The sequence below is a fragment of the Triplophysa dalaica genome, chromosome 2 (assembly GCF_015846415.1).
Source record: "Triplophysa dalaica isolate WHDGS20190420 chromosome 2, ASM1584641v1, whole genome shotgun sequence".
In the NCBI taxonomy this organism is placed as follows: domain Eukaryota; kingdom Metazoa; phylum Chordata; class Actinopteri; order Cypriniformes; family Nemacheilidae; genus Triplophysa; species Triplophysa dalaica.
Window position 1 is genome coordinate 25,695,182 of NC_079543.1, and position 72,089 is coordinate 25,767,270.

The 72,089-nt window shown below is 35.7% G+C and overlaps 4 protein-coding genes and 2 long non-coding RNA genes across 6 annotated transcripts; 2 read left to right on the forward strand and 4 right to left on the reverse strand.

Moving 5' to 3' along the window:
• The first annotated feature begins 6,991 nt into the window (after window positions 1–6,991).
• LOC130410799 (interferon-induced protein 44-like) lies at window positions 6,992–11,140 on the forward strand. The gene is made up of 8 exons (XM_056735675.1): window positions 6,992–7,061; window positions 8,914–9,017; window positions 9,099–9,132; window positions 9,303–9,507; window positions 9,667–9,813; window positions 9,918–10,086; window positions 10,497–10,597; window positions 10,706–11,140. Exons 2-8 carry the CDS (start codon window positions 8,942–8,944, stop codon window positions 10,874–10,876), a joined length of 903 nt encoding a protein of 300 aa, XP_056591653.1. The 5' UTR covers window positions 6,992–7,061; window positions 8,914–8,941; the 3' UTR covers window positions 10,877–11,140.
• A 13,588-nt stretch (window positions 11,141–24,728) lies between these two features.
• On the reverse strand, window positions 24,729–26,564 carry LOC130407357 (interferon-induced protein 44-like). The gene is made up of 6 exons (XM_056730137.1): window positions 26,503–26,564; window positions 25,969–26,173; window positions 25,510–25,650; window positions 25,238–25,409; window positions 25,028–25,128; window positions 24,729–24,902 (listed from the first exon to the last, which is right to left on the reverse strand). The coding sequence occupies exons 1-6, from the start codon at window positions 26,562–26,564 to the stop codon at window positions 24,729–24,731; spliced, it is 855 nt and encodes a 284-aa protein (XP_056586115.1).
• A 9,236-nt stretch (window positions 26,565–35,800) lies between these two features.
• Window positions 35,801–38,358, reverse strand: LOC130412660 (interferon-induced protein 44-like). The gene is made up of 8 exons (XM_056737578.1): window positions 38,264–38,358; window positions 37,747–37,815; window positions 37,619–37,652; window positions 37,084–37,288; window positions 36,620–36,760; window positions 36,348–36,519; window positions 36,107–36,207; window positions 35,801–35,982 (listed from the first exon to the last, which is right to left on the reverse strand). The coding sequence occupies exons 2-8, from the start codon at window positions 37,799–37,801 to the stop codon at window positions 35,809–35,811; spliced, it is 882 nt and encodes a 293-aa protein (XP_056593556.1). The 5' UTR covers window positions 37,802–37,815; window positions 38,264–38,358; the 3' UTR covers window positions 35,801–35,808.
• Window positions 38,359–51,993: 13,635 nt separating this feature from the next.
• LOC130414630 (uncharacterized) lies at window positions 51,994–54,457 on the reverse strand. Its single transcript, XR_008905631.1, has 3 exons — window positions 54,062–54,457; window positions 52,734–53,416; window positions 51,994–52,495 (listed from the first exon to the last, which is right to left on the reverse strand). It is a non-coding gene; the product is annotated as an uncharacterized LOC130414630 (long non-coding RNA).
• A 4,873-nt stretch (window positions 54,458–59,330) lies between these two features.
• LOC130414620 (interferon-induced protein 44-like) lies at window positions 59,331–65,502 on the reverse strand. The gene is made up of 8 exons (XM_056740639.1): window positions 65,440–65,502; window positions 65,283–65,355; window positions 64,875–64,908; window positions 64,573–64,762; window positions 60,765–60,908; window positions 60,490–60,658; window positions 60,177–60,277; window positions 59,331–60,104 (listed from the first exon to the last, which is right to left on the reverse strand). Exons 2-8 carry the CDS (start codon window positions 65,338–65,340, stop codon window positions 59,817–59,819), a joined length of 984 nt encoding a protein of 327 aa, XP_056596617.1. The 5' UTR covers window positions 65,341–65,355; window positions 65,440–65,502; the 3' UTR covers window positions 59,331–59,816.
• LOC130414634 (uncharacterized) lies at window positions 61,370–63,135 on the forward strand. Its single transcript, XR_008905634.1, has 3 exons — window positions 61,370–61,740; window positions 62,487–62,573; window positions 62,691–63,135. It is a non-coding gene; the product is annotated as an uncharacterized LOC130414634 (long non-coding RNA).
• Window positions 65,503–72,089: the final 6,587 nt, after the last annotated feature.

Sequence of the window (72,089 nt, forward strand, 5' to 3'; positions counted from 1 at the left end):
TTCATGCACTGACATACATGGCAAAGTATATTGATTCAATATTTTTTGGTAAATTAATGTGATGTTTTATGATTTGCTCAAAAAAGTGAAAATAAAATTAATAACATATAATATGTCTAATTCCTTCTCATTCCTTTCTCCAAAGAGAAGGCTGTTTTTAAATATCTATCTAATAATTTTGAATCTAGCTTCACTCTTCACATATTTGTTTGATCAATAACATTGTACTGAATGCACTGCTATTTAACAGATATATTATCAGTTACTGAATACAAGAACCTTCGGAATACAACATAAGCTTTGATGTAACATTTGATTTTACAGTATAGCAAAATATATAAATATTTTGCTGTAATCAACACTTCATTTAATTTCATTTTCACTTTTGAAATAGATTTTATTTAACTTGTCTGGAACATTTATGCCTCTTTGAGAGACATGTTGTGCATCTTAGTGGCACTTTATGCGAAAGAAAGAAGTGCTCATTTTTTCTTGTTACCTCTCCTCACTAATGAATGTTGCTCTTAAATGCTCTATCATGCAGTGGTGGTAGTTCTTTACAAAGATGAAGTTCATAGGGACACGTAGGAGGTTACTGCATTGCAGCATCTTAAACAAACAAACAGTTTTACAGACATGCATGAAGACTGTGTTTGTAAGGAACAGAATAATTACCTTCTCCTTGATCTTGTTTCTGGTGTAGATTTTCCTTAATATTTTGTTGACCAGCGGACATGCTTCATCCACCCTTGTCATGATGATCACCTGAGGAATATCTGTCAAATGCAAACATATATTTAAATTAGTACTCAGTGTGATACATGTTTGGACTAGACTGATGTGGCATTCAATATTTTGTAAAAGGTTTTGATGTTTGTTTAAATAATTTCAGTGCATTTTCCTGTGATTATTTTGGAATATAAGAAAACTTGTAAAGACTAATTTTTTCGTAGGAAAGGATAGTTATATAAACATTCTTCATCTTTTTAATGACATCCGGTTTCATAAATGATACTTTATCAGCTGCTATTATGTACACCAGGCAGTATGTCTGATCTTGAGGACCTGGATCACTTCTGTAGGCCATATCTCCAGCAGAAACAGGAGATGGATTTTAACTGAATTTGAAAGGTAAAAGAGTAAAATCCAAACAAAAGATATGAAATGAGAACAGTTGACTTGTTCATTTAAGAATAGGAAAACACGTCCCTACTTTGCATCCTTCTGTAAGGAAGCCCTGGAGAGTTTGTATGTGCACCATGTGATTCTCCATCGTCTAGTCAATTAATTTCAAATTTATTTATATAGGCCTTTCAACAATATGCATTGTTCCAAAGCAGCTTTACAGGGGAAAACAGAAAAAACAGAAAAGGTAAAACACAGCACAGTGCATGGTGTTTAAAGAACTAGCAAGATCATTCTACACTGTAAAAAATGTTCCGTAAATTTTACGGAAAAATACCGGCAGCTGTGGTTGCCAGTAAAATTCCGTAAAAAATACAGGAAAAGAACGTAAACAGCTTTGCAGTTTAAAACTTCTGGGCACAAACTTCAAGCTCTGTATGAACTTAATACATTTGAGTCTTTTACATTAACAGAATTTCTTTATATAAAATTGAAACTTGGTCCAAATGCACAAAAGTGAAAACATTAAATTTACTTCTTTGAAATTTGTTATTAAAACATCAAAGTCACTTTTAAACAAAACAACATGCAGCATGACATCGGCATGCAATTGCCTGATCTTGACTTAAACACAGAGTCCACTCTTCAGCATATTGGAGACCCACAAAACATTAAATATCAGAAAAAAGAGAGAAAATACAAATTCCGTAGATTTTATGGAAAAATACCGGCAGCTGTGGTTGCCAGCAAGAACCGTAAAATTACGGGAACATCCTGTTTTTATTCATCCAATCAATTCACAGTGGAAAACATGAGCCACACCCACTATTCATCTTTGAAACACGTCAGAATACTGAAGACGATCGTCACTTCTGCTTCACAGGGACTGCAGCATAACATCCATGACTTGATGCTTTATTGGTGTATTCAAAGTCACCGTTTTTGTGATCAGTGTTTGCTTTAGTTGGTGTCTTTCAGCCGTCTTATACAAATTACCATTTCTATTTGGCCTGCTATGACATTGTTTTATATAAAACATAGTTTTGTAGCAAATAGCGACAAGTCAAAATGTGATTAGATTTTTTCAAAAGCTAATTCTACGATGTTGTTTAATTATTTATTTGTTTGTTTTAAATGTCTAAATGAATTTACATTTAAAATTCACGTTTCCAGAAACAATCAATAAAAAAGTTTAATTTTTGAACCGTCAAAAGATTTGCATTTGGTCTTTGACTCACACATCAAGAATCAGTGTATGAATTTCAACAGTGGTGACTAACAATTGAAAATCTTACAGACGCAATGCATGCCGGGAGTCATTGATGAGTTTTGTGCTTTGATGATACCCAGAATGCATTGCATTTATCTATAATGGTTTTTTCTGTTGTCACCATTGTTGAGACAAACTGTTATTTTCTTGATGTGTGCTAGAACATTTATTATGTGTCACATGTATTGTCAAAGACTTTCAGTATATTATTTAACTTCATGCAATATTATAAATGATAACAAATAACTTGTAAATGCAAGATTTTTGAAATGATTGTAATGCACTACCTAAACTCTAAAACCTAAAGAAGTTAATAGTTAGCTTTGTCTGAGCTTTTACCCACCTGTTTCGGTCTATGTTTCAACACACAGATATCAAAACTGGGTTAAGACTTCTTCACATGTAAAGCAAAGGGTCAAGATCCCAACTAAAGCAAACACTCTTCACCATAATGGTGACTCAATAAAACCATTAACATGTAAACTTGTGTTAATTCTCAATTAGAACTTTTGTAGACGTGCAACAGAAATAAAGTGACAGTGGTGTCAGTAAGTGAAGGTGATAAAAGTGTTTGTGGAGTTAAAAAAACTCCTTGTGAAAACTATGGAATTTCACTGTTCAATTCCCAGAGAATTTGACAGTGTTTTTCGTATTTTTACGGACGTTTTTTGACAAAAGTTTTCTCTGTGAAAACTACAGAATTTCACTGTTAATTTCACAAGCACTTTAACAGGGTTTTTCCGTAAAAACTATGGATTTTTGCTATTAATTTTACAGACAATTTTACAATGTTTTTCCTTATTTTTAACGGATGCTTTCTGATAACATGTTTTTTGTGTGAAAACAACAGAATTTTACCGTAAACTTCACAGGCATTTTTTACAGTGTAATATATAATATGCAATAAATAAATAAATGCAATCTCCCGGTGAGAAAGCCAACACTGCCCTGCTGTGGCGAGTGACCCAAACTCCAATGATTGATTAATGGAGAAAAAAAAACTCGGGAGAAACCAGGCTCTGCCGGGAGGGTCAGATGTGACGTGACACAGCTGTACTCAGTGACCCTGACCAAAAGCCACCGAGCAAATATCCACGAGGAAGAGGGAGAGCCCACCATCCGCAACCCAGAAAGTCAAACTCGCCGAAAACCATGCAGGTTCAACCTGGTCCTACTCCACGATCGACACCAGAAAACAGAGGAACAACCAGGGAAAATAGTAATGGCATATTTTAACTTTTTTTCTTTGTTGTCCGACATCGACCACAAAACAAGACCAAACCGAACCCACACAGCCCCAGCAAATGAATCCCCCAACCACAAGAAACGAGCCCCCCCTTTCCCCACAAACACCCACCCAGAAACTTCCAATCAGGGCCACTGAATGCAGCTATAACTTCAAACTACTGACATGTGATGTGAGTTTAGCATTAAAAACCAAGTATTGTAACTTCAGCATTAATGTGACAAGTAGTCCGTCTTTTCTCTTGGTTTGGGGATGGAGTGGTCTGAGCTGGGATTGTCATATTTTTCTAGGGTGGTGGTGGAATTGCCTTAGATGGAGCTGGGATGGTCAGTCAGTCTGCAGCTGTAGGTGGCGTAATCTCAAATTGAGGATGGGCATATGTCGATCATCTGGACCTGGAGGAATTCCTCCCTACCTCGGGATGGGCATCCCTAGGCGGAGGCAGAAAGAGAATAATTAGCGTAGCTGCTGTTCATTAACTATGCATTAAGTGAAAGTTTGGCAGAAAAGATGTGTCTTTAATCTAGATTTAAATTTGGAGAGCGTGTCTGAGCCTCGAATAGTATCAGGAAGGCTATTCCAGAGTTTAGGTGCTACGTATGAGAAAGCTCGACCCCCTTTGGTGGATTTTGTTATTCTAGGTGTTATCAAAAGTCCTAAATTTTGAGATCTTAGAGAGCGTGATGGGTTGTAACGTGATAGAAGCTCGGTTAAGTAAGTAGGGGCTAAACCGTTTAAGGCTTTGTAAAATTAATGGTTAGCCAGTGAAGCGATGATAAAACTGGGGTTTGTGGGTGATTGTATTTTCTCGACCTGGTAAGAACTCTGGCAGCTGAATTCTAAACTAACTGTAGTTTGTTTATTGATGATACAGGACAACCACTAAGTAGATCATTACAATAGTCAAGTCTTGAGGTGACAAATGCATGAATTAGCTTTTCTGCGTCAGCATCACATAAAATATTTGGCAATTTGGCAACATTTCTAAGGTGGAAGAAGGCTGTTTTTGTGATATTTGAGATGTGATTTTTAAATGATAGGTTGCCGTCTAATATAACGCCTATGTCTTTAACTATATTTGTTGGAGTAACAGTACTGCCTTCAATTTGCAGGTTGTAATCTGAGATATTCTGTTTACTTGTTTTTCGTGCTATAAGTAATATTTCTGTTTTGCTAGAGTTTAAAAGAAGGAAATTACTAGTCATTACAGTTTGGATAGCTTGAAGGAATCATCTGGTCTTGATGAGATAGATAGCTGAGTATCATCTGTGTAACAGTGGAAGCTAATTCCATGTTTTCTAATAATGTTGCCGAGGGGCAGCATGTATATGGAGAAAAGCAAGGGTCTTAAAACCGATTCCTGAGGTAATCCATAATTTACTTGTGTGAGATTTGACGATTCCCCATTTAAATGTACATATTGATATCTGTCTGATAAGTAAGATCTGAAGCATTGTAGTGCCTGTCCCAAATACCAGTATAATTGTGTAAACGATCTAATAGTATTTTATGGTCTACAGTATCGAAAGCAGCACTGAGGTCAAGCAGGACTAAGAGTGAGATGTTTCCTTTATCTGATGCAATAAGAAGTTCATTTGTAATTCTAACGAGCGCAGTTTCAGTGCTATGATGCGGTCTAAAGTCAGACTTAAATATACAAACACAATGCTAATATAAAATGTAAAGATAAACTTTTTATCAATATAAAAAAGAATTATAGAGACTGTTAAAAAGGCAAATATGGAGAAGAAAGAGTAACGTTGACTGAGCAATAAATATGATTAAAATTTAAACATACCTGGTGGTGGAGGTTCTTCTATCGCTTGAGCTGGCTGGACTGATTCTTGTCCTCCCATTGTGTCTTTTTATGTCTAATGACCAACATCCGTCATCATATTTTACAATGAACATGAAGCACTATAAAATAAAATGTTGAATTTGCTCACCTGGGTTTAGTCTCTGTCTGAGCTGCAGTTTGAGCCTCTGGTGTTTCTGATTGCTGTTTTGTGAGTGATACAGATCTCGTCTCTAACATACTGATGGTGTTGAAGAGTTTACTGGACAGAAAACATCCGATGGCTGCCAGGCTTTTATACTCGCCTGTAAAGGCTGCACCAAGCTACAGATAACTGCTGTCACAGAAAGGACTGCAGAAAGTCATTCTCCTTCCTATCTCTGATATAGCAGGCAGCCATTGAGTCAATGTTAAAAATTGCTTATTTGTGCATGTTAGCTGCATTAAATCTGCAAATATTAAACAACCCATCATTATTGTGGTCTTTTTTGCTTTAGATGGACTCTTGACTTGTTTTGAAGAGAGGTGATTTCAAGATATATATTTGTTGTTGTAAAGAAAACTGAGCTCTACTGAGATCTTGTTATGGGAAGTCTTGTTCTTTCTGCGAACCCAATCTTTCGGAGAGTTCGTTTCAATGAACCGGTTAAAAAGACTGCTCACAGATTCTATTACGCTCTGAAGTAATGACGTCACCCACCATGATGTGAATGAATGAGACATTATCGCTTTATTGTATATTGCTGTATACCTAAAGCGCTTTACAGTATGAGGGGAGTCTCTCCTCAATCACCAACACTGTGCAGCATCCACCTGGATGATGTTACGTGGCAGCTGGGATGAAAATGCTCTTACACTACATTCAGCAACATTTACATTGTACTAAAAAAGGATTAACCCAAAAGTAGCTTGGTATGTTTTGACAGCAAACCGAAAGCTTGTCATTGTAGTTTAACCTTATTTTAGTTGAACACTTCTTTTTGAAATTCTTCCTAATGCTAGTTATTTACTATTGCTCTATTTATCTACTTGAGTAAAAAAACCTCCCTGTCTAGTGTATTTAAAAAAAAAGGAAATACAGTCCATTTACAAGTTCTGCCTGCCTTTATGGGAATCAGAAACTGAAAATGATTTGTTTTGCACAATCATGCTCCTGCAGGTCAGAACATGAACTCACAATAGAAGAAAAAACAATATATATTTGCTTTAATGCAATTTACATACAATAATGATTCTACCGTCAATTGTTTAGATGAATCACAGTTGAATTACAGACTGAAAACATTTAATTTAATCATCTGATATTCAACAATCCAGATTATAAAAGTGGATACCAAATGTAAAGTAAAAATACATACAAGGCTTATTTAGAATATCATTTTCCAACATATACTGTAAAACATGTTTATATATCATTAAATACTAAAGTGGCTTTAATTACATAACACCCTCTACATGGGTACAATGCAGTGTTATAAAGAAGTCAAAAGTGAAGTGGGATGTACAGAGCATATAGAAAGTGAAAGGGTCATGCTGGAGTATAAGAAGGAGAGGTGGAAACTCGGTTGAACAGAATTAGAACCGGCATAACTCTGACAATCTGCAGGTCTTGAGAATCAACCCAGGTGAGCAATTTCCAGATTTTTTATAGCCTATTTGTTTCTTCGCTTTAAGTACAGCAATGCACTTTTGCTGTACACTGCAGAACTGACAAAAATGACTCTTTGCACTGAAAAAATGACTTTCTTACTGTTTTCTTTTTTACTTTTTCGAGTAAATATGTCTAAACAATCTTGAATCAAGATGAATTTTCTTGATGAGCAAACCGACCTAAAAAAATAAGTCTTGTTTTTGAAAAAAATCATTATTTTCTTAGTCGTTTTTTTTCTTGTTTTCCAGTTAAAATGTCTACAAATTCTTGAATCAAGATGCATTTTCTTGATGAACAAAATAAGTAAGAAAGTTATTTTTTGCACTGTGTGGATTTGTTCAATAGGAGAACTGTAAATAGTTTTATTTATGAGGTTAGACACTAAATATTATTATAATACACTTATTAAATTACATGTTAGAATTTTGATACATACTGACACTTGCAAAAGCAAGCAATACAGACAATGGCACATTTTGTTTTGTTTAAATAAAGGGCGCAATATAAGAAAATGCGCCTCTGGATGGGTCCACATAACACGCGCTTTCATTTTACTTATAACATAGAGAGAAGCGTAGCACTACACAGACATGTCAAATATGAAAAACAAATGGATTACAATGTTAAAGATTATTATTGTGTACACAATGATAAAAATCTGTCTTGTAATGAAGAGATGCTCGCACGCACGAGCAGATGTGTTTCCTCTGTAGAGAGGCGTCCAGTATTTGCTCCGCCATGGCGCGAACTGGCTCTTAAAGGGAACGAGAGATTAGACTCTTATTGGTTTACTGCACGTTACGCCAAAAACACACCCATTATTCATTTAGACAATCGAGAGATGCGCTTGGCTAGCAACGCGCCAACAATCCCCCTGAGCATCTCTTTTATAGACCAACACGAAAATGGGCGCATGAGAGCAAATAACTATTTAAACAACGCGGCGCAGGACGGCAAAACTAAAGTGAACTCTGATCACAGTAATGATGACATTAAATTAATCTTGTGTAAATTAAACGTTTGTTATTTGGTCAATAAAAGAAATTGATGTGATCTCCTGTTTCTGACCTTTTTTAGCTCAATTCAAGCTTCTCTGAATAAGTCATATTTAGTGTTTAATTATTCAATATTTATCATTCATAATAAGTAGATGAACTGTTGTTGGTTATATACACTAATATTACTCCATTTTTAATAGTAATTAATATTGAGCAATATTAGGTAGACTTTTTCTAATATATTCTAAATGAGAGTACTGAATCAATTTATTACATCACCCTGGTTTCACCAATACCGTTTGGTTAAGTGCACATTTGCTCTGCCATGACAAGTGCACTATACAAGCACCTACTTGTAGTTGTTATGTTTCCCTGGGAAAATATTTTTTTTGTTGTTTTTGTTGAACTTTTCTGCAGTGATGCTGATGTTCATCACTAATGGCTCAATCATCACTATAATAATAATGAAACTCAATACAAATTCTGTCAAACAGGAGCACAGAAAGGTGTTGGTTTTGGGATAAATCTGAGCCAGAATTGAAATGAACTGTTGTTATATTATTTGGGTCAGCTCTGCTTTATTTGTTCTGATGTTTGACATGTGGCATAGCTTTGGCATGCCTGTGGCCCAAATCTGGCAAACAGAAGCGGACCGCACAAGTGCCATCATTCATTGAGTAAAGTATGGGGAGTAAGGTGTGGGCCAGATTTGGGCCGCAACAATTTGCTATCTGGGTAATGATGTAATAATGTAAATTTCCTGAGAAGGATTATTTAAGTATATATAATAATAAACTTAGAAGATATAATTTATGTGAATATTAATAGGAGGACTGCAACATTAAAATAATCAAACATGGGAATATTCGAATCAAAATCTGAAGAACCAGAATACTCTGCACCAAAACCTGCAGAGCCAGTTCAAAAACAAGGTAAAATTATTTTATTCCCAACATAAACTTCTGTGTTAAAATTCGAGAGAGCAGTTTATTTGATCTGTGTTTTTCTCTTAGAATTGGACAAACCATGGAGGAGCTTTAAATCGGAGTAAGTAATATTACTACAGTAATAATAGTTCAGTCACAAAACTTTAGAGGGCACAGACCGATTGTTCCCAGTCTTGTGATCCATCAGCCCATCATCTTGCACATTAGAAAACAACTGATTTTACTCAAATTCCTTAGAGCAAAAATGATTGTGTATTCTTGTCTCGATAGCAATATATCAGAACTGAAAAGGAGTCTAGAAGAATTCACTCCAAGTGATCCAAATGTTAAGGACATCAAGATTCTTGTTGCTGGTCAAATTGGTGCAGGAAAGTCCAGCTTTATAAACTCCATCAATAACGCTTTTCGAGGTCGGATCACCTCATCAGCGCTTGTTAATTCATCTTCTGGTGGTAGTACAAGTTTCACAACTAAAGTAGGTATTTGTCTTTATGACTTCATTCATATATTGCTAATAGAAACTAAGGAAAGTTATGTACAATGTTTACTGATAAATGTATAGCTTTCTTTTTATGAACCATAAGTTGCGTTGGACTTCAAAATGCATGAATTCTTCTGTGTTTTTGGTGTGTAGCTGAAAGGACACCGCATCAGAAGTGGAAAAGTCGCTTTGCCCTTTGTCTTCAGAGACATAATGGGTTTAGAACCTGATGCATTGGCTGGGTCTCAAACAGAAGACATTGTTAAGGCTGTATTTGGCTATGTGAAGGACGGCTATGAGGTAAAACACACTATACTAAACACATCAATTGGAAAGATTCCTCTATTCAAGACTTGTGTTTGTGCTATACAGCTGACTTTTTTATATTTCATTTACAAATTTAGTTCAAGAAGAACCCACTCACTCATGAGGATCAACAATTTACCAGTGACCCCAGTCTCTCTGACCAGGCTTTCTGTCTGGTTTACGTAATAGCTGCTGATACAATCCAGTTCACAGATGACAAACTCATTGACAAGTTGAAGGTCATCCGCCAAAGAATCAGTGAAAGAGGTCCTGAACACTGACAGTTTTTATTTTTTAAAGAATTTCACATAACCTGACCTAACCCATAACCCATTTGACAATGATTGTGTGTCATGTGAAGTTTTGTTTAATTACACACAAAAGCCGAAGCATTAGAACTTTCTTTAAAAATATACAATTAGATCAAAATATTAAATATAAAAGTTGCAGAAGTGAGTATGAATGATTTGGGTAGACAAGAAATTAGTAATTTGCAGTATTTGGTTGATATTGATAAAATAGGCCATTCTGGTTTGTATAGAGGATGTTAAATGGTTTAAATATGAAAATAATTATTAATGGTCATCTTCATTTCCAATTTGCACTTGACACGGATGTTGAGCATATTATACTGAATGCCATTATAAAATGTTATTGTCTGTATGGCATGATTGTAGGGATTCCTCAAGTGATTGTCATGACTAAAGTGGATGAAGCATGTCAACTGGTGAAAAAGGATCTAAGAAAGATCTACTACAGCAAGAAGATCAAAGAGAAGGTAAACCATCCTTTCAATTCTACACCTAACCATCTACATTTTAAATTCTGCTATAGAAATCATGTTTCACAGTAAAATCTTCTGGATTTGTGTTTTGTTTCTTTCTAGATGCAGATGTGCAGTGATAAAGTGGGTGTGCCAATGAACTATATCTTCCCAGTGAAGAACTACCATGAAGAGATTGAAACTGAAGATGATATTGATTTTCTGATTCTGAAAGCTTTGGAACAGATTGTGTATCTCGCTGATGATAGACTGATTGAGAACAGTGATAACTGACATAAAAAACACAGTTAATAATGATTTGTTATCGTTGGTATGCAATCGCCTTTATGTTTTCTAAAATGTCAATGTTTATTACGTTTTTTAACTAAAAAAGCAATCAATTTTGGGCATAAAAGTGAATCATTTTGACATATAGTAAAAGATACAGTATTTACAGTGTGTGCTTGTCCTAAAAGTCTTATTTCTCAAAGGTTAAAATGAGCAATCAGAATATACACTTTTGTTTTGAAAGACTTAACGTAATTCAATAAATTAATAATTAAAAAAACCTTAACAACTGTCTGTGTGTGCACAAATATAGAAACATTACTAAACGACTGTTCAATACTCACATGGTGGGTCTGTGCTGCAGTCTCAGCAAATGAAATGAAAGTACTGAACAGAACTGAGCCAGTGTGAGAGAGGTTGCCAGACTCTTGATGTTTGTGAAAAGGTGTCTGTAAGAGCATTGAACAGTTTATGACACATAACATTCGTACAGTACTGTACAGGCTCATATAATGAACGGTTTATTGATACTTTAATATATTGGCCTTTAAATAGTGTTTTTTATAACAAACAGCAGAACAATAGCTGTGCATTTATATGTATCTAAATGTCAGGAAGCAGTAAAAGTCTTAATGCAATTTCCATTCCATTCCATTTTCTACCGCTTATCCGAACTACCTCGGGTCACGGGGAGCCTGTGCCTATCTCAGGAGTCATCGGGCATCAAGGCAGGATACACCCTGGATGGAGTGCTAACCCATCGCAGGGCACACACACTCACGCACTCACACCCTACGGACAATTTTTTTTTCCAGAGATGCCAATCAACCTACCATGCATGTCTTTGGACCAGGGGAGGAAACCGGAGTACCCGGAGGAAACCCCCGAGGCACGGGGAGCTAACCACTAAGCCACCGTCTTAATGCAATTTAATGCAACAATTTTAAACATTGATAACATGGTTGCTTGCTATCAGGGTAAACATTAACATGATTTCAAATTCATTTAAAAGGTTTGCTCACACTGAATTCTCAAGATTGTCTGAGCTCTAGCTGTAAAGATGATGTTGTTGATTATTCTTTCAAGCTGAATTGGTTACTGCAAAAAAAGCAACCGCTGCAAGGCTTTTATGCTGTGATACTTTCACTTTCTATATCCTGCACCAAACTGTGCAAAAAGCAGATAAAAATCCCCTAACCTGAGAAAATATGAGGGCTTTCATGCTCATTTGAGAGGTCATTAAACGTTATATTTTACGTCCCCATATGCATTTAATATAATTTAAATCCAGCTTTAATATAGAGTTTAATTTCAACTACAACTGTTTATATACGTTTTCTTAACTTCCTTCCTGCCTTGCGGTGATCAGTCTTTACGAGATCAGGCTGCATTTACTGGAAACAAAACTCAAAGAGATTCAAGTCTTTGTGCAAGATTTAACTTGATTTTCCATTTTGCACAATCCTGTCAACAAATATATATATCGCCCTCCATAGAGCTCTTTGAAGGGTCATTCCAAACTGAAGTGCTCATAACAGTTCACTTTAAAGGGCCCTTCAGAAAGAGGGATTTCGAAGGTTAGAACTGATTGACACTCACGCCCCTCCCCCATGATTCATTGCTTGGTGATGGTGTCATCTTATGGGCACTGAATGATGACGCAGAAGGGCACTTTAAGAAACAGTTGTTTGGTTCTGAACACCCTTCAACCCTTTGAAACTCTCACTCCAGAGGGTAAACCCTTTTAATGGCTTAGGGCTTAGGGATGAGCCCTTCGGAATGGACCTAAGGGTATAAATTGTTTGGTTTGGTGTGTTTGATAGGACACTTCGTTGATTATTTAAACTCAAGGGATTGCACATATTCAGATATGCAATGTAGGAGTCAAGAGGTCAAATAAAGTGAACACTGATTACATAATGGTGACATCAAATGAATCTTATGTTCATTGTCAAAGAGGGGTTTTGTAGACGTTTGTTATTTGATCAATAACAGCAATTGATGTGATCTCTTATTTCTGACCATTTTTAGGTCAATTCAAGCTTCTCTGAATAAGTCATATTTAGTGTTTAATTATTCAATATTTATCATTCATAATAAGTAGATTACCTGTTGTCGGTTATATAAACTAATATTACTCCATTTTTAAAAGTAATTAATATTGAGCAATATAAGGTAGACTTTTTCTAATATATTTTAGTTTGTCATGACTGATGTCTGATAAATTTAGGTACTCTTTACTTAAGAACATAGAATAAAATATACTCAAGTATATATACTTAATAATGTTTGTGTTGTATTGTTTGGGGCAATACATTTTGACATAGTGTTTGTTGTTCATGCTGCGAGTTTTCTTTCTGCATAAAAGAAGTCCTCCCCAAGCAAAGAAAGTAAAATAAACAACTGCTGTCTTTTTTGTTTTAATATTTTCAATAATGTTTTATTGTACTCTGTGACTTTTATGTCAGGATCTTCAGTGCAAAAAACTGCAACATACGTTGCATTAACACAAAAATAGTTTAAGCAATTTTAATTTTGTGAGTAACAACAGTTCATCACTTATCAAGATTAAACACAAGTCGAAGTGACTTGTAAACTTAGTTTTACAGTGTACCGCTGTTAGTAAACAAATTGAATGCACAAAACATTAAAATTTAACTTTTAAGTTTTCAGTTATGAAAACTTCGCTGTGGAATGACCCTTTTATATGGTGGCCATGATAGTTTTCACCCCAAAGTGCCCTTTGCAGGGCGATTTATCCCGTTTGGAATGCACCGGTGTTTAAACTAGTTAAGGTGAAGAAGTTTGCGTTTTTATGAAGGCTGCCAAAGTGTAATAGAAAAAAGAAGCTGCTTTAAGTGTTTCAGTGGTCAAGAAAACATATTCTTTTAGCACCTAGTCATATGACAGGCAAAGCAATGTCAAGAGTATTTATTTAGGTGGTTTCACACTGATTACACTGATTGGGATGGGGAAGAAAGACAGTAACTGGATCAGGATATTAGAATTAAATATTAAAATAAATGACCTAATAGTGTTGCAAGTAACCAAGCAGAATCAAGTTTTCCAGGGAGAAGTAAAATAAACAGCTGCTATTTTTTTATATATATTTTTTAATGTTTTAGTGTACTTTGTGACAATTATGTCAGTATTTTCATCACAAAATATGACAACATATGTTTACATAAACTCAGAAATAGTTTAAACAATTTTTATTTCATTGGTTACAGCAGGTAGGGGGCAAGGCCGTAACCAGGGTTTGAAAATTAGTGAGGTCCAAAGTAAGGTGTTAAGAATTGTGCTATAATAACACCCACAAATGCACTCCTAAACTTCAAAATAGACAGACATGTTGATGATTGCGAAAGTTTTTTTATTCAAAATAATGTTTTACATTTCACAGACGTGTGTGTGTGTATGTGTGTGTGTGTGTGTGTGTGTGTGTGTGTGTGTGTGTGTGTGTGCGCGTGCGTGTGCGTGTGCGTGTAATACTCTTCATTCCTTGGCTCACTGAAATGACAAAATAAAAAAAGACAGATTCAGACTTCAGACAGAGAGTTTATAATCAATGCAAATGCAAATGACTGTTGGATGACTATACTCTTTACAACATGCATTACCTTTCCATTGAAAGCTAGCTGTATCCTCCTGTGGCCAGAGGCATCCCACCGTCTAAGGACTCTCTCCTTGTCCAGCTTAACTTTTTGATGAACATGCATCAACGCCAGTCCTGTGAGCCTTTCACTAGACATAGAAGATCTGAGCCATGTTTTGAGCCTTCGCATTGCAGAGAATGACCGTTCACATTCACATGTTGTCACTGGAAGTGTAAGAAAAATTTTAAGCATACACTGGATGTTGGGGAAGAAGGACATCTGTGTTGTTTTCAGAGTTTCCAATGCTGATGCAGGCAGCACCCCATCTTCAGAGTGAAACTTGTGCCTCCAGCATTCTATTTCCTGCTCTACTGTGTTTGGATAAGGTAGGTCCTCATGGTACCACTTTACCATTCTTTGTTCTCTTTCTTCTGTGAGTTTCTTCAAAGATTTTGGTACTAGGTAAGCTGCTAGTAATGCAGGCTCATTACTTTCAGAGAATCTCTCATCCAGCTCACTAGTTATGTGATCGATGAAGGGATAGAAAAGATTCACCCGGTAGTGGTCTTCCACTGACTCTGTAGATATGTTTGCTCTGTAATTCTGTTTTACTGTTGTTCTACGCTTTGTTGGGACCACATCAACTGAGTTGGCCAATGCTGTGGCTTTTTGAAAACATGGACTGAATCCTTGCTCATTTCTTTGTTTGGCTATGACTTGCCGTACATTTCTTGCCTCCTCGTATGGTGTGATGATGTCCAAGTTGGTAGACTGCAGCTTTTTGGTTAGAGGTAGCATATAACCCAGCACTTTGTTGGCTATTACAGCAGTAATGATGGTCTCAAATGTTCCAATACTATGCCGGAGAGTACTGGCCTTTCCAGAGGTGGTAGTTACTTCTGCCTCCATGGTCTCCAAAACAGAATGTATAGCAGTGAACTGCTCCACAAAAGCACTCAGTGTGTTTGCTCTGCTACCCCATCTAGTGTCTGACATCAGTGGGATCCCTGCTGTTTTTGGTTGCCCTTCTCTTCTACTCTCTGCCCGCAGGGCATCTTTTCTGGCCCCTGTGGCTGAGAAGAACACTGCAATCTTTTCTACGATGGACATTGTGTTCCTCACCAAAGGAAGATCAGAACAACCATGCACCACAACCAAATTAAGTGCATGGCTCCTACAATGGGTGTACATTGCCCTGGGGTACAGTTCCTTGACTCTCTTTTGTACCCCACTCACTTTGCCACTCATTGTAGAGGCCCCATCATAACCCTGACCCCTTAGGAAAGTTGTTTGAAGACCCCACTTTGTCAGCTGATTAAGAATGGCTGAGGTTATTGTTGCCGCATCTTGTTTGGGCAAGGGACAGAACCCGAGAAAATCCTCCTTTATCTCTAGGTTTTCTTCCTCCTCATTGACGTAACGGACACATAAGGACATCTGTTCAGTCCCACTTATATCCATGGACTCATCAGCTAATACAGTGAAGTACTGGGCTGCCTGTATTCTATTGATTAGGGTCCCTCTGATTTCCTCTGCACAACATTCAATAAGCTCATTCTGAATTGCGGGTGAAAGGTATATTGCATTTTTGGGTGCAGTCTGCATGTGTTGCTTTAAGCACACATCAAATTGTGCTTTCCAGTTAACGAAGTGGTTAAAGTTTCCATTCTCACTGTCCCCCTCCCAGCTCCCTCGGAATGCTACATTTCGCTGGCCAAGACACACAATTATGTCAATAATAGATAGAAGACTGTTACGATTCGCAATGACTTTTTCCTCATATTTCTGGCTGATTATTGAACTAATGTCCTTTCTTTTTTTTTGGACAACAGAAAGGAAGTTTTCTGCCTTTTCTGTGGATTTTTGGTGTCCTTCTGTTAAACTGTGTCTTGGGATGATACCTCTCTTTTCACCCACAACATTCTTCCAGTCAGTGAAGCCCTTTGTAAGAAAACTAAAGTTTGAGCCCTTTAACTTATTAAAGCTGAGGCAATGAGCACAATATGCTGAATCCTCAAATGGTGAGTAACAAAGCCATTCATATTTTTTCTCCCACTGGACATTGTATTTTAGTTGTTTTGCGCCAAATTTCCGATAGGGATAGCTATGCTGCTCATCTCCATCTGAGAGGCTCTCGCCCTTATTTATTTTTTTCTTCATTCTCACAGGGTCAAAGGGATGAAGAGTCCCTTCATCAGTGTTCTCGCTGCCCTGCTCATCACTGATGTCATCCTCATCTAAGTTCCTCTGCTCTCTGTCCTCCTCCTCTGTCTCCTGATCTCTATCTTCCTCTCTGTTGCTCTCCTCTGTCTCCTGATCTCTATCATTCTCACTGTTGCTCTCCTCCATCTTGTTTTGATCTCTATCCTCCTCTCTGTTGCTCTCCTCCATCTTGTTTTGATCTCTATCATCCTCTCTGTTGCTCTCCTCTGTCTCCTGATCTCTATCCTTCTCACTGTTGCTCTCCTCCATCTTGTTTTGATCTCTATCCTCCTCTCTGTTGCTCTCCTCTGTCTCCTGATCTCTATCATCCTCTCTGTTGCTCTCCTCTGTCTCCTGATCTCTATCCTTCTCACTGTTGCTCTCCTCCATCTTGTTTTGATCTCTATCCTCCTCTCTGTTGCTCTCCTCCATCTTGTTTTGATCTCTATCATCCTCTCTGTTGCTCTCCTCTGTCTCCTGATCTCTATCCTTCTCACTGTTGCTCTCCTCCATCTTGTTTTGATCTCTATCCTCCTCTCTGTTGCTCTCCTCTGTCTCCTGATCTCTATCATCCTCTCTGTTGCTCTCCTCTGTCTCCTGATCTCTATCCTTCTCACTGATGCTCTCCTCCATCTTGTTTTGATCTCTATCCTCCTCTCTGTTGCTCTCCTCTGTCTCCTGATCTCTATCATCCTCTCTGTTGCTCTCCTCTGTCTCCTGATCTCTATCATCCTCTCTGTTGCTCTCCTCTGTCTCCTGATCTCTATCCTTCTCACTGTTGCTCTCCTCCATCTTGTTTTGATCTCTATCCTCCTCTCTGTTGCTCTCCTCCATCTTGTTTTGATCTCTATCATCCTCTCTGTTGCTCTCCTCTGTCTCCTGATCTCTATCCTTCTCACTGTTGCTCTCCTCCATCTTGTTTTGATCTCTATCCTCCTCTCTGTTGCTCTCCTCTGTCTCCTGATCTCTATCATCCTCTCTGTTGCTCTCCTCTGTCTCCTGATCTCTATCCTTCTCACTGATGCTCTCCTCCATCTTGTTTTGATCTCTATCCTCCTCTCTGTTGCTCTCCTCTGTCTCCTGATCTCTATCATCCTCTCTGTTGCTCTCCTCTGTCTCCTGATCTCTATCATCCTCTCTGTTGCTCTCCTCTGTCTCCTGATCTCTATCCTTCTCACTGTTGCTCTCCTCCATCTTGTTTTGATCTCTATCCTCCTCTCTGTTGCTCTCCTCTGTCTCCTGATCTCTATCCTCCTCTCTGTTGCTCTCCTCTTTGTTCTCATATCCATCTTCCTGATCTTTCAATTTAGGCTTTTTTTAAGAAATACATCTAACGTATTTTGCCGGAACCTTTTTGCCATTATACACTCTCTCTGTTCTGTCTGTTTTGGAGGATAAACATTGTTAAATTAGACCTTCTTTATTGCATCACAATGGTTTATGTAACAATACTGATTACTGTAATAGATTTCCATAATAAACATTGCTATATGGATAAGTAATAATAACTTTGTCTGTGCTCTAATGCAGTGATTGTCAACTGGTTAGGCCATTGAACCCACATTTTACCATGGACATTAAGCTGCGACCCTTTTTTTGTGGAAATTGACTAATATATATATATATATATATATATATATGTGTGCCATCTGAAAATTTCTTCTAGAGTGGTCATTTTTATCAAGCTCGTATATTTAAGTTCAGTCATTTATATATATATATATATATAAGTAGATAGATAGATAGATACACTGTATGAATATGAGGTACCGTATAAGTAACCTTAGGTAAGGTAGCAGTTCCAAAATAGTTTTTGTTAATAGTTGGTATGTGTGACGAGACCACAGTCATTTAGAAATACATTACAAAAACACAGTGAAAATAAAGTAGCATTTTGAGGGTTAAGGTCTGTTACCATGGTAAATTTGCGCGCAACGAGCACAGTAGCCTATGACTGACAGGACTGGAAAGTTCGTTTTTTTTTAGGTGAGGGAATTTTTATTTTATAACAAGTTATAAAAACGTTAGAATAATGACACCGATATAAAACTTGACAACATCTCATTTGACCGTAAATACTGAATGAGGAAAAAGCGTTTTTGATAGTCAACCGCTTTCACGCACGTCTGTCAAAATAAAAGTCTAGCGTCAGAAAAAAACAGAATTACGTTTGTTGTTTCTTTGAATACACACTCCGCAACCCACTCAAAACGTTTTTGCGACCCACCAGTTGAAAACACTGCTTTAATTTATGTTTTTTGATGATTTAAGGTTAACTAAAGAGCATGAGACGTCATCCTGCTGGTCAGTAACGTTATTTGGCAATGGCATAGCCTATTTCATTCTGTAACAAACATATTTGTATTATGCTATTGTTTTTGTTGGTGTTAATCATTTCTTTCAGATATTAACGATGATCACTGCGTTTGTCTTACCAATGGTGGTATCTTCCTGTCAGCAATTAAGTTACAGTTTGTCTGTAAGCTTTTTTTTTATTAATGTACAATGTTGCCAGATATTGCTATGAAAAACAAGCAATTTCAAAAAGAAAGAAAAAGATATCCGTAATAAGTTCAAAGCTTGTGTTTTGTGAATAAGATTAATATATCACTAACACTAACGTTCAACTTTACACTTTATAAACGTCCCAAGACTCCCAAAGTGTCACAATAAATTGGAAAAACGAGTAAAAAAACACGTATAATAGGTGCATCTGGCAACAAATGGAGGCATACCCGCGCTCTCACTCAACGTGCTCTCAAGCCCCGTTCACTGCGCTAGCTTCTCGCAGCAACATGATGAATTGCAAACACTCATATGATATGGGGTGGTTTAAATGGCAAAATAATCATTCAGAGAGCTTGACATTTTATTTTTGAATATAAAAAAATGACCGAGGTCCGGACCTCGGTGACCTCATTGCTGGCTACGGCCGTGGTAGGGGGGCACAGTGGCTTAGTGGTTAGCACGTTCGCCTCACACCTCCAGGGTTGGGGGTTCGATTCCCGCTTCCGACTTGTGTGTGTGGAGTTTGCATGTTCTCCCCGTGCCTTGGGGGTTTCCTCCGGGTACTCTGGTTTCCTGCCCTGGTCCAAAGACATGCATGGTAGGTTGATTGGCATCTCTGGAAAAATTCTCCGTAGGTTGTGAGTGAGTGAATGAGTGAATGAGTGAATGAGTGAATGAGTGAGTGTGTGTGCCCTGCGATGGGTTGGCACTCCATCCAGGGTGTATCCTGCCTTGATGCCCGGTGACTCCTTAGATAGGCACAGGCTCCCCGTGACCCGAGGTAGTTTGGATAAGCGGTAGAAAATGGAATGGAATGGTTACAGCAGTTCATCACTAGTCAAGATTTAACACAAGTGTTTATGCATTTGGCAGAAGCTTTTATCCAAAGCGACTTACAATTCAAAACACTATACATTTGTCGATAGAAATGACTTGTAGAGTCAGTTTTACACCGTATCACTGCTATTAAACAATCTATCATCAGCAAGCCGGACGATCTGATCCAGAGCTTTCAGAATCAGAACATCAACATCATCATTAATGTCGATCTCTTCATGGTAGTTCTTCACTGGGAAGATGTTGCACATCTGCACATCCAGTTTTTCATGGCATATCTGCATCTAGAACGAAAGAGAACAAATCGAGAAATCAAACAGTAGGAAGACACCTGGATGAAAGATGCCCTTTCCAGTGTTTTTTTTTGCAATAAATGGGAGGAGAGAGACAGGTCTGTAACTGTCGGGAGTAGAGGGGTCCAATGCGGGTTTCTTTAGTAGGGGCGTGACTTTGGCCTGTTTGAATGTGGATGGAAAAGTGCCTTTGAGCAGGGAGGTGTTGATGATGTGTGTGAGTGCAGGTGTTAATGTGCTGGATATGGCCTGAAGGAGATGGGAGTGGATTGGGTCAAGGGGACAGCGGGGGGGGGGGGGGGTGGCTGGAGAGAAGTCTGAACTCAGTGGGGTGAAAGAGGAGAGTTCAATGTTTGAAGTGAGGGTGGTGTGTACCGAGGTCTGAGGTGCAGAAAATTGTTTGCTGATGGATGATGTTTTCTCAGTAAAAATGATGTCATTTTACCATGATGTCATCTGCCTGTCGGATCTTGTGCCACCACATCAAGTCGAACAAGCCTTTAGTGAGAGACCGACCCTTGCATTAGTGGGTTTAGTGAGTTTGTGTGAGAAAACCCACCCTCCTCTGTCTCTGGTTGGCAAACGCTGATCATCAGCCAATCATCATCAGTTGTGCGGTTATATCCCATCCCCCCCAACACACACAGCAGAGAAAAATCATTGCATGTCCTTGGATGAGAGACAGCCTACTCAGATGAAAACTGCTCCAGTGGGCTCAATTATAGTGACGCTGCATTTCCTTGCCAGTATCGGAAACAGCGTTGTGTATCTATAATGCCGTTATTCCCATTATAAATGAATGTGTAATGTATAAGTCAAGTTTTTACTTGTTTGAAAATATTTTACACATGCTTACAAAAGTATACTTGTCTTTTTATGTACAGTTTGAATGTGTTACTGTTAAATGATGATGCACTTGCACAAGAATGTACTGTATGGAAGCCATATGAACATTGAAGCCATATCTGGAAATCAGTTGTATTGTATTGTTTATGTTTTGGGTTATTTAATAAAATAATATATTAACTTGTGTGGATTCATCTGTTACTAAAATGTGAATGTTATTGCATAGTTTTAAAGTGAATACATTTCTTGCAATAATAAATAAATAATTTAGTTACATTAAAACTAAAGCAATAAACTAAACCTTAATTGATCAAATGATTACTGAAAACTGAAATGCTTAAAGTGTAAAGTAATAGAAGTTGCAGTCAGTACTTGATATTGATTTGTACTGTGAACTCCAAAATAACAATGAATGTATTTAATCCAAAATAGTAATGTTAATTTAAGATTTTGAGTAAGTGAAACCTAAAAAAAAATTATGTAATCAGTTAAAAAAAATGAGTTAAGTTAACTTGTCGGGTTTTACAGTGAGGCATAGCACAGTCAAGAGTATTTATATAGGTAGTTTCACAATGATTAAATCACATATAAGTCACATGAGACTTCAATGGGGAGGAGAGAGGGTAGCTGGATCAGGATAGGACCAAGAGAAGGATTTCATCACTGGTTGCCCGAAGTGCATTCAAGAGCACAGTCTATACGACTATGCTTGGGTACTGGAGAGGAGAATCCGGCCGATTGTAGAACCTCGGATTCAGGAGGAACGGTGTGGTTTTCGTCCCGGTAGTGGAACACTGGACCAGCTCTATACCCTCTCCAGGGTGCTGGAGGGTTCATGGGAGTTTGCCCAACCAATCCACATGTGTTTTGTGGATTTGGTGAAGGCATTCGACTGTGTCCCTCACGGCATCTTGTGAAAGGGTGCACTGGGAGTATGGGATTCGGGACCCTTTGCTAATGGCTATTCGGTCCCTCTACGACCGAAGCAGGAGCTTGGTTCGCATTGCCGGCAGTAAGTCAGACTTGTTGTCATGGTTCCACTATCATGTCATCTTTTATTCCTGTCTCGAGTGGAGCCATGGCATTGCCTGATGGTTTTATGTGGGAAAGAAATAGTTATTTCTCGTGTCTTGTCTTTGGCCCCGCCCCTCTCACTCCTCGTCAGCTTTCCCTGAGTGCTTAGTCCCCAGCACCTGTTTCTAGTTAATTATCCTGTGTTTGTTGCCTATATAGAGTCCTCATGTATCATTGTCCTGTGCTCCTGCATTGTATGTCATGTTACCCTGTCCCTGTCCCTGTCCCTGTTCCTGTCCCTGTTCCTGTTCCTGTCCCTGTCCCTGTCCCTGTCCCTGTTCCTGTTCCTGTTCCTGTCCCTGTTCCTGTCCCTGTTTCCTTGTGTATAGTAAGTGTCAGTTTAGTGTTTGTCTCAAGTGTTTGTTTTCTTAGTTTAGATGTAAGTCAGTGTCCTAGTCCTTGTTAAAGTTTATATATTATCCTGTCCTGTTTTCCCCTTCGTGGGTTTTTGTTTTGTCATTTTATAGTGTTCTTTGTTCTGTATAAATAAATCCTTGTTAACCCCTTCACCTCCTGTCTGCCTTGTAATTGGGTTTTCTCTCTTGCCACGTGATCCGTGAGACTTGTTCCCGGTGCATGTTGGACTCCGGCAGGGCTGCCCTTTGTTGCCTGATCATGACTTTTATAGACCGAGTTTCTAGGCGCAGCCAGGGCCGGAAGGCGTTGGGTTTGGGGACCACACGATATCATCTCTGCTCTTTGCGGATGATGTTGTCGTGCTGGCCCCATCAGACCAGGACCTTCAGCATGCACTGGGACAGTTCACAGCCGAGTGTGAAGCGGCTGGGATGAGAATCAGCACCTCCAAATCCGAGGCCATGGTTCTGAGCTGGAGGAAGTGTCTAGGGAGAGGGAAGTCTGGGCGTCCCTGCTTGGACTGCTGCGCCCGCGACCCGGCCCAGGATGAAGCAGAAAAAGATGGATGGATGGATGGACGTCTATACGGCTACAAGCTCTGACAATTTATTCGTTCAAATAAATTAACTTGTAAATGATAGTGTTGCAAGTAACCTATCAGAATCAGAGGTTTCCAGGGAGCAGTAATATAAACAGATGCTATGTTTTAGATTTTTTATTTTTTTACTGTACTTTGTGAAATTTATATCTCCAGCACCTGCATTTGAGAGACTTTTATCCAAAGCAACTTACATTGCAGACTGAAAAAAAATATTGTGGAGGGTTAGTAAATATTACCCATGCAAATTAGTTACATTTTACTCAAATATACTAGGTAGTAAAGAAAACTACATGCAAACTTACTGAATCTACTTAATAAAATTGCGGTAAGGATTTCCACTCAATTAGATTTAGTTGATTTTCTTCTATGTTTTTAAGTAAAGAGGATCTAAATTTATCAGATATGAGTCATGACACACTAAAAAAATAGATAAAGTCTACCTAATATTTCTCAACATTAATTATAAAAATGTAGTAATATTATTTTATATAACCAACAACAGTCAACCAAACAAAAATCTACTTATTATAAATGATAAATATTGAATAATTAAACACTAAATATGACTTATTCAGAGAAGCTTGAATTGATCTAAAAATGGTCAGAAACAGATCACATAAATAGCTTTTATTGATTAAATAACAAACGTCTACAAAACCCCTTTTTGAAAATGAACACAAGATTCATTTGATGTCACCATTATTGTGATCAGAGTTCACTTTAGTTGAGCTCTTGACTATTGCAACTAGCTAACTTCTCTTTCATCAATCACAGCTGTGTTTCACGAGTCACACTTCTGTTATTAATAAAATCGTTTGTTGCAGTAGTATAATACGATACATAATATAAGAATGCATCTTTTATATTTAAGTGTGTAGCAAATCTCTATTAAAATGGAAGGAAGGAGGCGGGAACCGGCAAACATTTAAACATTTAATAAAGTAATATAACAGCCGGCGGCCCCTCACGGACGACCGCCGGCGAACAAAACATAATATAAATACAAACATAAGTTCGGGCCCGGTCCTCTCTCTTCGACGGTCCGGTCGCTCGTTCCTTTTATGCTCCCATCTCCTACGTGATTCGAGCCCGGTGTGCGCACAGCTGGCGCTAATTCACAATTACTCACCGGACTCGAACCACGGTCTCGCCCCGCCTACTCTACTACAAAGTGATATTTAAAGAGTTTATGGGTTTGAGAAAAAATCTAAAATGAAATGACAAAAGAAAAGATACCACGACTTGTGCCATGTAGAAATTCGCGTGTTTAGACTAATTTGTTTTACTGTGTCATGCACTCATATCTAATAAATTTAGATCCTCTTTACTTAGAAACATAGAATAAAATCTACTCAATCTAATTGAGTGGAAATCTTTGCCTCAATTATATTGAGTAGATTCAGGAAGTTTACACGTAGTTTACTTTATAGTATAAGTAAAATTTAACTGATTTGCATGGGTAATATTTACTAATCCTCAAGAATATTTTTTTTCAGTGCATTATACTCTACATTTGTTTATAGAAATGACTTGTAGAGTCAGTTTTACAGCGTATCACTGCTATTAAACAATCTGTCATCAGCAAGCTGAACGATCTGATCCAGAGCTTTCAGAATCAGAACATCAACATCATCATCAGTGTCGATCTCTTCACAATAGTTCTTCACTGGGAAGATGTTGCACATCGGCACACCCAGTTTGTCATGGCATATCTGCATCTAGAACGAAAGAGAACAAATTGAGAAATCAAATAATTAATACAGATAATTAGAAATAATGAATAGTCCTAATCTCAGAAATTAATATTGATTAATAGATTTTTAAATGTAGATTGATGATTTACCTTTTGTTTGATTTTCTTGCTGTAGTAGATCTTCCGCAGATCTTTGTTCACCAGTGGACATGCCTCATCCACTTTGGTCATAACAATCACTTGAGGAATCCCTACAATGAGTCACAGAGACAGTTTATATCACCATACAATATGTATAATAAACAAATACATTCAGCCCAGAACCAGTTAAATTGACAACCAGTGCCAGTTCAGTTTTACCCTTTTCACTGATTCTGTGACGGATGATCTTCAACTTGTCAATGAGTTTGTCATCTGTCATGTCGACTGTATTAGCAGGTATGACGTAAACCAGACAGAAAGCCTGGTCAGAGAGACTGGGGTCACTGGTATAATGTTGATCCTTAGGAGAGAGTGGCTTTGACTCATCAAACTACATTTGGAAAATAAAAACAAAACGTGTAAAACTTCATCTGTGTTGTATGAATACAAATTGGGTCATGATAAAATGTCTAATTCCTTTGGTTAATTACTTTATATCCGTCCTTCACATGGCCATATACAGCCTTGATGATGTCCTCTGGTTGTGACCCGGCCATTGTATCAGGTTCTAAACCCATTATATCAACAAAGACTAACGGGATTTGTCCATGACTGATGAAATATCCTTTAAGCTTTAAACCAAGAACAAAAGCAGATGAATAAGTATTACGTGACTTATAGAATATTCAAACAATACATATTATCATCACTGTATACAGTATATGTATCCATAACATAACATTCAGTTCAGATATAGAACAAATACATTAAAGTAATTAGGAAAGCAGTATTATACGTTTTAAGAATATTTTCTAGGTGGTTTCTAGGACATGTCTAGGTGGTTCACAAAAGTTCACATCCATGATTGAACATACTAAGATTTAACATTACATTTGTTTAGTTTTAAAAGTGTCTATATGTAATAACACAATTAGATGAGAAATACCTACTGCAGTAGTGAAACTTCTACCATGGCCGGAAGATGAATTAACTGGCGCGTCACAGGTGATCCGTCCTTGAAAGACATTATTGACAGAGTTGATGAAGCTGGACTTTCCTTCTCCTATTGGTCCAGCAACCAGAATCTTGATGTGCTTCACATCTGGATTACTCGGACTGAATTCTTCTAGATGCATTTTCAGTTCTGATTTCTGACTGTGTCAGGACAAGAGACACAAATATTGAGTCTTCTTTTGGGTTGCACAGATAAAGAGTCATGTATGTGCAGGTTTTGAAAGGCATGAGATTGAAAAAATAAATACAGATTTTTTTTCTGAAGTACTGTATATTAAATACAGTATGGGGTGGGGGGGCAGGAAAAAGGCAATGTTTATTTAATAGTGATCATAAGGTAACACTCCAACAGAAAGCACTTTAAATAAATAATATATTTGCTTGAAATATCATTACATTAGTCCTTTAAATCTACCAATATTTTTGTATGCATGGCAACAATGACCCAAGCATTTAAGTATATTACTTACTTCCAATTAATGTTCCTCCATGGTTTATCACATTCTAGAAGAAGGACAATCATATCAAACATCATTTAATCTGCTAGGTGCTATTAAGAAAGATTAATGGTCATTGTGGGAAGGGGGCGTGGTGTAACATGGTCTGCGCGGAGAGGGCGTGTCGGGAGAATGACGGCGAGTAAGCAGATCAACGGTTTAGTGGAAACACCTGCTTCTCATTCTAGTAATTGGCGAGGAGACGCATTTAAGGCGCGACGGAGGAAGCAAATGGAAGAGAGAAACCAGGTTGGGAAAACGCTTGTCTGGAGCTAGACAGAGACGGAGCGTCCTGGAATACCCAGACAAAAAAGGGAATCGTCACCACAGAGAATTCTTCCTTATGTGGCGATACGGGTAATTGAGAGCACGCTCTCATATAGAAAACTATAATATGTCACGACTACGCCACCCCAGCATTGAACCAGCTGGGGAAATACCCCTACAAGGGTACACAAGTTCATTTCTCTCTCTCGCACGATCACAAGACACTGAGACGAGAATAAGTACAGAAAAATATATTTCTTTATTTGACATAAATACTCTAAAAGGCTACTGGAGTCAGTAAAACAATGGTGCTAGCGGGCCAGGCCACTGGTGGTAGATGAGCAACGAAGCTCAATCAATACACAGACATGCAGACTCTCGGGGCGGAGCTGGGGTTCACCATTAGCTGGGCAGGCTAAGCGGTGGGCCTCAAATTAGCCCGCAAAGAGGACACCGTGCCCCCAACTTCGCAAGCACACACACACACACTAGTGAAATACACTGCAAGAAAACCTCTACCGCACACTTAAAAAGGAGAATTTCCATTACCTGGCATAAGATGGCTAGCCTGCCCACTTTTGGGTCACCCCACTCCTGCAAAAGAAAACAACAATTAACCCGGTATATAACTGCAGCCTCTCAGAAATCCGCCTTAATTGCTATAGCTAGAAACAATAAACAGCAGAGCTGTTTCATTATTGAACTCTGTCCCCCACTGATTCCACTACCCTCATAACTTTAACTTTAATGCTGCTATTACATTGTTAACATTGCACTACAGGGCTGCCATGCATGAATGAACTGTACACACCAGTACTTCATGTATCTGCTCTACCGGACTGTTTACACACCACAGCATCATTTGCACTCTATACTGCTCACTTGCACACCAGGAATATTACTGAATGCTCATTTGCACTAATGGACTACTCTCATAACTGCATTACCTCATCTACTGCACTGTAACTTCAATAACTGCACTAAATCATCTACTGCACTGTAACTTTCAGAACTGCATTACCTCATCTACTGCACTGTAACTTCAATAACTGCACAAACTCATCTACTGCACTGTAACTCTACTAACGGCATCTACTCATCTATTGCACCATAACTTCAATTACTGTATTAGTAACTCAGTAACTCTATTAACTGCATCTACTCATCTACTGCACTGTAACTTAAATAACTGCACTAACTCATCTACTGCACTGTAACTCTATTAACGGCATGTACTCATCTATTGCACCATAACTTCAATAACTGCATTAACTCATCTACTGCACTGTAACCCTAATAACTGCATTAACTCATCTACTGCACTGTAACTCTATTAACGGCATGTACTCATCTATTGCACCATAACTTCAATAACTGCATTAACTCATCTACTGCACTGTAACCTTAATAACTGCATTAACTCATCTACTGCACTGTAACCTTAATAACTGCATTAACTCATCTACTGCACTATAACTTCAATAACTGCATTAACTCATCTACTGCACTGTAACCTTAATAACTGCATTAACTCATCTACTGCACTGTAACCCTAATAACTTCATTAACTCATCTACTGCACTGTAACCTTAATAACTTCATTAACTCATCTTCTGCACTGTAACTTTAATAGCTAATGTCTGTAATTAATGCACACTTAAGCACTATTAATGCTCACTTGCACTATTGTATAGTCTAAATTGTTATCTGTTCATATCCACCTGTACATTAATGTTCACAGTATATATCCTTCTGTGTATATTGTCCATAGTACATACCGACTGTCATTTTGTCATAGAACATTTGTATAGTATTTCATTAATATTGTATTCTGTATTTATTCACACTGTATATCCTGCACTTGCTAATTGCACTTCTGGTTAGACCTAAACTACATTTCGTTACACTGTACTTGTATATGTGTAATGACAATAAAGTTGAATCTAATCTAATCTAATAAGGCCCGCAAAATAATCATGGGGCGGGGACAAGCTTAAAGGGGCACTTCACCACAATCAGCTTGAACTTTACTTCACTGGTGCCGAAACCCGGGAAGAAAGGAGGCGGGGTCGGCGTGGCTGGGAAAACGTAGATTCTTTATTATTGCAATACTTCCGGGTTCCACGCCCGCTCATTAATTCATTTACACACAATTCTCTGTGGTGACGATTCCCTCTTTTGTCTGGGTGGGTATTCCAGGACGCTCCGTCTCTATCTGGCTCCCGTATGGAAGTAAAATAGTGACTAATGTTTTTGAAGCAAAGAGACGTGCTGAAAAGCACTAACTGAAAAAATTGTATTAACAGTTCTTGCATTTTAAGGTTCTGCAATTCAATATGGTTGTACATTTAAGCTGTGAATATTACAAATTGAAACATTTCACACTCGGTTTCACTGTCTAAAAATAAAAAAATCTAAATTCATCTTTTAAATTTCATTTAAAAAATTGAACTTGTTTTTAAATACAACCTTTAATATTCGACGGATAATTTTCAGTTCATATATCATAGTTCGATTTAAAAATTGGCTTCCACAAATTCAGCGGTTCAAATTCGGCTTGAAATTCAAAGTTTCACATCCGGGAATCCCAGGAAAAGCAATAGAGCGCCGATTCTACAAATGCATGATCTCTTCCTGCTGCCTGACCGCTTCACCAGCAGGTGGTGTAAGTCGGTTCTGACGTAGATCAAATCAAGAAATGCAGATACTCTTTAAATGTTTGCCACGGAGTCCACTCATCTGCTCGATTAAGTTAATTTAGTTGTTCTCATAGATGGCTTCTTATGCTTCATCAAAAAAAAAATATTGACGTTTGTACTGGCAGCTTAGCTCACCACTATTAGCCCTAGAAAGGACATGGAGCACGGGGACAATTCTAGGTGGCCTGGAATCATTGGACTAGTCAAACATTTTAATTTAATTATTTAATATTCTACCCGATCTCCTTGTACTGTCTATCTAGAGTATGAGTTTACGTTTGTATTTGGCTTGCTATTTATACCCATTCATTACTTTTTACGTGCATATGATATATTAACATTAAGTAATTTAGCAGCATTTAGCATTTTTATCCAAATTAACTTCAAAAGAGGTCAGGGAGCAATAAAGCGATATGTCATACAGAAGCAAAACAATATTGGTTAAGATGGTATGGGTAAATTACACCTGCGTATCAAATGCACGCAAATCTCTGTAGCTTGCCACATGCAAACATAAAATCGTGCTATTGATAAGCACCATCTTAAGTCATCAAATAATGGTTTGAGTTTCGGGGATTAGAAAAAATGGATATATAACAGTGCTTTACTAAGCCATACTGTGTATTGAGTTTTTAAAATAAAATAAGTTAATTTCATGAAGCTATTTGAATGACACATGCGATGGTATATGATTAAATGTGCCAGAAAAAAATACAATAAGATTTGGTTCATAACACGGTTCATAACACGATCACAATAAACTTAATGATTCAAATGAAACAGTTTATTTTGTTATAAAACTAAATAGGAAAAATAACAATAAATATCCATTTAAAACTGACTACAGTTGGAAATGAAAAAGTAGTGCAAACAGATATAAGAACAAGCCATGAACTACTTTATCACAACGTAAAATAATCTACAATATAAATAACCAATTAAAAGTAAAGTATTTTCTTCAAAACGCAATTGTAAAATATTTTTAAATATAGGATATAAATGCTTAAACTTAAACAAACTAATAACCACTTAGAAGAGACATATCAATGGAAATAATTATGCCTGTTTTTCATCTGAAATCTCTGAGGTCAGAACGAAAAATATAGCCAAGTATAGTCTATTAGGCTAAATGAACGAATGAATAAAAACAAACTGAAATACTGCAATAATAAAGACAGCTACCTACGCATCTCATTCAGTCATCATAAGTTTAAAGAGGGTAAACTTGATCGTTTATCTGAACTGTACAGATACATTTTATACACTTTGCTATGAGGTGTACAGGTCTGTTAGATCCTTATGGGTCCCGGCGGCTTCGGGTCTAAAACGTTGACAAAGATCGTGTCCGATATGGCATTGCGTCTCTAGTAATTTAAAATGAATTTACTTTTACCGAATCGACTTGAAAGACAAAAATTGAAACAGTTTAAATGTTATGGAAACAACAAATATTTTTTACACCAAAATTTCCAATACATTATTAGATTAATACCGCAATTGACATTTTTGCATTTTATTAACAGACAGCAACTCAAGCAGTTTGTCGCACATTTTGGGGAACACCATCTTACAGCTGTTAGATCCATAACGCCGTGAGGTCTCTTTCTTGGCTTCGACAATACATTTCGTGTCTGTTCTGGCTCTAAAGAACGTGATGTCTATTTGTATCTGGTCAATTTTATTTGGCCTGCTCAAGAAGTTCGCTTGGCTAAAAGATCGTTTTTTCTATTTTGTATTAACAAAATAAAAACGACGAACGTTTCCACAATTCCACAACATCCAGCATTTTCTGAGAGTCGCAAATTAAAAAAAGATCATGTGAGGAAAATTCAAAGAAAGTCTGTAGAGATTGCTTCTATGTCATATAAACAGAAGCACTACTGAGAGAGTTGAATACCTGTTAAAGTCGGAGCAGTTATCAATGAGATGCTGGTTGAGATCTCAGTATTTGACCGCTTTAAACAGTTAAACACAATAAATGTCCTGTAAATGCTGATGATGCATGATATTTATGTGAACATGATGGGTTGAAGTAAAACATAACCTAATTCATTTTAGCCAGAACAGGAGGAGATTCATAGTCTGAGCATAATAGGCCTAGAGTGTGTCTGTGCAAACTACTGGCAGTGCAAGCGTCAGTTGAATTACTGAAAATGTTGATGATGTTTAAGAAGCTATCTATGAGAACAACTAAATTAACTTAATCGAGCAGATGAGTGGACTCCGTGGCAAACATTTAAAGAGTATCTGCATTTCTTGATTTGATCTACGTCAGAACCGACTTACACCACCTGCTGGTGAAGCGGTCAGGCAGCAGGAAGAGATCATGCATTTGTAGAATCGGCGATCTATTGATTTTCCTTGGATTCCCGGATGTGAAACTTTGAATTTCAAGCCGAATTTGAACCGCTGAATTTGTGGAAGCGAATTTTTAAATCGAACTATGATATATGAACTGAAAATTATCCGTCGAATATTAAAGGTTGTATTTAAAAACAAGTTCAATTTTTTAAATGAAATTTAAAAGGTGAATTTAGATTTTTTAATTTTTAGACAGTGAAACCGAGTGTGAAATTTTTCAATTTGTAATATTCACAGCTTAAATGTACAACCATATTGAATTGCAGAGCCTTAAAACGCAAGAACTGTTAATACAATGCATTTTTTTTCCGTTAGTGCTTTTCAGCACGTCTCTTTGCTTCAAAAACATTAGTCACTATTTTACTTCCATACTCCCGACACGCGTTTTCCCAGCCTGGTTTCTCTCTCCCGTTTGCTTCCTCCATCGCACCTTAAATGCGTCTCCTCGCCAATTACTAGAATGAGATAAAGGTGTTTTCACTAAACCGTTGATCTGCCTACTCACCGTCATTCTCCCGACACGCCCTCTCCGCGCAGACCGTGTTACACCACGCCCCCTTGCCACAGTCATTATTTCACTTATCGATCTTCTCACGTGGGTTATATGTTGGTGCTGCAGGTTCTACGTGCTTTGACCCTGTTCCTCCCATTTCTTTATTTCCTTCTAAATCATACACCAACAGAAATATCTTTTGAATATATATTATTAAAAACGTATTTTTGCTTGATTAATTTACATTTACATTTATTAATTTAGCAGACGCTTTTATCCAAAGCCACTTACATAGAAGAGCATATAAACATTTTGTCAACATGCTAAACAGTACTGTTAGTTCACAAGGCCATGCTACTAGGATGATTTAAGATGGAGGAAGCAAAGGAGAGTATGAACAACAAGATTTTTTTTATTAATATTAATAACATTTTTTCATGTGCCAAGTTTTTCTGCCACTTCAGCAAGTGTGAAAATGTAATAAAAGCATCATTTTCTTTCATTTAATTTTTATTTGCAAACATTTCACAAACCAAATTTAATTTTGTATTTACTTTGCACCAAGTACGTTAAAATAAACTTCAAACGCTGTATATACATTTGGCTCACCTGGGTTTAGTCTCAAGATTGTCCAAGATGTAATTTGAGCGTCTGGTGTTTCTGATTTCTTATGTGTGAGAGATGCAGATCTCAGCCTGAGGATGTTGAAGGTCTTACTGGACAGCAAACAATGACGTGCTGGGCTTTTATACCGCAGACTCTCCTCTGATACTTTCACTTTCTATAGGCTGCACCAAACTGTGCATCAGCTGATTACTGCAGAAAATCCTTCTCCATCTTCCCCATCCGTTCCCTGATAGTGAAAAACTAATTGAGTCAACTTTAAAAATGGTTGATTTGTGAATGTTAATTGCATTGAATCTGTAAATAATGTAGAGAAAATATTGAAATCTCAATAAAAAAAAACATTATTTTGGTGAATGTTTGCTTTAGTTGGGCTCTTGAGTCTTGTGTTCTAAAGTCATATTTTTTTTGGAAATTGTTATATTGTAGTGAAATCTATATTTGAATGGTTTGGTATTATGTTAACAGGTATTTGTTGAGTTTTATTGTGTTATTTAGCTGTATTTTTTATGGCTCAAATCAAACAAAATAACTGCAGTTTGATTGATATTATTTGAAATGCACAATAAAAAAACAGGAGTTTAATGTTTTTAGACATGGTCATCTCATTTTGGAACCAAACTCTTAATTTATTGTGTCAATGAAAATTGAGATCTACTGAGATCATGTGATCATTGTTAATGACTTTATTTAAATAATTGTTCATGCTTGTGTTGTGGGAGATTGGCAGTGTTATGCTTGTCAAAGAGAATAAACAGAATAAACTTAAATTTAGTTTTTGGTTGTTATCATTGTTGATGTCTAAGTGTGTCAACAAAATTTGGTAATTGTAGTACTTTTGTATTGTACTTTAACATTTACTAACCAGAACATTTACATCAGTCATGAAAGGATTGACCCAGAACTATAGCTTTTACTGGATTATTTTTAATGGTATGTTTTACAGCTTGAAGATGTATTAAAACCTCGTTTTTTCAGAGCAATTCGTTTAAAATCTCTTCCTAATGCAAAGCACTACTGAAACTGCTAATAATTGTGTACGTGTTTTAAAACGTGCCTACATTAAAAGCACAGTGTTGTCAACTTTAAACTGTGTAATCAATTTGTTGATATCTATATGCATTTTTAATGTAATATTTACCTAAAGCTAATTATTTATACACTTTTACTTTAGTTAAAAAACGCTCTGTAGAATAAAAAAAAGAGAAGACAATATTTCAAAGATCTGACTGTATACAGAAATCAGAAACTGAAAGTGATTTGGTTGTCTTTGGTCTAAATATTACTTAATTGTTTTGAACAATCATGCACCCTGCAGGTCATAACATGAACTCACAATAAAACAAAATACAATATATATTTAATTTTAGGTTCATCAAAGATGAAAATACAGAGTAAGGATATAGGAACATAGTCTTTTATCTGTGTGCAACAGCTATTGGCATGTTTACGTGACAGGAATCAACCACCAAAAAAACTGTTTGGTCTTTTAAAGAGCGGGCACCTTGATGTTAAAAAGAAGTCAAACAACAATTCAAATTTACTTTAAATTGATGTAAAAAAAGTACAACATAAAAATCACTCTAAAAATCACTGTTGAAGTCTATAAAATTCATAATTTGGTTTCTTGTTTTGAGAGAAAACCCAAAAGAGAAATTGTCCGACTGGTTGATAATTTTTGCTGTGATTTATGCCCTGGATATAGGTTACCCAAATGAGTTGTTTGACAAATTTGACAGTCCATAAAGACCATAAAGTCATGCAGAATGAGAAGTTAAGGCAAAGTGTGTTGAGTCTTATAAATGAATGTGTAATGTATAAGTCATGTTTTTACTTTACGCATGTTTACAAAAGTATACTTGTATTTTTATGTATAGTTTGAATGTGTTACTGTTAAATGATGATGCACTTGCACAAGAATGTACTGTATGCCAAAGATTAAAAACACCTTGCCACATTGAAGCCATATCTGGTAAACAGTTGTATTGTATTGTTTATTTTTTGGGTTATTTAATAAAATAATATCCTAACTTGTGTGGGTTCATCTGTTATTTCAAAATGTGAATGTTATTGCAGTGTTTTAAAGTGAATACATTTCTTGCAATAATTAAACAATAATTTAGTTACATTAAAACTAAGCCAAGAACTAAACCTTAGTTGAACAAATGATTACTGAAAAATGAAATGCTTAAATTAATAAAAGTGCTTATGTAGTCAGAACTAGATATTGATTTGTACTGTGATCTCAAAAATAACAATGAATGTATGTAATCCAAAATAGTTATGTTAATTTAAGACTTTAAGTAAGTGAAACCTAAAAAAAGGTATGTAATCAGTTAAAAAAATTAACTTGAGAGTATTTATTTAGGTGGTTTCACAATGATTACATCTGTGTAAATCACCTGAGACTGAGACTGGGAGGAGAGAGAGTAGCTGGATCAGGATAGGACCAAGAGATTTCATCACAGGTTGATCACGGCTAAAAGCTCCGACAATTAATTCATTCAAATAAATGAACTTACAGTGTTGCAAGTAACCAATCAGAATCAAGTTATCCAGGGAGCTGTAAAATAAACAGCTGCTATGTTTTATATTTTTAATAATGTTTTAATGTACTTTGTGACATTTATGTCAGTATCTCCAGCACAAAAAATGGCAACATATTTTAACTCATAAATAGTTTAAGCAATTTTAATATAGTTACAGCAGTTCATCACTAGTCAAGATTTAACACAAGTTAAAAGAAATATGCATTTTGCGGATGCTTATATCCAAAGCGACTTACAATGCATTATACTGTACATTTATGTATATAAATGATTTCTAGAGTCAATTTTACAGCTTATCACTACTATTAAACAATCTATCATCAGCAATCCGGATGATCTGATCCAGAGCTTTCAGAATCAGAACATCAACATCATCATCAATGTCGATCTCTTCATGATAGTTCTTCACTGGGAAGATGTTGCACATCGGCACACCCAGTTTGTCATGGCATATCTGCATCTAGAACGAAAGAGAACAAATCCAGAAATCAAATAATTAATACAGATAATTAGAAATAATGAATAGTGTTAATCTCAGATATTAATATAGATTGATAGATTTAAAATAAAGATACATGATTTACCTTTTCTTTGATCTTCTTGCTGTAGTACATCTTCTTTAGATCTTTGTGTACCAGTGGACATGCTTCATCCACTTTGGTCATAACAATCACTTGAGGAATCCCTACAATGAGTAACAGACACAGTTTATAACACCATATAATATTTACATTTTTGGAATCTTAAGTAATAAAAACAATATACAAAGACATTCAGCCCAGCTGGAACCAGTTATATTGACAACCAGTGCCAGTTCAGTTTTACCCTTTTCAGTTATTCTGTGACGGATGATCTTCAACTTGTCAATGAGTTTGTCATCTGTCATGTCGACTGTATTAGCAGGTATGACGTAAACCAGACAGAAAGCCTGGTCAGAGAGACTGGGGTCACTGGTATAATGTTGATCCTTAGGAGAAAGTGGCTTCGACTTATCAAACTAAATTTGGAAAATAAAGACAAAACATGTGAAACTTCATCTGTTTTGTATGAATACAAATCGGGTCATGATAAGATGTCTAATTCCTTTGGTTAATTACTTTATATCCGTCCTTCACATGGCCATATACAGCCTTGATGATGTCCTCTGGTTGTGACCCGGCCATTGTATCAGGTTCTAAACCCATTATATCAACAAAGACTAACGGGATTTTTCCACGACTGATGTGATGTCCTTTAAGCTTTAAACAAAGAACAAAAGCAGACAAATAAGTATTACGTGACTTGAAGAATATTCAAACAATACATATTATCATCACTGTATACAGTATATGTATCCATAACATTAGCATTGCTACCAGTTCACTTCAGATATTGAAAAAACATGAAAATAATTAGAAAAGCAGTATTATATGTTTTTAGAATTTGTTCTAGGTGGCATCTCATGTCTAGGTGGTTTAGAAAAGTTCACATGCATGATTGAACATACTAAGACGTAACATTACATTTGTTTAGTTTTAAAAGTGGCTATATGTAATGGCACAATTAGATGAGAAATACCTACTGTAGTAGTGAAACTTCTACCATGGCCAGAAGATGAATTAGCTGGCGCGTCAGCAGTGATCCGTCCTTGAAAGACATTATTGACAGAGTTGATGAAGCTGGACTTTCCTGCTCCTATTGGTCCAGCAACCAGAATCTTGATGTGCTTCACATCTGGATTACACAGACGAAATTCTTTTAGATGCTTTTTCAGTTCTGATTTCTGACTGTGTCAGGACAAGAGACACAAATATTGAGTCTTATTTTGGGTTGCACAGATAAAGAGTCATGTATGTGCAGGTTTAGAATGACATGAGATTGAAAAAATAAATACAGATTTTGTTTATTTTTTTCTGAAGTACTTTATATTAAATACAGTATGGGGTGGGGGGGCAAGGAAAGGGCTAATTTTTATTTAATAGTGATCATAAGGTAACACTCCAACAGAAAGCACTTTAAATAAATAATATATTTGCTTGAAATATCATTACATTAGATCTGCCAATATTTTTATATGCATGACAACAATGACCCAAGCATTTAAGTATATTACTTACTTCCAATTAAAGTTCCTCCATGGTTGATCAAATTCTAGAAGAAGAACAATCATATCAAACATCATTTAATCTGCTAGGTGCTTTTAAGAAAGATTAATGGTCTTTATGTCACTTATAGATCTTCTCACGTGGGTTATATGTTGGTGCTGCAGGTTCTTCACGCTTTGACCCTGATCCTCCCATTTCTTTATTTCCTTCTAAATCATACAACAGCAGAAATCTCTTTTGAATATATATGATTAAAAACGTATTTTTGCTTGATTAATTCACATTTACATTTATTCATTTAGCAGACGCTATTATCCAAAGCGACTTACATAGGAGAGCATATAAACATTTTGTCAACATGCTAAACAGTAGTGTTAGTTCACAAGGTCATGCTACTAGGAGGATTTAAGATGGAGGAAGCAAAAGAGAGTATGAACAACAAGATTTTTTTTGTCCATATTAATTACATTTTGCCTGGTGCCAAGTTTTTTGGCCACTTCAGCAAGTGCGAACATTTAATAAAAGCATCATTTTTTTTTAATTTAATATAATTTCTTATTTGCAAACGTTTCACAAACCAAATTTAATTTGGTATTTACTTTGCACCAATTACTTTAAAATAAACTTGAAGCGCTGTATAATATACATTTGGCTCACCTGGGTTTAGTCTCAAGATTGTCCAAGATGTAATTTGGGCGTCTGGTGTTTCTGATTTCTTATGTGTGAGAGATGCAGATCTCAGCCTGAGGATGTTGAAGGTCTTACTGGACAGCAAACAATGACGTGCTGGGCTTTTATACTGCAGACTCTCCTCTGATACTTTCACTTTCTGTAGGCTGCACCAAACTGTGCATCTGCTAATTACTGCAGAAAATCCTTCTTCATCTTCACCATCCGTTCCCTGATAGTAAAAAATTGAGTCAACTTTACAAATGTTTGATTTGTGAATGTTAATTGCATTGAATCTGTAAATAATGTTGAGAAAATCTCATTAAAAAAACATTATTGTTGTGAATGTTTGCTTTAGTTGGGGTCTTGACTCTTGTGTTCTTAAGACATATTTTTTTTGGAAATTGTTATAGTGTAGTCAAATCTATATTTGAAGGGTTTGGTATTATTATTTTAACAGGTGTGTATATATTTGTTGTTTTAAAGAAAACGGAGCTCTACTTGGATCTCGTGATGGGAAGTATGGTTATTTTCTGCCAAACAGATCTTTCAGACGGTTTGTTTCAATGAACCAGTGCACAGATTCTGTTACTGAAGTAATGACATCACCCACCATGATGTGAATGAATGAGGCATTTATATTGCGCTTTATTGTGAATTGCTGTTCACCTAAAGCATTTTACAATCATATGATTGGGTCTCTACTCAAGCACAACCAGTGTGCAGCATCCACCTGGATGACATAATGTGTCAAGTCTGTCATCCCGGTCAGCGTGGATGAAAATTAACTTACACTACACTCAGCACCACAGGATCAGTGACTCATCGTTTGTGATGTCACTCAAGATATTTCTTGCTTGTGTTATGGGGGATTGAAGCAGTGTTCACTTTCATACATTTTGTTTTTGGTTGTTACCATTTTGGATGTCTAAGTGTGTAAGCAAAATTTGCTCATTGTTTTGTCACAGTACTTTAACATATGAAACAGAACATTTGCATCAGTAAAAAAGGATTGACCCAAAAGTTGCTTTTAATGGTATGTTTTTAACATCAAACTGTTGTTGTAGTTCAACCTTGTAATTAGTACTAAGACTAATATTTCTATACGCATTTTTGTCCACATTTAGAGCACAGTGTTGTTCGTTCAGGCAAGAAATATCAACATTAAACCATTGAAAATTATTTAATCTGTGAATTTGATGTGTGGAAATCTATGTGCAGTTTTAATGTACCTATACTGAAACAAATCTTTCTTGAGGGTTATTAAATATTACCCATGGAAATCAGTAAAAGTTTTCTCACATATACTAGATAGTAAAGTAAACTACATGCCAACTTCCTGAATCTACTTAGTAAAATTGAGGCAAGAATTAAATTGAGTGGATTTTATTGTCTGTTTTTAAGTAAAGAGTACCTAAATTTATCAGATATGGCTCATGACACACTAAAAGAAATTAGATAAAGTTTACCTTATATTTCTCAATAATAATTACTTATAAAATTCGAATAATATTAGTTTATATAACCGACAACAGTTCATCTACTTATGTATTATAAATGATAAATATTGAATAATTAAACACTAAATATGACTTATTCAGAGAAGCTTGAATTGACCTAAAAATGGTCTGAAACAACAGATCACATCAATTGCTTTTATTGATCAAATAACAAACATCTATAAAACCCCTTTTTGACAATGAACACAAGATTAATTTGATGTCACCATTATTGTGATCAATGTTCACTTTAGTTGAGCTCTTGACTTTTGCGTTTAACATTTATACATTATCAAGACGCTATTATCCAAAGTGAATGACATTGTATTATACTATAGTGTGTGAAGTCCCCTGGGAATAAACCCATGACTTGGCATTCCTGATGCCATGCCCCAACCAGTGAGTCACAGGAAAGTACACTCTTTCACATTAAGAATCATTCATCTCTGACTAGATGTTGTACTGAAAAGCTTATATGCCGTAGCAAATGAAAGTCAGATGAAAGTGCTAATAGAGTTGCTGATTTTTTCAGTTTAGGCCTACATCTAAAAGTATTTACTATTGCACTGTTCATCTACTTGAGTAAAAAAGTCCCTGTTTATAGTATTAAAAAGGACCTGGAAGAAGTTTTCCTGCATTTACAGTAATCAGAAACTAAAAGTAATTTGTTTTGCACAATCATGCTCCCTGCTGGTCATAACATGAACTCACAATAGAACAAGAAACAATATATAGATTTGCTTTAATGCAATTAACATATAATAATGGTTCTACCATCACTTGTTGAGATGAATCACAGATAAGTCTTCAGACAGGAAACATGTGGTTTAATCATCTGACTTTCAACAAACAATCTAGAAGATAAAGTCGATGCCAACTGTAATGTAAAAAAATACTCATTTTGTATTAAAAATATAATTTTACAACATATACTGTTAAACATGTTTATATATCTATCATTAAATACTTAAGTGGGTCTAACTACATAACACCCCCTGTTTTGGACTCCCAAATACATGAATGCTTCTGTATTTTTGGTGTGTTGTTCAAAGGATACCACATCATAAGTGGTTTATCTTCAGAGACATATTGGGCTCAGAACCTGATGCATTGGCTGGGGCTCAAACAGAAGACATCATCAATGCTGCAGACTTCTGCAAATTTCTTGATGTGGAAGATTTTTTAAATTTCCTCAAACAATAATTATTGTGATCCGTGTTTGCAGGCTCTTGGCTCTTCTGTTTTAATGTAGGTTTCCTTATATCCTTAAAAATTAAACTGAAAGTGATGTGTCAAAAGTTGATTTTGCCGTTCGAAAAATCTCTCAGACGTCAAAGAGTTAACTTTATTTGTTAGAATTAAACAAAGTGCTTAATCCACTGCCTTCCAGCCTACTGTTATAACAAAACTTCTAAGAGGAGTACTCCTCAAAAACCAATCAGGTAAATTCACGTTATCTCTTATTTTCATCATCCAATGCTTTTGATCTGTCACGTTTATTTCGTAGGCAACGAGTTACGTATCTAACGGTGGTTCGTTCGTTATTTTTATTATTTTCAAAACATATTTAAATTCAGTGGGCAAAATTTAAATAGTAGTCATCAAAAACTGCTGGATCATGCCCAATAAACACTGGAAAAGTACCCAAGGTTGTGAGAGAACAACATGTCACAAACTTTCAGGCCTCTGGGTTTTCGGCCTCAGAAACATCACTGGATTTTACATTGTTACAAGTGCTCAAAATGTGCTCTAAACTTGCTTAAATTGACATAAAGTGCATTTATGTGAATAATCATTCAACAGATATACAGATTATAACATCAAATCATTAAATCATCATCACAAACTAATTCGAATGCAATTATTTTTAGTTAAATGTGTTTTCAGATGTTTCCACTGATACACATTTGTCAACTTACATTCCTACTGTTCATATGAATACTTCTGAATACTTTTTAGGTATAAATGAATGAATAAAAATAAATCTTTGTGAGTTTTTATATAATCCTCACTCAGCACCTGCTCAGCACAAGGTTATCATGACCTGTTTGAAGATTGTAGTCATAGCAACGGAGCGGAACATGCCCAAATTTGGACCTCAGGCATGATTGGGGCCGGTACAAGTCTTTTTGATACTGTTTAGTTTTTTCTTGTCCACCTCAATTACATAATGGTCACCCTGACCTGCTTCCCTTTGCAAAACTCAATCTACATTGTTGTCATAGTAACGAGGCGGAACATGCCCAAATTTGGTCCTCAGGTATGACACGGGCCAGGACATATCTTCTTAATACTGTTTTGGTATTTCTCAGCGACAAAATAACTGTGGTGAAGACCAGTGCCCAGTGTATATAAAATATATCTAAATATGTCTTGTTTGTGCTCCAATCACTCATAAATTACACAATAAAACTGGCAGTGTGTGTGTTCAAAATGTGTTCAAATGAAAATTATTCATCATGGTGTCTTGTCAGTCAGGTCCGTTTTAGATATAATACAAATTCAAAAGCCGTTTTCATAATTAAGAATTATTTGTTTGACAATGGAAAAAGTCTGTTGGATTAACACACCCCTACACACATGTTCGGTTTACTCATCATTTCTCATTTTTAGGTTGTTTGTTGAACAAACTTTTCTATCAGTTCTTATTAAGTCAAATAAGATATTTTTGGTTGGTACTTTCATTTCATTTATTGAGACTGCAGGACAGACCCACCATGTGAGTATTGAACAGTCAGTTTGTTATGTTTAAATATTTGTACACACACGGACAGTTGTTAAGGATTTGAAAATTATAAATTTATTGAATACATTTAGTCTTTCAAAACAAAAGTGCATTATAGTTCATGAAAAGAAAGCTATACATTTATCAGTAAACATTAACAAATGGTACAATGATAAATAGTGTAAAATGAAAATTCAAGCTATGACTAAAAATATACACTGTAAAAAATGTTCCGTAAATTTTACGGAAAAATACCGGCAGCTGTGGTTGCCAGTAAAATTCCGTAAAAATACAGGAAAAGAACGTAAACAGCTTTGCAGTTTAAAACTTAAGGGCACAATCTTCAAGCTGTGTATGAACTTAATACATTTGAGACTTTTACATTAACAGAATTTCTATATAAAATTGAAACTTGGTCCAAATGCACAAAAGTGAAAACATTACATTTACTTAATTTTCTTCTTTGTAATTTGTTATTAAAACATCAAAGTCACTTTTAAACAAAGCAACATGCAGCATGACATCGGCATGCCATTGCCTGACCTTTAGTTAAACACAGACTCCACTCTTCAGCATAGTGGTGACCCGCAAAACATTAAATATCAGAAAAAAGAGAGAAAATACAAATTCTGTAGTTTTTACGGAAAAATACCGGCAGCTGTGGTTGCCAGCAAGCTACCGTAAAATTACGGGAACATCCTGTTTTTATTCATCCAATCAATTCACAGTGGAAAACATGAGCCACACCCACTATTCATCTTTGAAACACGTCAGAATACTGAAGACGATCATCACTTCTGCGTCACATGGACTGCAGCATAACAGCCATGACTTGATGTTTTATTGGTTTATTCAAAGTCACCGTTTTTGTGATCATTGTTTGCTTTAGTTGGCATCTTTCAGCCGTCATACTTAAATTAACATTTTTCTGTGGGGTGCTATGACATTGTTTCATATAAAACATATTTTTGTAGCAAATGACAACAAGTGAAAATGTAATAACATTTTTTCAAAAGCTAATTCCACGATGTTGTTTAATTACTTTTTTTGTTTGTTTCAAACGTCTAAATGAATTTACATTTAAAATTCAAACTTCCAGAAACAATCAATATAAAAGTTGAATTTTTGAACAGTCAAAAGATTTGCATTTGGTCTTTGACTCACACATCAAGAATCAGTGTATAAATCTCAACAGTGGTTACAACAATTGAAAATCTTACAGCCGCAATGCATGCTGGGAGTCATTGATGAGTTTTGTGCTTTGATGATACCCAGAATGCATTGCGTTTATCTTTAATGGTTTTTTCTGTTGTCACCATTGTTGAGACAAACTGTTATTTTCTTGATGTGTGCTAGAACATTTATTATGTGTCACATGTGCTGTCAAAGACTTTTAGTAAATTCTTTAATTTCATGCAATGTCATAAATGATGATAACAAATAACTTTAAAGCACTACCTAAACATTCAACTATGTATTTACTCTCCACCCTAAAGAAGTTAAAAGTCAGCTTTGTCTGAGCTTTTACCCACCTGTTTCGGTCTACGTTTCAACACACAGATATCAAAACTGGAGAAAGACTACTTCACATGTAAAGCAAAGGGTCAAGATCCCAACTAAAGCAAACACTCTTCACCATTATGGTGACTCAATAAAACCATTAACATGTAAACTTGTGTTCATTCTCAATTAGAACTTTTGTAGACGTGCAACAGAAATAAAGTGACAGTGGTGTCAGTAAGTGAAGGTGATAAAAGTGTTTGTGGAGTTAAAAAAAACTCCTTGTGAAAACTATGGAATTTCACTGTTCAATTCCCAGAGAATTTGACAGTGTTTTTCGTATTTTTACGGACGTTTTTTGACAACTTTTTTCTTTGTGAAAACTACAAAATTTCACTGTTAATTTCAGACAATTTTACAGTGTTGTTCCGTATTTTTTACGGATGCTTTACTGATAACAGTTTTTTTGTGTGAAAACAACAGTATTTTACTGTAAACTTCACTGGCATTTTTTACAGTGTATTTTATAATAATGTTTTATTGTACTTATAAAATATGCCAACATATGTTTACATTAACTCAGAAATCGTTAAAAATATATATATTTCATGAGTTACAGCAGTTCATCAGTAGTCGAGATTTAACACAAGTTTATGCATTTGACAGATGCTTTTTTCCAAAGCGACTTACATTGCATTATACTATGCATTTGTGTATAGAAATGACTTGTAGAGTCAGTTTTACAGCGTATCACTGCTATTAAACAATCTATCATCAGCAAGCCAAACGATCTGATCCAGAGCTTTCAGAATCAGAACATCAACATCATCATCAATGTCGATCTCATCATGATAGTTCTTCACTGGGAAGATGTTGCACATCGGCACACCCAGTTTGTCATGGCATATCTGCATCTAGAACGAAAGAGAACAAATCAAGAAATCAAATAATTAATAAAGATAATTAGAAATAATCAATAGTGTTATTCTCAGATATTGATATAGATTGATAGGTTTTATATATAGATAGATGATCTACCTTTTGTTTGATCTTCTTGCTGTAGTACATCTTCTTTAGATCTTTGTTCACCAGTGGACATGCTTCATCCACTTTGGTCATGACAATCACTTGAGGAATCCCTACAATAAATTACAGACACAGTTTATAACACTAGAACACGTCTAGGTTGTTCAGAAAAGTTCACATGCATGATTGAACATACTAAGATTTAACATTACATTTGTTTAGTTTTAAAATTGGCTATATGTAATGCCACAATTAGATGAGAAATACCTACTGTAGTAGTGAAACTTCTACCATCACCAGAAGATGAATTAGCTGGCGCGTCAGCAGTGATCCGTCCTTGAAAGACGTTATTGACAGAGTTGATGAAGCTGGACTTTCCTGCTCCTGTTGGTCCAGCAACCAGAATCTTGAGTCTTCTTTTGGGTTGCACAGATAAAGAGTCATGTATGTGCAGGTTTTGAATGACATGAGATTGAAAAAATAAATACAGATTTTGTTTCTTTTTTCTGAAGTACTATATATTATATACAGTATGGGGTTGGGGGGATGAAAAAGGGAATTTTTATTTAATAGTGATCATAAGGTAACACTCCAACAGAAAGCACTTTAAATAAATAATATATTTGCTTGAAATATCATTACATTAGATCTGCCAATATTTTTATATGCATGACAACAATGACCCAAGCATTTAAGTATATTACTTACTTCCAATTAAAGGTCCTCCATGGTTTATCAAATTCTAGAAGAAGGACAATCATGTCAAACATCATTTAATCTGTTAGGTGCTCTTAAGAAAGATTAATGGTCATTATGTTACTTATAGATCTTCTCATATGGGTTATTTGGTGCTGCAGGTTCTGCGGGCTTTGACCCTGATCTTCCCATTTCTTTATTTCCTTCTATATCATACAACAGCAGAAATCTCTTTTGAAAATATATTTTTAAAAACGTTTTTTTGCTTGATTAATTTACATTTACATTTATTCATTTAGCAGACGCTTTTATCCAAAGCGACTTACATAGTAGAGCATATAAACATTTTGTCAACATGCTAAACAGTACTGTTAGTTCACAAGGCCATGCTACTAGAAGGATTAAAGATGGAGGAAGCAAAGGAGAGTATGAACAACAAGATTTTTTTTGTTCATATTAATTACATTTTTTTTCTGCCACTTCAGCAAGTGTGAAAATGTAGTAAAAGCATCATTTTCATTTAATTTAATATTTTATTTGCAAACATTTCACAAACCAAATTTACTGTCTTTAAAGTACTTTAAAATAAACTTGAAACGCTGTATAATATACATTTTGCTCTCCTGGGTTTAGTCTCAAAATAATCCAAGATGTAATTTGGGTGTCTGGTGTTTCTGATTTCTTATGTGTTAGAGATGCAGATCTCAGCCTGAGGATGTTGAAGGTCTTACTGGACAGCAAACAATGATGTGCTGGGCTTTTATACTGCAGACTCTCCTCTGATACTTTCACTTTCTGTAGACTGCACCAAACTGTGCATCTGCTAATTACTGCAGATAATCCTTCTTCATCTTCACTATCTGATCCCTGATAGTGAAAAACTAATTGAGTCAACTTTAAAAATAGTTGATTCGTGAATGTTAATTACATTGAATCTGTAAATAATGTTTAGAAAATATTGAAATCTCAACAAAAAATATTATTGTGGTGAATGTTTTCTTTAGTTGGGATCTTGACTCTTGTGTTCTAAAGTCGTATTTTTGTGGGAAATTGTTATTGTAGTCAAATCTATATTTGAATGGTTTGGTATTACTATGTTAACAGACATTTGTTGAGTTTTATTGTATTATTTAGCTGTATTTTTTTAGTTACTATGGCTCAAATCAAACAAAATAACTGCAGTTTGATTGATATTATTTCAAATGCACAATAAAAAAACAGGAGTTTAATGTTTTAAGACATGGTCATCTCATTTTGGAACCAAACTCTTAATTTATTGTGAGGTTGAAAATTGAGATCTACTGAGATCATGTGATCATATTTAATGACTTTATTTAAATAATTGTTCATGCTTGTGTTGTGGGAGATTGTGGTAGTGTTATGCTTGTCAAAGAGAAAAAACAGAATAAACTTGAATTTAGTTTTTGCCAACAAAATTTGGTCATTGTAATACTTTAGTACTGTACTTTAACATTTATTAACCAGAACATTTACATCAGTCATGAAGGATTGACCCAGAACTATAGTTTTAACTGGATTATTTTTATTGGTATGTTTTTACAGCTTGAAGTTGTATTAAAACCTCGTTTTTGCAGAGGAATTTGTTTAAAATCTCTTCCTAATGCAAAGCACTAACGATACTACTAATATTTATGTACGTGTTTAAAAACGTGCCTACATTAAAAGCACAGTGTTGTCAACTTTAAACTGTGTAATCAATCTGTTGATATCTATATGCATTTTTAATGTAATATTTACCTAAAACTATTTATTTATACACTTTTACTTTAGTTAAAAAATTCTCTGTAGAATAAACAAAAAGGGAAGACAGTATTTCCAACATCTGCCTGCATACAGGAATCAGAAACTGAAAGTGATTTGGTTGTCTTTGGTCTAAATATTACTTAATTGTTTTGAACAATCATGCACCCTGCAGGTCATAACATGAACTCACAATAAAACAAAATACAATATATATTTAATTTTAGGTTCATCAAAGATGAAAATATAGAGTAAGGATATAGGAACAGAATCTTTTAACTGTGTGCAACAGCTATTGGCATGTTTACGTTTTTACCATCAAAAAAACTGAAGTCAAAAAGAGCTTTTACATAAACAAAAACTGGTAAATGCACCTATGTAGTATTTTATTTTTGAAATTTCAAAAAACTATGATTGTGATCAGTGTTTACTTTAGTTGGGCTCTTGACTTTTTAATCAAAATGCATGGGCAATTCATACATCTTAAAGTACATTTAATGTGATAATGTCACTTTGACTTTGCAATAACTGAGTTTGAACTATTTTAAGGTAGCTTTATGAAATTGAATCGACCGACAAAAAGTCTGACTTTCAAAATAAGCCTATCTTATTTCGTAATCTTGTTTTTATGCAACAGCCCTCAGGTCATTTTTACAGTCTAATTTACTGTAGCTTCCAGAAACGAAACATCTCTGCTTGACGATTAGCTGACATAACACCATAATACCAGTAGATGTCCTTATATCACATTAGATAAATTACACATTCTTTACAGATGCTTCCTGCTAACATCATGTGACACGCACATCCTCTGATACAGGGGTGGGATCGATTTGTTAATGCTAAAGGGATAGTTCACCTAAAAATGACAATTTTGACTGTATATGTATGTATATGTATATACTGTATATAGTTCTGATGAACACAAAAACGCGACCTGTCCCGCTTGCACACGGAAAAGTTGCAAAATGTGATTGGGCCAAAGAAAGATAATTGGAAGAATGTTAACAACTTACAATTCTGGGGGAACATTTGCACAAAAATGGTTGTTAAAGGTGCCTCAGAACGATTTGTTCACCTAAATCCTTCAATAATATTTTATTTTGAGCTCATACAAATTATACATTAATCTCCAGCCGGTCACGTCCGGCCTTCCCAGAGCCCGCTGCCCAGCCGCCAGAGCCCAAATATTTTTTTTGGGGGGGGCATATGGGAGGGATAGCCGGCACCCTCCAGGCCTCCCGAATGGCCGGCGCCCTCCAGAACCCCTGAGCTGGACGCCCATCCCCTTTGGTACTGTTTTGGCGCGAGGACGAGCCTTGTGAAGGGGGGGTAATGTCACGTTTGTTGAATGTTTTGTTTGGTTTTTTCCTTCCTTGGTTAGTTTCATTATTAGTTAATTAGTTTTCAGTTATGTTTCATCATTGGTAATTAGTCCCACAACGGTTTGTTTTCCCTGAGTGTCTTCCCATTGTATTTAAGCCCTGTGTTTTCCTTAGTCCCATGTCGAGTATTATTTATGTTGACGTGTTTTGCTCCTGATCGTTGGTTCCTGGTTTTTGTTTGTTTTATATTAAAGTCTCTGTTTTTGGAAATCCTTTGTTTGGCTATTTCTGCCTGCTACACGTGACAGCATGCATGTATTGGCCAGGAAAATCTGAAATATATATACTTGTGACTTGAAAACAATGACTTTACAATATGAAATAACTGATTTGACGTTTCAAATGTATTCGTTGATCACAGTTAATTTATCTGTAAATTTCATACTTTATTATATATTTTTTCTAGTTATTCTTTTGATTGGGACCTGTAGTCGCACAGTCTCACGCCGACCGGGTTCATGGATCTCACAAACACAAAACTGTCAGTTCTGATCTTTAGTCAGAGTTTGCCGGGTAAGCTAATATCATTAAGTATGGCCGCTACATGCTTGCTCAGAAACATAACAATAGTTGTTTTAGTCACGATCATGCAACTTGCTAAGCCAGTTGATATAGGTGGAAATCTGTAACATGTGATGCCCCACTTATAATATGAATCCTAGTATAAACTAGTCCATCCTATCCTGACATATCGATTTTGAGGTAACAAAATAGGCTCCTTCCAATCTACCGGTAATAACACTCTGAAGATTTCTTAATAAATCAATAATAAAAATTGATTATGCCCGTCAGGTACAACATCAATTAAAATCATAGAATGTGCATACAAAGACATTTCTTTATAAGCAAAGATTATCAACATAGTATAAAAATAAAAGCACAAAGTTAACCAAACCTGGCAAAATTGAGACACTGCAGTTGCAGAGTGGGAAGTTCTGGTTACAGAACATTTTACATTTACTTTACATTTTCATTTACACATTTGGTAGACGTGACTTACATTGCTTTATCCTATACATTTTACATAGGTATTTGCCTATGGAATCGAACCCACACCTTGTGTTAACACAATGTTCTTACCACTGACCTACAGGAAAGCTGCCTTAAAGGTACAGTGTGTAGCATTTTGAAGGATGTATTTACCACAATGTAATATATAATACAAAACTATGTTGTGAGTGGCGAAGAAATACCTTACAAAATTAAACGAAATATTTATATTACCTTACAATGAGCCATTTTATGTATATACACCGCGGGCACACCCTTACATGTGATATATCAAATTGCCCAGCCATGTTTCTATAGTACATTGTAAAAAATGCCCGTGAAGTTTACGGTAAAATTCTGTTGTTTTCACACAAAAAACCTGTTATCAGAAAGCATCCGTAAAAAATACGGAAAAACACTGTAAAATTGTCTGTAAAATTAACAGCAAAAATCCAACGTTTTTACGGAAAAACCCTGTTAAAGTGGTTGTGAAATTAACAGTGAAATTCTGTAGTTTTCACAGAGAAAACTGTTGTCAAAAAACGTCCGTAAAAATACGGAAAAACACAGTCAAATTCTCTGGGAATTGAACAGTGAAATTCCATAGTTTTCACAAGGATTTTTTTTAACTCCACAAACACTTTTATCACCTTCACTTACAGACACCACTGTCACTTTATTTCTGTTGCACGTCTACAAAAGTTCTAATTGAGAATGAACACAAGTTTACATGTTAATGGTTTTATTGAGTCACCATAATGGTGATGAGTGTTTGCTTTAGTTGGGATCTTGACCCTTTGCTTTACATGTGAAGAAGTCTTAACCCAGTTTTGATATCTGTGTGTTGAAACATAGACCGAAACAGGTGGGTAAAAGCTCGGACAAAGCTAACTAATAACTTCTTTAGGTTGGAGAGTAAATACATGGTTGAGAGTTTAGGTAGTTCTTTAAAGTTATTTGTTATCATAATTTATGATATTGCATGAAATTAAATAACACAATGAAAGTCTTTGACAGCACATGTGACACATAATAAATGTTCTAGCACACATCAAGAAAATAACAGTTTGTCTCAACAATGGTGACAACAGAAAAACCCTCTAAAGAGAAACGCAATGCATTCTGGGTATTATCAAAGCACAAAACTCATCAATGACTCCCAGCATGCATTGCGGCTGTAAGATTTTCAATTGTTAGTCACCACTGTTGAGATTCATACACTGATTCTTGATGTGTGAGTCAAAGACCAAATGTAAATCTTTTGACGTTTCAAAAATTCAACTTTTATATTGATTGTTTCTGGAAATGTGAATTTTTAATGTAAATTCATTTAGACGTTTGAAACAAACAAAAAAAGTAAATAAACAACGTCGTAATTACCATTTGAAAAAGTCTAATCACATTTTCTCTTGTTGTCATTCGCTACAAAACTATGTTTTATATAAAACAATGTCATCGCAGCCCAATGAAAAATGGTAATTTGTGTATGACGGCTGAAAGACCCCAACTAAAGCAAACAGTGATCACAAAAACGGTGACTTTGAATACACCAATAAAGCATCAAGTCATGGATGTTATGCTGCAGTCCCTGTGAAGCAGAAGTGATGATGATCGTCTTCAGTATTCTGACGTATTTCAAAGACGAATAGTAGGTGTGGCTCATGTTTTCCACTGTGAATTGATTGGATGAATAAAAACAGGATGTTCCCGTAATTTTACGGTAGCTTGCTGGCAACCACAGCTGCCGGTATTTTACCGTAAAAACTACGGAATTTGTATTTTCTCTCTTTTTTCTGATATTTAATGTTTTGTGGGTCACCACTATGCTGAAGAGTGGAGTCTGTGTTTAAGTTAAGGTCAGGCAATGGCATGCCGATGTCATGCTGCATGTTGCTTTGTGACTTTGATGTTTTAATAACAAATTACAAAGAAGAAAATTAAGTAAATGTAATGTTTTCACTTTTGTGCATTTGGACCAAGTTTCAATTTTATATAGAAATTATGTTAATGTAAAAGTCTCAAATGTATTAAGTTCATACACAGCTTGAAGTTTGTGCCCTGAAGTTTTAAACTGTTTTAAACTACTCCGGTCTGACCTGAACGTCTATAAAACGTTTCAATCACGTGCACATCACAAACAATAACACTTTATTTGTGGATTTAGGCAAAATTTAGTGTTTTAATTTAGCACAGCATATTTTATAGTGAACATCACATTTTTGAATGGTCTTCCATTTGTTTGACAGCTACTATTCAAACAAGAAAATAAAAACAGTAGAATCTCGAAAGCAATGGAGTTTAACATTGATGTTTAGCAGCCATTAATCAAACATGAAAATGACAAAAGTACAGTATTACAAAAACATATGACACTACTTTAGTCCATTTTTTTCAAAATGTTTACTCATTTTCTTGGTCCCCGACCACCGGCTCTGCCAGGAGTGTGATTCATGTGTTCCACCATTGATGCATGGAAGTCAGAGCTATGGCACTACCAAATTATTTCCTAACAGTCTTGTATTACTGTTAAACCAGCCATAAAACAAGTATCCATCAACCCCAGTGTGCTTCATGTGTTCCGCCATTGCTGCATCAAAGTCTGAATCTGTTGCATTTGGGCTACACCTGTTCACAGCATCTGAGTGAGAGAAAAGAATATGAATATTAAAAAAAGTAGAAAAAAGATCAAAGGCAAAATTTGAGGTAAATTACATTAATTTATTTAGAAAATGTCAGATTATCCCACAACTAAATTTAAAATACATACAAGATTGTAATTAACATGTGTTACACTTTATTCTTCTCTAGAATAACCGAATGTCAATAAAAGTTACTAATAACACTAGAATAAATTTATTTAAGGGTAGCAAAAGCACCTGATGAGTACTGTACTCCATGCTGTTCGTTTTGAAAGATGAACTTCAGCAAATAGCTGGTATTCTTGATCATGGCAAGTCTTCATCTTCTATGAAGAGTCTAGATTGTGACAAAGAATATATGTTAGATTAGCGGTGCCCTTGAGAAAGACCCTGTAAACTTTGTAAAAGTGGTATTTCTGGTAAAACCTGATGTTCTTACAGAGAAGTCCACTAAATAGAGAAAATAAAAATTACATAAATGAAAAAATAGACAAGGAACAAGAGATTTTTGCAATGTCATAAGGCCAAAATTACCTTGAATTACATAGTATAGCTTTGAATGGCTTCTTTTTAAGTTGACCACCACCCCTCATAATGAATTTCACCATAAATGCATTTAACGTGATTCTGTGAAATAAATGACTCCGGATTACTTCACCTCAGAAAAATTACAGTTTTGTTTTCAGATTTGTTGCTGTCACTATGGTTCTTTTGTTTACTACCCAAATATTTGTATCTACACAGAGAAAGAGATAGAGAAAAACAAACAAACACAAACTACATCCGCACAAACACACACATTCTTTGTCACAATGCAATCTCTTAATAGAAGATGTAGACTTGCCATGTTCCAGAATGCCAGATATTCACTGAAGTTCATCTTTAAAACCGAAAAGCATGGAAAATTTTCCTTTGGAATCCTGAAAGAAAAATCTGTTCATTAATATGTACACACACCTGGACACATGACTACTTCTAAACTGAATGTGACACTTGCTGTCACATTTTGTGTTTAATACAAACAATTAGGGCGGATGTCCCAAAGGAAGAAGGTTTGGAACCCCTGATTTATTTACACATTGTTCCTGTAGTTGCATGAAATTACTCAACTTAATGTTAATTGTAACTGACACAAAACACAGCCAACGTTAGCTCTTTACCCGCCAGCCTTTACAAAAAAAGTTCTGAGCCAGCTTCAGCGTTTTTTAACATGTTCTCTAAACTTTGATGGCTCACAATACATTTTCTGTAATGAATAATAACTTGTCTTTGGCAGTGAACGGTTGATTTTTAAATGACAAGATAACTGTGGCAGGGAACGAGTTAGCAGTTTGGGGGATTAATGATTTTGCTATCAATATCCTAGCAAGAAGCATTAACGTTACACAGCACAGTTCAAGTGTAGAAACTAGCGTAACTTTAAACTACCTTTTAGCCTGCTAGCTAATTTCAGCCAAACACAAACTACATGGCAGTTCACAATGTGCGCAACATTTCTTTCAGTTCCTTCGTGTCCAACAAGTAAGACTCAACCACATTAATAAAACTAAACAAAATGCACTTACCCAACAGTAGTATTTGTATAACTCCGTCACTTTTCGAAATAAACCACACCGCCATTCCCGAGTCTTCTTCTTCTTTAGAGTTTATTGCTGATGGTAAATCAACTGAAGGCGCATTACCGCCACCAACTGGAGTGGAGTATGAATCACCGATTTTGACAGCACAGTTTTGGCAATCATCCACTTTAAATTGTGAAAGCAGATATTATAACATTATATATGTAAATGTGTCATTTAACTAAGATGAATACAAATGATCGTGTATTTAAAAAAAAGATTTCCTGCTTTTTGCAATGGGTGTTGTTTGACGTGTAACGTCAACGGACGTCTATCACAACATTTTTATAACTAATTGGGCACTCAAATGAATCATTGCAGTATTATGCAAGGTAAGCACAATTTATTTTGGTTATTTCATAAGAACTTTACAAAGGGTCACGATGGACTAAAAATGCACGTGTAGAGGACGTCACAAGAGGACGCCCTTTCAACCGCTTCAATATTTATATAATTACACGTAGCTAAAGTCAAAGTAACAATCATACATGCAACCCATAGAGATCTGTTGACATGTACAAATGTATCTCAATGCATTTTTAGGAAATGTTATATGTCACATATTTTTACCGGTTTATGCCGTCCTACCGCGACTATTTTAGGCCAGGGACACGACGTTGCCGTCGGACCAATGTTTGTTGGGTTTTATTCAAACGGTTTTGTACAGTATTTTTATAGACTTCAACACTAGGATTTTTTTAAATAAATTGTTAGTAGAGTAAGTCTCTCACCACTGGAAAGTGACTTTTTCTTGTGATACGGGACTGTTCCCAATAAACATTTGGACGTTTAGTGACCGTTGAAAAGACGTAATTCCGACACGTCCCGTCACGGTTGAAAAATAGTTCCAAAATGAAAGTTGAACCGACGTCTTTGACGTCATCTGAACGTGATTTCCACGTCTTTTCTGCCCGTCCCTGGACGTCCAAATGTGTCCGCTTCCGGACGTTTATTACTAGATGTGTAGCTGCTTAATGTAAGCGTATATATAAGAATGCGTTTAATATAATCATACTCGCGTTGTGTAACATCGTGCAAGGCAAGCAATTATGTCTAAAGGTTTACGTGTCCTAAATTGACATACGTTTTAAAAAGGTCCAAAATCGGTCCGGTCTGACCTGAACGTCTATAGAACGTTTCAATCACGTGTACATCACAAACAATAACACTTTATATGTGGACTTAAGCAAAAATAAGTGACTTAATTTAGCACATCATATTTTATAGTGAACATCACATTTTTTAATTGTCTTCCATTTGAATTACAGCTACTATTCAAACAAGAAAATAAAAATAGTAGAATCTCGATAGCAATGGAGTTTAACATTGATGTTCAGCAGCCATTAATCAAACATGAAAATGACAAAAGTACAGTATTACAGAAACACATTTGAAACTACTTAAGTCCATTTTTTTCAAAATGTTAACTCATTTTCTTGGTCCCCAACCACCGGCTCTGCCAGGAGTGTGATTCATGTGTTCCACCATTGATGCATGGAAGTCAGAGCTATGGCACTACCAAATTATTTCCTAACAGTCTTGTATTACTGTTAAACCAGCCATAAAACAAGTATCCATCAACCCCAGTGTGCTTCATGTGTTCCGCCATTGCTGCATCAAAGTCTGAATCTGTTGCATTTGGGCTACACCTGTTCACAGCATCTGAGTGAGGGAAAAGAAGATGAATATTAAAAAAGTAGAAAAAAATCAAAGGCAAAATTTGAGGTAAATTACATGAATGTATTTAGAAAAAGTCAGATTATCACACAACTAAATTTAAAATACATACAAGATTGTAATTAACATGTATTAGACTTTATTCTTCTCTAGAATAACCGAATGTCAAAAAGTTACAAATAACACTAGAATAAACGTATTTACTGGTAGCAAAAGCACCTGATGAGTACTGTACTCCATGCTGTTCGTTTTGAAAGATGAACTTCAGCAAATAGCTGGTATTCTTGATCATGGCAAGTCTTCATCTTCTATGAAGAGTCTAGATTGTGACAAAGAATATATGTTAGATTAGTGGTGCCCTTGAGAAAGACCCTCTAAACTTTGTAAAAGTGGTATTTCTGGTAAAACCTGATGTTCTTACAGAGAAGTCCACTAAATAGAGAAAATAAAAATGACATAAATGAAAAAATAGACAAGGAACAAGAGATTTTTGCAATGTCATAAGGCCAAAATTACCTTGAACTATATAGTATAGCTTTGAATGGCTTCTTTTTAAGTTGACCACCCCTCATGATAAATTTTACCATAAAGGCATTTAACGTGATTCTGTGAAATAAATGACTCAGGATTACTTTACCTCAGAAAAATTACAGTTTGTTTTCAGATTTGTTGCCATCACTATGGTTCTTTTGTTAACTACCCAAATATTTGTTTATACACAGAGAAATGGAAAAAAAAAAAACACAAACTAACATCCACACAAACACACACATTCTTTGTCACAATGCAATCTCTTAATAGAAGATGTAGACTTGCCATGTTCCAGAATGCCAGCTATTCGCTGAAGTCATCTTTAAAACCGAAAAGCATGGAAAATATTCCTTTGGAATCCTGAAAGAAAAATCTGTTCATTAATATGTACAGACACACCTGGACACATGACTACACCTAAACTGAATGTGACACTGGCTGTCACATTTTGTGTTTAATACAAACAATTAGGCCGGATGTCCCAAAGGAAGAAGGTTTGGAACCCCTGATTTATTTACACATTGTTCCTGTAGTTGCATGAAATTACTCAACTTGATGTTAATTGTAACTGACACAAAACTCAGCCAACGTTAGCTCTTTACCTGCCAGCCTTTACAAAAAAAGTTCTCAGCCAGCTTCAGGGTTTTTTAACATTTTCTCTAAACTTTGATGGCTCACAATACATTTTCTGTAATGAATAATAACTCGTTTTTTGCAGTGAACGGTTGATTTTTAAATGACAAGATAACTGTGGCAGGGAACGAGTTAGCAGTTTGGGGGATTGATGATTTTGCTATCAATATCCTAGCAAGAAGCATTAACGTTACACAGCACAGCTCAAGTGTAGAAACTAGGGTAAAGCCTAACTTTAAACGACCTTTTAGCCTGCTAGCTAATTTTAGCCAAACACAAACTACATGGCAGCTGACCATGTGCGCATCATTTCTCTCAGTTCCTTCGTGTCCGACAAGTAAGACTCAACCACATTAATAAAACTGTACAAAATGTACTTACCCAACAGAAGTATTTGTAATACTCCGTCACTTTTCGAAATAAACCAAACCGACATTACCGAGTCTTCCTCTTCTTTAGAGTTTATTGCGGATCGTAAATCAACTGAAGGAGCATTACCGCCACCAACTGGAGTGGAGTATGGATTACGGATTTTGACAGCACAGTTTTGGCAATCATCCACTTTAAATTGTGAAAGGGTGCATACGTGTAACGTCAGTCAACGTCTATTCACAACATTTTTAAAACTAATTGGGCACTCAAATGAATCATTGCAGTATTATTCAAGGTAAGCAGAATTTATTTTGCTTATTTCATAAGAATTTTACAGAGGGTCACGATGGACTAAAAATGCACGTGTAGAGGACGTCACAAGAGGACGCCCTTTCAACCGCTTCAATATTTATATAATTAAACGTAGCTGAAGTCAAAGTAACAATCATATATGCAACCCTAGAGATCTGATGACATCTACGCATGTATCTAAATGAATTTTTAGGAAATGTTATATGTCACATATTTTTACCGGCTAGTGTCGTCCTACCGCGACTATTTTCGGCCAGGGACACGACGTTGCCGTCGGACCAATGTTTGTTGGGTTGTGCTTTTAATTTCATCATTGACCTTTAAACACGATTTACTCCAAATTTCGTTCCTAAAAATCACAGCGCTTCAGTCGACATCAGCCATAACTTTTGTTAAATACACAAGATATGAGCAAAATAAAAAGTGATTTGGAAAGGGCTTGAATATGGTATCAAAAACTGTAACGGCTTTATTGGGCATTCGGTTGTATCACAATACAACAAGTTCCGGGACGCCAGTACAGCGTGATGACGTCACGAACATACAAATTAGCACCTAACACCACCTTGAACCATAGTGATGGGTAATGACAGATTATGACGGAGTTTTTACGAGCATGTCAGTCAAAATGACGGACAAAAAAAACACTCGCGCAACCTCTGGTGTGTACGTTTGAAAATGCGTGTGCTGCAGTGAGACAGAGAGGTGAGGAGACTAATGCTGTTAGTTAAACAGAGTGAATGTAGAAGGGGATGATGAGAGAAGATGAAAAGAACAATTTACAACTTTTTCGTAAATTGTGTTAATTTAAGGCCTGATCCGTCCAAAAATCATAAGCAATGCTCCGACACAGAGCCTTCAAGCATTGGTCAATTTATCTTTAGATCTTTTAAGTTTAAATTTCACTTCACTGAAGCACTTTAAGCACCAACACTTTTTCAGTAAATTACCTTTCTTGTAAATTTGTGCTTCAAATAAAGAACTTAATGTTGAACAGTGCTCCCCCGTGACCCGAGGTAGTTCGGATAAGCGGCAGAAAATGGATGGATGGATGTTGAACAGTTTGTAAGATAAACATTTACAAGTAAATTTTGCCCATATGGACATTAAACAAAAGTGAATTGGTCAAAGCAGGTAAATGTTAAATGCGATGCGGTCTAAAATTTGGGTGCACCTAACTTTTGTGCTGGTGCACCCAAGAAAAAAGTAAGGCGCACCAGTGCAACCAGTGCAAAAAGTTAGTCTAGAGCCCTGAAACATTTCTCGATATCAAAATAATACCAAATGAAATTCATTAGATTCTTCATGTCTGTGTGATTCTAAACTCTCCTGTAGCATAAGTTTAATTTTGCATGCAATTATTTCTCAATGTAAATGTAATACCACATTAGAGTTATTTCAAAGAAAGCACACAATCCAGATGATAAATGTGAATCAAGCAACGAGATGAGTGCTACTTAACCAAACAACAATAATTGATTGGGTTTTTATTTGTATCAGCAATTCAAATATACTTTGAAAGCATACAGGATTTTACCTTTAATACTTAAGGACACAAAAAATCAACTATCTTACTTTTACTCAAGTAAAAGATTTTTGAGTAATTTTTGAGTAGTAAAAATTACTTGTAAAATGTCAAAATTGCCATTTATTTAGATTATCAGTTACTGATTACTAGAACCTTCTGAATACAACACAAGCTTTGATGTAACATTTGGTTTAACTGTGTAGCAAAAGATGCCATGAAATACAACAGATCACATAACTAGCAGGACTGAACATTAGGTCAGCATGACTATTTAAGATCTTAGAATATTGTCTTATAAAGTGTATTTCTAAAAGTGTGTATTCGTTATAATGGTGCACTTTGGACGTGTGATTTGTCACTTATTGCATGTTTAATTGTTGTTGTTTTTATATATTTAAACGTATCAAGAGGGCCGTTTACTGCCAACATATTTATTTATCTTCAAGATATAATGTATTTTTAATGATTAAACTCTTAAGTTGTTTTTTCCTTTTATTATAAAATGTTTGAGAGTCAAAGTTTAGGTCATATAAGTTTAAGATTCCTTCAGGTTTCATAATATTTTGTCATTAACAGGGTGTGGATTTATGACCATTTTCATGTCATGTTGTGCATCTTGGTGGCATTTTTTGCGAAAGAAAGTAAGACTCATTCTATCTTGTTACCTCTCGTCACTAATAAATGTTGCTCAATAATGGTTATACTGGTAGTGGTGGTAGTCTTAATAACAAGTAAACGCTTGGACCCAGAAACTCTATTCTTTACATCACAACTTAACGAGCGGACCAATTTATCATTTGCTGTTTGTACAATCTGTGTAAGCGCCGTCAGAATCAAGACATCAGTGTCATTATCTGTGTCAATTTCCTCATGGTAGTTCTTTACAGGAAAGATGTGGTTCATAGGGACACCTAGGACGTTACTGCATTCCTGCATCTTAAACACAAACAAACAAACAGTTTTACAGACATGCATGGAGACTGTGTTTGTAAGAAACAGAATAATTACCTTCTCCTTGATCTTCTTGCTGGTGTAGATTTTCCTTAATGTTTTGTTGACCAGCGGACATGCTTCATCCACCCTTGTCATGATGATCACTTGAGGAATATCTGTCAAATGCAAAAATACATTTAAATTAGTACTCAGTGTGATACATGTTTGGACTAGACTGATGAGGCATTCAATATTTTGTAAAAGATTTAATATTTGTTTAAATAATTTCAGTGCATTTTCCTGTGATTGTTTTGGAATAAGAGAAAACTTGTAAAGACTAATATTTTCATAGTAAAGGTTATTTATATCCAATTTTAATTTGACTCACCCAGTCCACTGGCACTCTTCCTAATACTCTTCATCTTTTTAATGTGATCCGGATTCATGAAAGATACTTTTTCAGCTGCTATTATGTACACAAGGCAATATGTCTGATCTTGAGGAGCTGGATCACTTCTGTAGGCCGTATCTTCAGCAGAAACAGGAGTTGGATTTAACTGAATTTGAAGGGTAAAAGAGGGAAATCCAAATGAAAGATATGAAATGAGAACAGTTGACATGTTCATTTAAGTATATGTAATGTATAGGAAAACACGTCCCTACTTTGCATCCTTCTGTAAGGAGGCCCCGAAGAGCTTTGACAACGTCCTCTATATGTGCACAATGTGATTCTCCATCCTCTAGTCCCATAAAGTCATTGAAGACGAATGGCAGAACATCTGTATGCTCTTTACCTCTGATATAGTACTGTGATTTGAAAAAGAAATAGCAGATCAAAACTGTGAGACATAATACATATTTGCTGGGTTTGGCTGTGTAGTACCCGAGACCGATCAAACACTCATAACTAATTAAATTTCTAAAATATTACAACAACACCCCTCACCCCACCAGCAAGCTAGTCGCTTGGGGGTCTACCCCCAATCTGCAACTCACACCAAAGGCAGGACAAGATCTCTGGTGACCATAGCAACTCATCAAGATTCACGACCGAATTGAATGTAGGGAGCTGAACTCTCTTTACTCACTTTGGGGACAGACATACAATCCTAAATGCATTTATATGGAAATGTACATATTCATTTATAACATTTCCGTTTATTAATGTTCTTGTTGTTATGTCTGTTTAAACATTAATCCAAAGTATCCATGAATGTGTGTTTAACTACTGGAATTATTAGATTTGTAGTAACTCATTTAACCAAGATGATATTTAGATCATGTTTGGTGTCTATGAGCTACATTTGTATGTCTTTAATGTTGATGTTTGTTGTGTTTTGGGAACTCCTTTCATATTAGTTTTATCAAACTCTTAGAAGTCTTCTTACACTCTAAAAAATGCTGGGTTATTTGTTTAACCCAACAGCTGGGTTGAGCCTGTTGGGTCATTTTGTTGGGTTATTTTCTCAGTGTTGGGTCATTTTTTGAGTAACCCAAACGCTGGGTTAGCAGTCGGGTCCAATTGAGTGACAGTTGAGAGAGTAAACCCCTCCCACTCCTCGACGCGTTAGACAAACTCTACCTTCGCGGGCATTTTGATCCACCTCATCTCGAAAAGTTGTTATTCGGAGAAGAAAAGGTATGTTTACGAGTTTTTAATGTATAAAACTATAACTGTACAAAAAAAAGCAAAAGTATGCAAAATTCGGCTGTTCGCATTAGGTTTGTAAAGTAACGTTACAATCTAGCTTCGTTAGCTTTGTATAGCTAGTCTGTAACGTTATGCCCACGTTGTTCTAATTTACAGCTTTTTAATCATTTAAACTTCCTTTTTGGTGAACATTTCCCTTTGAAATTTCTGACTCGTGTGAGTCATTTAGTTAAGTAATTTACGCATCTTGATATTAGTTTAAGGTCGACACGAGAGCGTCGTGTAAAAAGCAAACATCCAGCATTTTATTTTATTTTAAATACCGCTAATGTTCGGTGACGGAACTTAGATTTAAGAGTCTTTTAGACGAGAATGTAGTTGTTAAGAACACAAATACGTGATTTATATATAAACATAACGCCTCTTTGAGAATTTGTTAAGACGCTGTCGGAGGTGTGAGCATCAGGCTGTCAGCGGTCGTGGCTCCGCTGAGAGCAGCTCTATCTCGGCCATTGCCTCGGGAGTAGCCGCTCTTATAACGTTAGTGGTTAACAATGCGATATAATTTATTTTGGGTATATGAGACGAACAATTGTTGCTCTTTTTAGACTTCTACTTATTCCCGAGTGTGTCGAATTAGTTAAGAGTTGTGTTAACGTTTATAATATTATTTTTTAAGACTGTATTTCACTTTCTGTACTATATCCCACTCTTCTTTTTTCCCACACTGACAGGTTGCAGAATAACAGCTAATATTAATGGATCATTCTATTCAAGAGAAAGTCAACTGGAACGTGGATGTTTTCATAACAGGCTTAAAGGTAAACATTATTTAGGTAAAATGTTAATGTACTTCTTTATATGTTTATTATAATCCATTGTGCTCTGGGCAGGCCAGTTTCCTTACATTCTTCTCTTGTCTCTTTTTCTCTTTATAGATGAACAAATTGATAAAGAAACCCTCCTGCTGAACATCCACTTCCAAAAGTGCACGCCACACTGTTGTCTACAACTCTCAGGAAAAGAATCCTCTTTAGTAAGACTGCTCCGTGGATATCTCAGGTTAAGCAGTGCTGAAACCGAAAGAACTAACGCTCTTTAAAATGTTTTGTGAGTTTAGGGTGTCCCTTTTTCACATCCATAACGCTTGTTTATTTATTTTTTTATAGAAAACTTGTGCATAGACTGATATTTTATCATATAAATGCGGTTCTATCAACAAGGGTTTAGTAAAATACTTTTCATAGTGTTTTTATGTCGCATCCATAACGCTGGAATTGACCTAAAGCATTTTACTCGTGCCACTTTGTTAACTGTATATGAATTTTTGAAGTGTTAAGTTGTCTAACTATTTATATTTACTTGTGCCACTTTAATAACCTTGTTAAATGTATATGTTAAAATCTAAACTAATGTAATTTTTGAAGTTAATTTTCCTTTAATATGTATAAACATACATTTCATCAAAGTGTTTTATATGCCATTTTATTGTTCATTGAGCATAACATATTGCATGTTTTTATGAATTCCTTTTGTCTTGCATTTTGATCCTTAATAAAACTTTTGATTCTTACTGATGCCTCGAGTCTTTCTCTGTGATTTTGTTATTATTATTTTTAAACATTTCGGGTTTGTTTTAAACCAGCAATGTCATTTTTAAGCAAAAGTTGATTTAAATAAAACAACCCAGCATGTTGGGTCAAAGATATAACCCAACTGGCTGGGTTAAAATAACCCAACGCTGGGTTTGTCCATATTTGACCCAACGTTGGGTTACCAAAATAACCCAAATTGGGTTGTTTTAACCCAGCCTTTTTTTAGAGTGTAGTGAACATCCAATCAGCTTTCACATGCAAAACACCGTCTGAGAGACTAAGACAAATAACTTTCCCTCCAAAGTTGCCATCTCCTGATTGGACCAGTCACGATGGTTGGATGTGACATCCTTACAGTTTAAAAGAGACCACGAGAAGAGTCTCTGTGTGTTTGTGTGGGTGGGAGAGGTTATTAGGAGTTTTACTTCAGGTTTGTAGTTGGTGGGGGTTTGTTCTTTCTCTCCTTGCGTTCTGCATCTCCAAAGGATGGACTAGAAGAAGACTTCACCTTTAACCCATAAGTTAGTGCCAGGCTGGGGCCCGCATCTTTCCAGATACAGATCCTCTGCATAAAACTGGTTCTCTATGATCACTTTCAGCCAAGATCCCCTGGAGCCTTAATAAACTGCATCAGCAGGACACTTTCTTTCTTTTGATGGGCAAGACGTGCAAGTATCAAACTTAGTCTTATTAATGGATGCATAGGGCATCATTAATCCTTTTAACAAAGGTGCTTTACAAGAAGAAACTGATGTTTAGTTCATGCTATTGATATTCTGAATATCATATACTGCCATAATCCATGCTCCGTTCTTCTCTCTGCTTCAACTTCAACTGTCTTCCAATGCTAAACTGTATGTGTGTATGTGTATGTTAGATTAGATTAGTATGTTTCCCTTACAAAGGGTGGTGGAGAATATATAACTTATAATTGTGATCAAAGCTCATGATAATTCTAACATATTTGATGAAGAATAGTGTTTGATCAATATTGTTCCTCATTGAGTTCACTACAGCTGGCTGGGTCACTTAGAGTTAAGCATTTTTGGGAAATTATCTCTCAAAATTGGACAGTGGTTGAAATAAACTTTGTCTTCAAAAAGTCATAAAAAGTTTTATGTATATAAACATTGTTTTGTATTTTTTTTTGCATTATAAAGGCCATATTTAGCTTGTAAACCATTAACCAGCTTTAAAGACTAGTACTGTAATTTCATATACTTACTGTTTTTGTTCCAGATGTATCATCAACAAGGGCATCACTGGTGACTCTTCCTTGGAATGCACTATTGATTGAATTGATGAAGCTCAACTTTCCTGCTCCGCCTTCGCTAGCTAACAAGATCCTGACATGTTTAATATTGGGATTGCTCAACTGGAACCCTCTCAGCTCTTTCCTCAAATCTTCTCTTTTTCTGTTTTTAGAAGAAGCCATTCTTAAAAAGCAATGCAATACACCGCAGACTACATAGAGTATTTGTGTTCAATCAGGGTTAGAAAACAAATAGATTTTTTTTTTTCACTTACCCCCAGGGTGTACTCCTCCATGGTTGATCATATTCTGTTGGTGTATACAGATAGAAAGAGCATTGTTTACATTTCACTATTAATTCATGATTTATACAATCATGTACCACTGAGCTTTCCTGCAGCTCACTGGTAAGAGCATTGCGCTAACAACGCAAGGTTGTGGGTTTGATCCCAGGGGATTGCAAATACCTATGTAAAATGTATAGGATAAAGCATTCTAAGTTGCTTTGGATAAAAGCGTCTGCCAAATGCATAAATGTAAATGTAAACACAATGTTAATATAAAATGTAAAGATAAACTTTTTATGAATTTGAAAAATAATTAAAGGGACTGTTAAAAGGACAAATCATGAGAAGAAAAAATAACAGTGGCCAAGCAAAAAATATGATTAAAACTTAACTTACCTCGTGGGGGCGGGGGATTTATCTCTGGAACTGGCTGGACTGATTCTGCTCCTGCCATTGTCTCTTCTTATATCTAATGATCAACATCACTCAACATATTCATAAATGAAATTGAAGCACTTTAAAATATTTAATAATTTAATAAGAATTTGCTCACCTGGGTTAAGTCTCGGTCTGAGCTGCAGATTTAGCCCCTGATGTTTGTGATTGCTGTTTTGTGAGTGATACAGATCTAGTCTCTAACAAACTCATGCTGTCTTTTATACTCTGCTGTGATACTTTCACTTTCTATAGGCTTCACCAAACTAGGCAAGGCAAGGCAAGTTTATTTATTTAGCACATTTCATACACAAGGGCAATTCAAAGTGCTTTACATAAAATGATTGACAAAAAGAAATAAGACGTATCTTTAAAATGAAAATGATTTAAAATCACAAATACTTTAGATTTTAAGAAACAAATTGATTAAAAATGTGAGTGTATATATATATATATATATAAAATGAATAATAGCAAAATAAAAATAAATTGGAAATAAAAGTGCAATTGATGTAAACCAGCGCAGTGCTCAGGTTGTGAATGCACAGCTAAACAAGTGTGTTTTTAATCTTGATTTAATCTGGTGACAGCATGGGTACATCTTTTACTTTTTTCCTCAATAGTCGGATATCTTTCTAGAGAATCTCTGTTGCTAGATTTAATTAGTTTCGGTCCTAACTGATCCAACTCGTACTGTTAAAAACTGTTGATTCGACCATGTTTTCTTGACGTGGGTTCTTGACTCTTTTGTTTCTCTGTCAACTTCTGATATATATTGAGGCAATAAGAATTGAGGTCCATGAGAATCAGCTGCATGTGGTTGTTCTTATCGTGAGATTATGTTTGTTTGTAGAAAAAAATATTGCTCATGAGAGACATGTATTATGAATGTTTCAAATTTTTGTGATACTTCATATTGATTAAAGCCGTTGGGAGGGATCAGACTATTATAAGTATACAGGAAAACATTCCTTAAACAAATCAAACACGAGGAAACAGTATAAGAAGCTCAACAATGGTGAAAATTGACAAAATAAAACTTTATGCTCTAATGTATGCTGGGCAGGAATTTAGTACAACACTCGTTCATGACTCCCAACATGCATTGCAATTGATCTGTTTTAATTGGGGCTCGTCACCATTGTTCAGATTTGTCAAATCAGTCATGAAAGAACAGATTGAAGATTTATTTTATAAATGTTTTCATCTTTAGTACAAATTCGCAATAAAAGTATTCTCCACCATCTCTACTTAAAAACTTCTCTTTCTTTATAAATGCACACCTCTAAGAGGTGGTCTAATACTAAGAGTCGAGAGCTCAACTGAAGCAAACACCTTACCTTGACCTATGCCTGTTTAGTGTCTCTTTGCGACATTAGAGTGAACATTTTAATTAAGATTTAAAATGGAAATCTACGTTTGTATTTGAAAGCTATAAGCAAACAGAGGAGCATAACATCACTAATATCAGTAAAAAAAATCTGGGTTATCGTGATTTATCGTGATTAACATGTTACAGTACGAGTTGGATCAGTTAGGACCGAAATTAATTAAATCTAGCAACAGAGATTCTCTAGAAAGATATCCAAGTACTGAGGAAAAAAGTAAAAAATGTTCCCGAGCTGGGGCAGCACCCTTGCATTTTTTGAATTTTTTTTCTGACAGTATGGAATGGGGAAGCAAAAGCCGTTTGAGAGGGAAACAAGATTGAAAATGATTAGTAATAAATATGCCTGTTTAGTGTCTCTTCTCGACAGACTGAACATTTTAAATAATATTTAAAATGGAAATGTTGCTGTACATTTGTAATTGAAAGCTTTAAGCAAACAAAGGAGCATAAAAATCCCTTAATCTTGTTATAGTGTAACTGCTATTTACAGTGAAAAATCCATGTTCTGGCTTTGGGGAGAGAGAGAAGCAAATATTGAGAAAAAAGTGTAAAAGTCCTAACATAGATTCAATAAGGGTAGCTGCATGCAGGTGTGTTTGATTTGTTTGATTAGGGTTGAAGTGAAACTCTGGAGGACACCGGCCTAGAGGACTGAGTTTGGGCACCCCTGTAAAATACTCTAGTACTATACACACGTGCTTCTTGGAATTTAGAGACGGATACTCAAAGGGTTGTTTATAATTTTGAACGACTTGATGCGATACGGCAAGATCAGACAGGCGGATGACATCAAAGTACCATGAGAGTGCTTCGAACACATCAAAAGTTTGATTTCGAATCGCTCTCGTGTACTTTGACATCATCCGGCTGTCGGATCTTGCCGCAACTCATCAAGTCGAACAAGCCTTTTAAATCACAATGAGAAGAGGAGCTTAGTGACGCTACACTGCATTATTAATATAAGAGTTGCTCTACTGAATAAATAAATTTAAGTATAAAGTAGACATTACATAAGAAAAAAATGAATGAATATACACTTAAATGAACAGAAGGGCTATAGTTTGATGATCCTGACTGCTAGGCAAGGCAAGTTTATTCATATAGCACATTTCATACACAAGGTCAACTCAAAGTGCTTTACATAAATTGATTGAAAAAGAGAAATAAGACGTATCATTAAAATGGAAATGATTTAAGATCACAAATACAACTGTAGATTTTAAGAAACAATAAAACAGCAATACAATTGATAAAAAATGTTAGAGTGTACAGTATATAAAAAGAATAAGAAATTAGCAATAGGAGGGCAGTTGATGTAAACCAGCACAGTGCTCAGGTTGTGAATGCACAACTAAACAAGTGTGTTTTCAATCTGGATTTAAAAGAAGATACTGTTGGTGAACATCTGATGACTTCTGGAAGTAGATCGAAAAATGACTGTAGCTGTACATTTGTAATTGAAAGGTGTAAGCAAACTTAGGAGCATAAGATCACTAATGTCAGTAAAAAAAACAGTTTGAGTTATCGTAATTCATCGTCGTTTATATGTTACAGTACCTGTTGGATCAGTTAGGACCGAAACTGATCAAATATAGCAACAGAGATTCTCTAGAAAGATATCCAAGTATTGAGGAAAAAAGTAAAAAATGTACCCATCTAGTCTCTCTCCACCGATCACACCCTCACGTGACTTATACAGATGTAATCATTGTGAAACCACCTAAATAAATTCTCTTGACAGTGCTTTGCCTAAATGCTTTACTAGGTGCTAACAGAATGTGTTTTCTTATGGAAGTAAAATAGTGACTAATGTTTTTGAAGCAAAGAGACGTGCTGAAAAGCACTAACTGAAAAAAAATGCATTGTATGAACAGTTCTTGCATTTTAAGGTTCTGCAATTCAATATGGTTGTACATTTAAGCTGTGAATATTTCAAATTGAAAAATATCACACTCGGTTTCACTGTCCAAAAATAAAAAAATCTAAATTCACCTTTTAAATTTCATTTAAAAAACGTAACTTGTTTTTAAATACAACCTTTAATATTCGACGGATAATTTTCAGTCCATATTATTTCGATTTAAAAATTCGCTTCCACAAATTCAGCGGTTCAAATTCGGCTTGAAATTCAAAGTTTCACATCCGGGAATCCCAGGAAAAGCAATAGAGCGCCGATTCTACAAATGCATGATCTCTTCCTGCTGCCTGACCGCTTCACCAGCAGGTGGTGTAAGTCGGTTCTGACGTCAAATCAAGAAATGCAGATACTCTTTAAATGTTTGCCACAGAGTCCACTCATCTGCTCGATTAAGTGAATTTAGTTGTTCTCATAGATAGCTTCTTAAACATCATCAACATTTTCAGTAATTCAACTGACGCTTGCACTGCCAGTAGTTTGCACAGACACAGTCTAGGCCTATTATGCTCAGACTATGAATCTCCTCCTGTTCTGGCTAAAATTAATTAGGTTATGTTTTACTTCAACCCATCATGTTCACATAAATATTATGCATCGTCAGCATTTACATTACATTTATTGTGTTTAACTGTTTAAAGCGGTCAAATACTGAGATCTCAACCAGCATCTCATTGATAACTGCTCCGACTTTAACACGTATGCAACTCTCTCAGTGCTTCTGTTTATATGACATAGAAGCAATCTCTACAGACTTTCTTTGAATTTTCCTCACATGATCTTTTTTTAATTTGCGACTCTCAGAAAATGCTGGATGTTGTGGAATTGTGGAAACGTTCGTCGTTTTTATTTTGTTAATACAAAATAGAAAAAACGATCTTTTAGCCAAGCGAACTTCTTGAGCAGGCCAAATAAAATTGACCAGATACAAATAGACATCACGTTCTTTAGAGCCAGAACAGACCCGAAATGTATTGTCGAAGCCAAGAAAGAGACCTCACGGCATTATGGATCTAACAGCTGTAAGATGGTGTTCCCCAAAATGTGCGACAAACTGCTTGAGTTGCTGTCTGTTAATAAAATGCAAAAATGTCAATTACGGTATTAATCTAATAATGTATTGGATATTTTGGTGTAACAAATATATGTTGTTTCCATAACATTTAAACAGATTCAATTTTTGTCTTTCAAGTCGATTCGGTAAAAGTAAATTCATTTTAAATTACCAGAGACCCAATGCCATATCGGACACGATCTTTGTCAACGTTTTAGACCCGAAGCCGCTGGGACCCATAAGGATCTCTAACATACCTGTACACCTCATCGCAAAGTGTCTAAAATGTACGTGTACAGTTCAGATAAAGGATCAAGTTTACCCTCTTTAAACTTATGATGACTGAATGAGATGCATAGGTAGGTGTCTTTATTATTTCAGTATTTCAGTTTGTTTTTTATTCATTCGTTCATTTAGCCTAATAGACTGTACTTGGCTTTATTTTTCGTTCTGACCTCAGAGATTTCAGATGAAAAACAGGCATAATTATTTCCATTGATATGTCTCTTCTAAGTGGTTATTAGTTTGTTTAAGTTTAAGCATTTATATCCTACATTTTAAGAAAATACTTTACTTTTAATTGGTTATTTATATTGTAGATTATTTTACGTTGTGATAAAATAGTTCATGGCTTGTTCTTATATCTGTTTGCACTACTTTTTCATTTCCTACTGTAGTCAGTTTTAAATGGATATTTATTGTTTTTTTTCCTATTTAGTTTTATACCAAAATAAACTGTTTCATTTGAATCATTAAGTTTATTGTGATCGTGTTATGAAACTAATGTAATGCTTTAAAATCTTATTGTATTGTTTTCTGGCACATTTAATCATATACCATCGCATGTGTCATTCAAATAGCTTCATGAAATTAACTTATTTTATTTTAAAAACTCAATACACAGTATGGCTTAGTAAAGCACTGTTATATATCCATTTTTTCTCATCCCCGAAACTCAAACTATTATTTGATGACTTAAGATGGTGCTTATCAATAGCACGATTTTATGTTTGCAAGCTACAGAGATTTGCGTGCATTTGATACGCAGGTGTAATTTACCCATACCATCTTAACCAATATTGTTTTGCTTCTGTATGACATATCGCTTTATTGCTCCCTGACCTCTTTTGAAGTTAATTTGGATAAAAATGCTAAATGCTGCTAAATGACTTAATGTAAATGTATCATATGCACGTAAAAAGTAATGAATGGGTGTAAATAGCAAGCCAAATACAAACGTAAACTCGTACTCTAGATAGACAGTAAAAGGAGATCGGGTAGAATATTAAAATAATTTATTATAATAAATTATTATAATAATTATTATTATAAATGTATGACTAGTCCAATGATTCCAGGCCACCTAGAATTGTCCCAGTGCTCCATGTCCTTTCTAGGGCTGACAGTGGTGAGCTAAGCTGCCAGTACAAACGTCAATATTTTCTTTCTTGATGAAACATAAGAAGCCATCTATGAGAACAACTAAATTAACTTAATCGAGCAGATGAGTGGACTCCGTGGCAAACATTTAAAGAGTATCTGCATTTCTTGATTTGATCTACGTCAGAACCGACTTACACCACCTGCTGGTGAAGCGGTCAGGCAGCAGGAAGAGATCATGCATTTGTAGAATCGGCGCTCTATTGCTTTTCCTGGGATTCCCGGGTGTGAAACTTTGAATTTCAAGCCGAATTGGAACCGCTGAATTTGTGGAAGCGAATTTTTAAATCGAAATAATATGGACTGAAAATCGAATATTAAAGGTTGTATTTAAAAACAAGTTCAATTTTTTTAATGAAATTTAAAAGGTGAATTTAGATTTTTTTATTTTTAGACAGTGAAACCGAGTGTGAAATTTTTCAATTTGAAATATTCACAGCTTACATGTACAACCATATTGAATTGCAGAACCTTAAAATGCAAGAACTGTTCATACAATGCATTTTTTTCAGTTAGTGCTTTTCAGCACGTCTCTTTGCTTCAAAAACATTAGTCACTATTTTACTTCCATATTTTCTTGACTACTGAACATCTTAAAGCAGCTTCTTATTTATATTACAATTTGACAACCATCATAAAAAAGCAAACTACTTAAAAACTACTTCAAAACAATCAATGGCCACCATATTAAAGGGTCGTTCCACACCAAAGTGCTCATAACTGGCTACTTCAAAGGCCCCTTCAGAATGATGTACCTTTCTTACCCCATGATTCTTTTCGTGACAATAGCATCCCCTTATGGGCACATAATGATGATGCAGAAAGAAACTTCAAGAAACCGTTGTGTGGTCTCCTACACCCTTCAAAGCTGTTGATCCAAAGGAAATAAGAGAATATAATCCTCTGAAGTGCTTATAAATGAGCCTTTTGGAATAGAAGTTGTGTTATGATTTACATGCAGTCAGTGGT

What these genes read in the sequence shown, in the direction of transcription:
- LOC130410799 (XM_056735675.1), top strand. Translation starts at nt 8,942, where the DNA reads ATGGGAATATTCGAATCAAAATCTGAAGAACCAGAATACTCTGCACCA. An exon ending in TGGAGGAGCTTTAAATCGGA is followed by an intron (nt 9,133 to 9,302) that starts GTAAGTAATATT and finishes TTGTCTCGATAG; the next exon opens with CAATATATCAGAACTGAAAA. An exon ending in GTACAAGTTTCACAACTAAA is followed by an intron (nt 9,508 to 9,666) that starts GTAGGTATTTGT and finishes TTTGGTGTGTAG; the next exon opens with CTGAAAGGACACCGCATCAG.
- LOC130407357 (XM_056730137.1), bottom strand. Translation starts at nt 26,564, where the DNA reads ATGTTTGATATGATTGTCCTTCTTCTAGAATGTGATAAACCATGGAGG. An exon ending in ATGTGAAGGACGGATATAAA is followed by an intron (nt 25,410 to 25,509) that starts GTAATTAACCAA and finishes TTCCAAATGTAG; the next exon opens with TTTGATGAGTCAAAGCCACT. An exon ending in GCAAGAAAATCAAACAAAAG is followed by an intron (nt 24,903 to 25,027) that starts GTAAATCATCAA and finishes CTTTCGTTCTAG; the next exon opens with ATGCAGATATGCCATGACAA.
- LOC130412660 (XM_056737578.1), bottom strand. Translation starts at nt 37,801, where the DNA reads ATGGGAGGATCAGGGTCAAAGCGTGAAGAACCTGCAGCACCAACATAT. An exon ending in AGCACCAACATATAACCCAC is followed by an intron (nt 37,653 to 37,746) that starts GTGAGAAGATCT and finishes TTCTTCTTCTAG; the next exon opens with AATTTGATCAACCATGGAGG. An exon ending in GCAAGAAGATCAAAGAAAAG is followed by an intron (nt 35,983 to 36,106) that starts GTAAATCATGTA and finishes CTTTCGTTCTAG; the next exon opens with ATGCAGATATGCCATGACAA.
- LOC130414620 (XM_056740639.1), bottom strand. Translation starts at nt 65,340, where the DNA reads ATGGCAGGAGCAGAATCAGTCCAGCCAGTTCCAGAGATAAATCCCCCG. An exon ending in ATACATCTGGAACAAAAACA is followed by an intron (nt 60,909 to 64,572) that starts GTAAGTATATGA and finishes TTCAAATCACAG; the next exon opens with TACTATATCAGAGGTAAAGA. An exon ending in TCCTTACAGAAGGATGCAAA is followed by an intron (nt 60,659 to 60,764) that starts GTAGGGACGTGT and finishes CTTCAAATTCAG; the next exon opens with TTAAATCCAACTCCTGTTTC.